Source organism: Melospiza melodia, chromosome 6 (genome assembly GCF_035770615.1).
Source record: "Melospiza melodia melodia isolate bMelMel2 chromosome 6, bMelMel2.pri, whole genome shotgun sequence".
Taxonomy (NCBI): domain Eukaryota; kingdom Metazoa; phylum Chordata; class Aves; order Passeriformes; family Passerellidae; genus Melospiza; species Melospiza melodia.
Window position 1 is genome coordinate 40,961,236 of NC_086199.1, and position 71,668 is coordinate 41,032,903.

Here is a 71,668-nt window from a genome sequence, read left to right on the forward strand (position 1 = left end):
TTTCTCTGGCAAACAAAAATCAGCTGCCCCGCTTCTGGATGGCAGATTGCAGGAGCCACTTTGCACCATCAAACCAGCCCGACTTGGCACTGGTGCCAGCTTGCATCTGGGAACCATGCTGCCTAGCGTGGATTTTCAGGAGCCAGCCGGCCACTCTCAGCCATAGGCCCCCAAACAAAACCCACGGCCCGTTTCCCTGGCAAACAAAATTAAGCTGCCCCGCTTCTGGATGGCAGATTGCAGGACGCACTTGGTAGTATCAAACCAGCCCGACTTGGCACTGGTGCCACCTCTGGTCTGGGAACCATCCTGCGTATTGTGGGTTCAAAGGAGCCAGCCGGCCACTCCCAGCCACAGGCCCCCAAATACAAACAACGGCGCTTTTCCCTGGAAAACAAAACTCGCCTGACAACTTTTTGATGGCAGATTGCAGGAGCCACTTGGTACTATCAAACCAGCCCAACTTGGCACTGGTGCCACCATGGGTCTGGTCACCATCCTGCCTATCGTAGCTTTTCAGGAGCCAGCCGGTCACTCCCAGCCATAGGTCCCCAGTCACAAACCTCGGCCCGTTTCCCTGGCAAACAAAAGTAAGCTGCCCCACTTCTGCATGGCAGATTGCAGGAGCCACTTGGTACTATCAAACCAGCCCAACTTGGCACTGGTGCCACCTCTGGTCTGGGAACCATGCTGCGTAACACAGATTCTAAGGCGCCAGTCGGCCACTCCCAGCCACAAGCCCCCAAACACAAACAACGGCGCTATTCTCTGGCAAACAAAACTCCACTGCCCCTCTTCTGGATGGCAAATTGCAGGACGCACTTGGTACTATAAAAACAGCCCGACTTGGCACTGGTGCCACCTTGGGTCTGGGAACCATCCTGTGTATCGATCTTTTTAATGAGACAGCCGGCCACTCCCAGCCATATGCCCCCAAACACAACCCACGGCCCTTTTCCCTGGCAAACAAAAGTAAGCTGCCCCGCTTCTGGATGGCAGATTGCAGGAGCCACTTTGTACTATCAAACCAGCCCGACTAGGCACTGGTGCCACCTTGGGTCTGGGAACCATCCAGCCTATCGTGGATTTTAAGGAGCCAGCCGGCTACTCCCAGCCACAGGCCCCCAACAAAAACCACGGCCCTTTTTTCTGGCAAACAAAACTTAGCTGCCTCACTTCTGGATGGCAGATTGCAGGAGCCACTTGGTGTAATCAAACCAGCCCGACTTGGCACTGGTGCCACCTTGGGTCTGGGAACCATCCTGCGTATCGTGGATTCTAAGGAGCCAGCCGGCCACTCCCAGCCACAGGTCCCCAAACAAAATCAACGGCGCTGTTCCCTGGAAAACAAAACACGTCTGCCAACATTTTGATGGAGTTTGCAGGAGCCACTTGGTACTATCAAACCAGCCCGACTTGGCACTGGTGCCACCTTGGGTCTGGGAAACATCCTGCGTATCGTGGATTCTAAGGAGCCAGCCGGCCACTCCTAGCCACAGGCCCCCAGACAAAAACCTAGGCCTATTTCTCTGGCAAACAAAAGTAAGCTGCCCCGCTTCTGGATGGCAGATTGCAGGAGACACTTGGGACTATCAAACCAGCCCAACTTGGCACTGGTGCCACCTTGGATCTGGGAACCATGCTGTGTATCGTGGATATTCAGGGGCCACCCGGCCACTCTCAGCCATATGTCCCCAAACAGAAACCTCGGCCCGTTTCTCTGGCAAACAAAACTCAACTGCCCCTCTTCTGGATGGCAAATTGCAGGATGAACTTGATACTAAAACCGCAGGCCGACTTGGTAGTGGTGACACCTTGGGCCTGGGAACCATCATGCGTATCGAGCATTTTAAGGAGCCAGCCGGCCACTCCCAGCAATATGCCCCCAAAAACAATCCACGGAATTTTTCTCTGGCAAACAAAAATCAGCTGCCCCGCTTCTGGATGGCAGATTGCAGGAGCCACTTTGCACCATCAAACCAGCCCGACTTGGCACTGGTGCCACCTTGCATCTGGGAACCATGCTGCCTAGCGTGGATTTTCAGGAGCCAGCCGGCCACTCTCAGCCATAGGCCCCCATACAAAACCCACGGCCCGTATCCCTGGCAAACAAAATTAAGCTGCCCCGCTTCTGGATGGCAGATTGCAGGACGCACTTGGTAGTATCAAACCAGCCCGACTTGGCACTGGTGCCACCTTGGGTCTGGGAACCATGCTGCGTATCATGGATTTTCAGGAGCCAGCCGTCCACTGCCAGCCACAGGCCCCGAAACACAAACAACAGCCTTTTTCTCTGGCAAACAAAATTCAGCTGCCCCGATTCTGGATGGCAGATTGCAGGAACCACTTGGTACTAACAAACCAGCCCGACTTGGCACTGGTGCCACCTTGGGTCTGGGAACCATCCTGCGTATCGTGGATTCTAAGGAGCCAGCTGGCCACTCCCAGCCACAGGCCCCAAAACACACACAACGGTGCTTTTCCCTGGAAAACAAAACTCGCCTGCCAAACATTTGATGGCAGATTGCAGGAGCCACTTGGTACTATCAAACCAGCCCAACTTGGCACTGGTGCCACCATGGGTCTGGTCACCATCCTGCCTATCGTAGCTTTTCAGGTGCCAGCCAGCCACCCCCAGCCAGAGGCCCCTAGACAAATATTTCGGCCCGTTTCCCTGGCAAACAAAAGTAAGCTACCCCGCTTCTGGATGGCAGATTGCAGGAGCCACTTTTCACCATCAAACCAGCCCAACTTGGCACTGGTGCCACCTCTGGTCTGGGAACCATCCTGCGTATCGTGGGTTCTAAGGAGCCAGCTGGCCACTCCCAGCCACAGGCCCCCAAACACAAACAACGGCGCTTTTCCCTGGAAAACAAAACTCGCCTGCCAACTTTTTGATGGCAGATTGCCGGAGCCACTTGGTACTATCAAACCAGCCCAACTTGGCACTGGTGCCACCATGGGTCTGGTCACTATCCTGCCTATCGTAGCTTTTCAGGAGCCAGCCGGTCACTCCCAGCCTTAGGCCCCCAAACACAAACCTCGGCCCGTTTCCCTGGCAAACAAAAGTAAGCTGCCCCGCTTCTGCATGGCAGATTGCAGGAGCTATTTAGTACTATCAAACCAGCCCGACTTGGCACTGGTGACACCTCTGGTCTGGGAACCATCCTGCCTATCGTGGATTTTCAGGGGCCAGCCGGCCACTCTCAGCCATATGCCCCCAAAAACAAACCACGGCCCTTTTCTCTGGCAAACAAAACTCAACTGCCCCTCTTCTGGATGGCAAATTTTAGGACGCACTTTGTACTACGAAAACCGCCCGACGTGGCACTGGTGCCACCTTGTGTCAGGGAACCATCCTGCATATCGAGCTTTTTAAGGAGCCAGCCGGCCACGCCCAGCCATATACCCCCAAAAACAAACCACGGACCATTTCTCATGGAAACAAAAATCCGCTGCCCCGCGTCTGGATGGCAGATTGCAGGAGCCACTTTGCACCATCAAACCAGCCCGACTTGGCACTGGTGCCACCTTGGCTCTGGGAACAATCCTGCATATCGTGGATTCTAAGGAGCCAGCCGAACACTCCCAGCCACAGGCCCCCAAACACAAACAACGGCGCTTTTCCCTGGAAAACAAAACTCGCCTGCCAGCTTTTTGATGGCAGATTGCAGGAGCCACTTGGTACTATCAAATCATCCCAACTTGGCACTGGTGCCACTATGGGTCTGGGAACCATCCTGCCTATTGTAGCATTTCAGGAGCCAGCCGGTCACTCCCAGCCATAGTCCCCCAGACACAAACCTCGGACCGTTTCCCTGGCAAAAAAAATTAAGCTGCCCCGATTCTGGATGGCAGATTGCAGGAGCCACTTGGTAGTGTCAAACCAGCCCGACTTGGCACTGGTGCCACCTTGGGTCTGGGAACCATCCTGCGTATCGTGGATTCTAAGCAGCCAGCCGGCCACTCTGAGCCACAGGCGCCCAAACACAAACAACGGCGCTTTTCCCTGGAAAACAAAACTCGCCTGCCAACATTTTGATGGCAGATTGCAGGAGCCACTTGGTGCTATCAAACCAGCCCAACTTGGCACTGGTGCCACCATGGGTCTGGTCACCATCCTGCCTATCGTAGCTTTTCAGGAGCCAGCCGGTCACTCCCAGCCATAGACCCCCAGACACAAACCTCGGCCCGTTTCCCTGGAAAACAAAAGTAAGCTGCCCCGATTCTGGATGGCAGATTGCAGGAGCCACTTGGTACTATCAAATCAGCCCAACTTGGCACTGGTGCCACCATGGGTCTGGTAAACATCCTGCCTATCGTAGTTTTTCAGGAGCCAGCCGGTCACTCCCTGCCATAGGCCCCCAGACACAAACCTCGGCCCGTTTCCCTGGCAAACAAAAGTAAACTGCCCCGCTTTTGGATGGCAGATTGCAGGATGCATTTGGTACTATCAAACCTGCCCGACTTGGCCCTCGTGCCACCTTGGCTCTGGGAACCATGCTGCGTAACGTAGATTCTACGAGGACAGGCGGCCACTCCCAGCCACAGGCCTCTAAACAAAAACAACGGCGCTTTTCCCTGGAAAACAAAACTCGCCTGCCAAATTTTTAATGGCAGATTGCAGGAGCCACTTGGTACTATCAAACCAGCCCAACTTGGTACTGGTGCCACCATGGGTCTGGTCACCATCCTGCCTATCGTAGCTTTTCAGGAGCCAGCCGGTCACTCCCAGCCATAGGCCCCCAGACAAATATCTCGGCCCGTTTCCCTGGCAAATAAAAGTAAGCTGCCCCGCTTCTGGATGGCAGATTACAGCAGCCACATGGTACTATCAAACCAGGCCAACATGGCACTGGTGCCACCTTGGCTCTGGGAACCATCCTGCCTATCGTGGATTTTCAGGCGCCAGCCGGCCACTCTCAGCCATATGCCCCCAAACACAAACCACGGCCCTTTTCTCTGGTAAACAAAACTCAACTGCCCCTCTTCTGGATGGCAAATTGCAGGACGCACTTGGTACTACGAAAACAGCCCGACTTGGCAGTGATGCCACCTTGGGTCAGGGAACAATCCTGCGTATCGATCTTTTTAAGGAGCCAGCCGGCAACGTCCAGCCATATACCCCCCAAAAAAAACCACGGAACTTTTCTCCAGGAAACAAAAATCCGCTGCCCCGCGTCTGAATGGCAGATTTCAGGAGGTATTTAGTATTATCAAACCAGCCCGACTTGGCACTGGTGCCACCATGAGTCTGGTAACCATCCTGCCTATCGTAGCTTTTCAGTAGCCAGCCGGTCACTCCCAGCCATAGGCCCCCAGACACAAACCTCGGCCCGTTTCCCTGGGAAACAAAAGTAAGCTGACCCGCTTCTGGATGGCAGATTGCAGGAGCCACTTGGTACTATCAAACCAGCCCAACATGGCACTGATGCCACCTTGGCTCTGGGAACCATCCTGCGTATCCTGGGTTCAAAGGAGGCAGCCGGCCACTCCCAGCCACAGGCCTCTAAACAAGAACAACGGCGCTTTTCCCTGGAAAACAAAAGTCGCCTGACAAATTTTTGATGGCAGATTGCAGGAGCCACTTGGTACTATCAAACCAGCCCAACTTGGCACTGGTGCCACCATGGGTCTGGTCACCATCCTGCCTATCGTAGCTTTTCAGGAGCCAGCCGCTCACTCCCAGCCATAGGCCCCCAGACAAATATCTCGGCCCGTTTCCCTGGCAAACAAAAGTAAGCAGCCCCGCTTCTGGATGGCAGATTGCAGGAGCCACATGGTACTATCAAACCAGGCCAACATGGCACTGGTGCCACCTCTGGTCTGGGAACCATCCTGCGTATCGTGGATTCTAAGGAGCCAGCTGGCCACTCCCAGCCACAGGCCCCCAAACACAAACAACGGTGCTTTTCCCTGGAAAACAAAACTCACCTGCCAACTTTTTGATGGCAGATTGCAGGAGCCACTTGGTACTATCAAACCAGCCCAACTTGGCACTGGTGCCACCATGGGTCTGGTCACCATCCTGCCTATCGTAGCTTTTCAGGAGCCAGCCGGTCACTCCCAGCCATAGGCCCCCAGACACAAAGCTCTACCCGTTTCCCTGGCAAACAAAAGTAAGCTACCCCGCTTCTGGATGGCAGATTGCAGGAGTCACTTTGCACCATCAAACCAGCCCGACTTGGCACTGGTGCCACCTCTGGTCTGGGACCCATCCTGCGTATCGTGGATTCTAAGGAGACAGCTGGCCACTCCCAGCCACAGGCCTCCAAACACAAACAACGGCGCTTTTCCCTGGAAAACAAAACTCGCTTGCCAACTTTTTGATGGCAGATTGCAGGAGCCACTTGGTACTATCAAACCACCCCAACTTGGCAACAAGTGGTTCCTGCAATCTGACATCCAGAAGCGGGGCAGCTTACTTTTGTTTGCCAGGGAAATGGACCGTTGTTTGTGTTTGGAGGCGTATGGCTGGGAGTGGCCGACTGGCTCCTTAAAATCCACGATAGGCAGGATGGTTCCCAGACCCAAGGTGGCACCAGTGCCAAGTCGGGCTGGTTTGATAGTACAAAGTGGCTCCTGCAATCTGCCATCCAGAAGCGGGGCAGCTTACTTTTGTTTGCCAGGGAAACGGGCCGGGTTTCTGTCTCGGGGCCTATGGCAGGGAGTGACCGCCTGGCTCCTGAAAAGCTACGATAGGCAGGATGGTGACCAGACCCATGGTGGCACCAGTGCCAAGTTGGGCTGGTTTGATAGTACCAAGTGGCTCCTGCAATCTGCCATCAAAAAGTTGGCAGGCGAGTTTTGTTTTCCAGGGAAAAGCGCCATTGTGTGTGTTTGGGGACCTGTGGTTGGGAGTGCCCGGCTGGCTCCTTAGAAACCACGATACGCAGCATGGTTACCAGACAAGAGGTGCCACCAGTGCCAAGTTGTGCTGGTTTGATACTACCAAGTGGTTCCTGCAATCTGCCATCCAGAAGCGGGGCAGCTTACTTTTGTTTGCCACGGAAACGGGCCGTTGTTTGTGTTTGGGGGCCTGTGGCTGGGAGTGGCCGACTGGCTCCTTAGAATCCACGATACGCAGGATGGGTCCCAGACCAGAGGTGACACCAGTGCCAAGTCGGGCTTGTTTGATAGTACCAAGTGGCTCCTGCAATCTGCCATCCAGAAGCGGGGCAGCTTACTTTTGTTTGCCAGGGAAACGGGCCGAGGTTTGTGACTGGGGACCTATGGCTGGGAGTGACCGGCTGGCTCCTGAAAAGTTACGATAGGCAGGATTGTGACCAGACCCATGGTGGCACCAGTGCCAAGTTGGGCTGGTTTGATAGTACCAAGTGGCTCCTGTAATCTGCCATCAAATAGTTGGTAGGCGAGTTTTGTTTTCCAGGGAAAAGCGCAGATGTTTGTGTTTGGGGGCCTGTGGTAGGGAGTGGCCGGCTGGCTAATTAGAATCCACGATACGCAGGATGGTTCCCAGACCAGAGGTGGCACCAGTGCCAAGACGGGCTAGTTTGATGGTGCAAAGTGGCTCCTGCAATCTGCCATCCAGAAGCGGGGTAGCTTACTTTTGTTTGCCAGGGAAACGGACCGAGCTTTTTGTCTGGGGGCCTATGGCGGGGAGTGACCGGCTGGCTCCTGAAAAGATAAGATAGGCAGGATGGTGACCAGACCCATGGTGGCACCAGTGCCAAGTTGGGCTGATTTGATAAAACCAAGTGGCTCCTGCAATCTGCCATCAAAAAGTTGGCAGGAGAGTTTTGTTTTCCAGGGAAAAGCGCCGTTGTTTGTGTTTGGGGGCCTGTGGCTGGGAGTGGCCGGCTGGCTCCTTAGAATCCACGATACGCAGCATGGTATCCAGACCCAAGGTGGCACCAGTGCCAAGTTTTGCTGGTTTGATAGTACCAAGTGGTTCCTGCAATCTGCCATCCAGAAGCAGGGCAGCTTACTTTTGTTTGCCAGGGAAACGGGCCGTGGTTTTTGTCTGGGGGCCTATGGCTGGGAGTGACCGGCTGGCTCCTGAAAAGCTACGATAGGCAGGATGGTGACCAGACCCATGGTGGCACCAGTCCCAAGTTGGGCTGATTTGATAGTACCAAGTGGCTCCTGCAATCTGCCGTCAAAATTTGGCAGGCGAGTTTTTATTTTCCAGGGAAAAGCGCCGTTGTTTGTGTTTGGGGGCCTGTGGCTGGGAGTGGCCGGCTGGCTGCTTAGAATCCACGATACGCAGGATGGTTCCCAGACCCAAGGTGGCACCAGTGCCAAGTTTTGCTGGTTTGATAGTACCAAGTGGTTCCTGCAATCTGCCATCCAGAAGCAGGGCAGCTTACTTTTGTTTGCCAGGGAAACGGGCCGAGGTTTTTGTCTGGGGGCCTATGGCTGGGAGTGACCGGCTGGCTCCTGAAAAGCTACGATAGGCAGGATGGTGACCAGACCGATGGTGGCACCAGTGCCAAGTCGGGCTGGTTTGATAATACTAAATAGCTCCTGCAATCTGCCATCCAGACGCGGGGCAGCGGATTTTTGCTTGCTGGAGAAAAGTTCCGTGGGTTTTCTTTGGGGGTATATGGCTGGACGTTGCCGGCTGACTCCTTAAAAACATCGATACGCAGGATGGTTCCCTGACCCAAGGTGGCATCACTGCCAAGTCGGGCTGTTTTCGTAGTACCAAGTGGCTCCTGCAATTTGCCATCCAGAAGAGGGGCAGTTGAGTTTTGTTTACCAGAGAAAAGGGCCGTGGTTTGTGTTTTGGGGCATATGGCTGAGAGTGGCCGGCTGGCGCCTGAAAATCCACGATAGGCAGGATGGTTCCCAGAGCCAAGGTGGCACCAGTGCCATGTTGGCCTGGTTTGATAGTACCATGTGGCTCCTGCAATCTGCCATCCAGAAGCGGGGCAGCTTACTTTTGTTTGCCAGGGAAACGGGCCGAGGTATTTGTCTGGGGGCCTATGGCTGGGAGTGACCGCCTGGCTCCTGAAAAGCTACGATAGGCAGGATGGTGACCAGACCCATGGTGGCACCAGTGCCAAGTTGGGCTGGTTTGATAGTACCAAGTGGCTCCTGCAATCTGCCATCAAAAAGTTGGCAGGCGAGTTTTGTTTTCCAGGGTAACGCGCCGTTGTTTTTGTTTAGAGGCCTGTGGCTGGGAGTGTCCGCCTGTCCTCTTAGAATCTACGTTACGCAGCATGGTTCCCAGAGCCAAGGTGGCACCAGTGCCAAGTTGGGCTGGTTTGATAGTAGCAAGTGGTTCCTGCAATCTGCCATCCAGAAGAGGGGCAGCTTACTTTTGTTTGCCAGGGAAACGGGCCGAGGTATTTCTCTGGGGGCCTATGGCAGGGAGTGACCGGCCGGCTCCTGAAAAGCTAAGATAGGCAGGATGTTTACCAGACCCATGATGGCACCAGTGCCAAGTTGGGCTAATTTGATACTACCAAGTGGCTCCTGCAATCTGCCATCCAGAATCGGGGGTGCTTACTTTTGTTTTCCAGGGAAACGGGCCGACGTTTGTGTTTGGGGGTTTATGGCTGGGAGTGACCGGCTGGCTCCTGAAAAGCTACGATAGGCAGGATGGTGACCAGACCCATGGTGGCACCAGTGCCAAGTTGGGCTGGTTTGATAGTACCAAGTGGCTCCTGCAATCTGCCATCAAAATATTGGCAGGCGAGTTTTGTTTTCCAGGGAAAAGCGCCGTTGTTTGTGTTTGGGCGCCTGTGGCACGGAGTGGCCGGGTGGCTGCTTAGAATCCACGATACGCAGGATGGTTCCCAGACCCAAGGTGGCACCAGTGCCAAGTCGGGCTGTTTTGACACTACCAAGTGGCTCCTGCAATCTGCCATCCAGAATCGGGGCAGCTTAATTTTGCTTGCCAGGGAAACGGTCCGAGGTTTGTGATGGGGGCCTATGGCTGGGAGTGACCGGCTGGCTCCTGAAATGGTACAATTGGCAGGATGGTTCCCAGACCCATAGTGGCACCAGTGCCAAGTTGGGATGATTTGATAGTACCAAGTGGCTCCTGCAATCTGCCATCAAAAAGCTGGCAGGCGAGTTTTGTTTTCCAGGGAAAAGCGCCGTTGTTTGTATTTGGGGGCCTGTGGCTGGGAGTGGCCGCCTGGCGCCGTAGAATCTACGTTACGCAGCATGGTTCCCAGACCCAAAGTGGCACCAGTGTCAAGTTGGGCTGGTTTGATAGTACCAAGTGGCTCCTGCAATCTGCCATCCAGAAGCGGGGTAGCTTACTTTTGTTTGCCAGGGAAACGGGCAGAGCTTTCTGTCTGGGGGCCTATGGTTGGGAGTAACCGGCTGGCTCCTGAAAAGCTACGATAGGCAGGATGGTTCCCAGATCCAAGATGGCACCAGTGCCAAGTCGGGGTGGTTTGATGGTGCAACGTGGCTCCTGCAATCTGCCATCATGACGCGGGGCAGCGGATTTTAGTTTCCAAGAGAAATGGTCCGTGGTTTGTTTTTGGGGCTATATGGCTGGGCGTGGCCTGCTGGCTCCTTAAAAAGCTACGATAGGCAGGATGGTTCCCTGACCCAAGGTGGCACCAGTGCCAAGTCGGGCGGTTTTCGTAGTACAAAGTGCGTCCTAAAATTTGCCATCCAGAAGAGGGGCAGTTGAGTTTTGTTTACCAGAGAAAAGGGCCGTGGTTTGTTTTTGGGGGCATATGGCTGATAGTGGCCGTCTGGCGCCTGAAAATCCACGATAGGCAGGATGGTTCCCAGACCAGAGGTGGCACCAGTGCCAAGTCGGGCTGGTTTGATAGTACTAAATAGCACCTGCAATCTGCCATCCAGAAACGGGGCAGCTTACTTTTGTTTGCCAGGGAAACGGGCCGAGGTTTGTGTCTGGGGGCCTATGGCTGAGAGTGACCGCCTGGCTCCTGAAAAGCTACGATAGGCAGGATGGTTACCAGACCCATGGTGGCACCAGTGCCAAGTTGGGCTGGTTTGATAGTACCAAGTGGCTCCTGCAATCTGCCATCAAAAAGTTGTCAGGCGAGTTTTGTTTTCCAGGGAAAAGCGCCGTTGTTTGTGTTTGGGGGACTGTTGGTGGGAGTGGCCGGCTGGCTCCTTAGAACACACGATACGCAGGATGGTTCCCAGACCCAAGGTGGCACCAGTGCCACGTCGGGCTGGTTTGATGGTGAAAAGTGGCTCCTGCAATCTGCCATCCTGAAGCGGGGTAGCTTACTTTTGTGTGCCATTGAAACGGGCCGAGGTTTATGACTGGGGGCCTAGGGCTAGGAGTGACCGGCTGGCTCCTGAAAAGCAACAATAGGCAGGATGGTTCCCAGACCCAAGGTGGCACCAGTGCCAAGTTGGGCTGGTTTGATGGTACCAACTGGCTCCTGCAATCTGCCATCTAAAAGTTGTCAGGCGAGTTTTGTTTTCCAGGGAAAAGCGCCGTTGATTTTGTTTGGAGGCCTGTGGCTGGCAGTGGCTGCCTGTCGTCTTAGAATCCGGGTTACGCAGCATGGTTCCCAGAGCCAAGGTGGCACCAGTGCCAAGTTGGGCTGGTTTGATGGTGCAAAGTGGCTCCTGCAATCTGCCATCCAGAAGTGCGGTAGCTTACTTTTGTGTGCCAGGGAAACAGGCCGAGGTTTGTGTCTGGGGGCCAATGGCTGGGAGTGACCAGCTGGCTCCAGAAAAGCTACGATAGGCAGGATGGTGACCAGACCCATGGTGGCACCAGTGCCAGGTTGGGCTGGTTTCATAGTACCAAGTGGCTCCTGCAATCTGCCATCAAAATGTTGGCAGGCGAGTTTTGTTTTCCAGGGAAAAGCGCCGTTGTGTGTGTTTTGGGGCCTGTGGCTGGGAGTGGCCAGCTGGCTCCTTAGAATCCACGATACGCAGGATGGTTCCCAGACCCAAGGTGGCACCAGTGCCAAGTCGGGCTGGTTTGTTAGTACCAAGTGGTTCCTGCAATCTGCCATCCAGAAGCGGGGCAGCTGAATTTTGTTTGCCAGAGAAAAAGGCTGTTGTTTGTGTTTCGGGGCCTGTGGCTGGCAGTGGACGGCTGGCTCCTGAAAATCCATGATACGCAGCATGGTTCCCAGACCCAAGGTGGCACCAGTGCCAAGTAGGGCTGGTTTCATAGTACCCAGTGTCTCCTGCAATCTGCCATCCAGAAGAGGGGCAGTTGAGTTTTGTTTTCCAGAGAAAAGGGCCGTGGTTTGTGTTTGGGACCTATGGCTGAGAGTGACCGGCTGGCTCCTGAAAAGCTACGATAGGCAGGATGGTGACCAGACCCATGGTGGCACCAGTGCCAAGTCGGGCTGGTTTGATAATACTAAATAGCTCCTGCAATCTGCCATCCAGACGCGGGGCAGCGGATTTTTGCTTGCTGGAGAAAAGTTCCGTGGGTTTTTTTTGGGGGTATATGGCTGGACGTTGCCGGCTGACTCCTTAAAAACATCGATACGCAGGATGGTTCCCTGACCCAAGGTGGCACCAGTGCCAAGTCGGGCGGTATTCGTAGTACAAAGTGCGTCCTAAAATTTGCCATCCAGAAGAGGGGCAGTTGAGTTTTGTTTACCAGAGAAAAGGTCCGTGGTTTGTTTTTGGGGGCATATGGCTGATAGTGGCCGTGTGGCCCCTGAAAATCCACGATAGGCAGGATGGTTCCCAGACCAGAGGTGGCAGCAGTGCCAAGTCGGGCTGGTTTGATAGTACTAAATAGCACCTGCAATCTGCCATGCAGAAGCGGGGCAGCTTACTTTTGTTTGCCAGGGAAACGGGCCGAGGTTTGTGTCTGGGGGCCTATGGCTGGGAGTGACCGCCTGGCTCCTGAAAAGCTACGATAGGCAGGATGGTGACCAGACCCATGGTGGCACCAGTGCCAAGTTGGGCTGGTTTGATAGTACCAAGTGGCTCCTGCAATCTGCCATCAAAAAGTTGGCAGGCCAGTTTTGTTTTCCAGGGAAAAGCGCCGTTGTTTGTGTTTGGGGGACTGTGGGTGGGAGTGGCCGGCTGGCTCCTTAGAACACACGATACGCAGGATGGTTCCCAGACCCAAGGTGGAACCAGTGCCACGTCGGGCTGGTTTGATGGTGAAAAGTGGCTCCTGCAATCTGCCATCCTGAAGCGGGGTAGCTTACATTTGTGTGCCAGGGAAACGGGCCGAGGTTTATGACTGGGGGCCTAGGGCTAGAAGTGACCGGCTGGCTCCTGAAAAGCAACAATAGGCAGGATGGTTCCCAGACCCAAGGTGGCACCAGTGCCAAGTTGGGCTGGTTTGATGGTACCAACTGGCTCCTGCAATCTGCCATCTAAAAGTTGTCAGGCGAGTTTTGTTTTCCAGGGAAAAGCGCCGTTGATTTTGTTTGGAGGCCTGTGGCTGGCAGTGGCTGCCTGTCGTCTTAGAATCCGGGTTACGCAGCATGGTTCCCAGAGCCAAGGTGGCACCAGTGTCAAGTTGGGCTGGTTTGATAGTACCAAGTGGCTCCTGCAATCTGCCATCCAGAAGCGGGGCAGCTTACTTTTGTTTGCCAGGGAAACGGGCCGAGGTATTTGTCTGGGGACCTATGGCTGGGAGTGACCGGCTGGCTCCTGAAAAGCTACGATAGGCAGGATGGTTCCCTGACCCAAGGTGGCACCAGTGCCAAGTCGGGCGGTTTTCGTAGTACAAAGTGCGTCCTAAAATTTGCCATCCAGAAGAGGGGCAGTTGAGTTTTGTTTACCAGAGAAAAGGGCCGTGGTTTGTTTTTGGGGGCATATGGCTGATAGTGGCCGTCTGGCCCCTGAAAATCCACGATAGGCAGGATGGTTCCCAGACCAGAGGTGGCAGCAGTGCCAAGTCGGGCTGGTTTGATAGTACTAAATAGCACCTGCAATCTGCCATGCAGAAGCGGGGCAGCTTACTTTTGTTTGCCAGGGAAACGGGCCGTGGTTTTTGTCTGGGGGCCTATGGCTGGGAGTGACCGGCTGGCTCCTGAAAAGCTACGATAGGCAGGATGGTGACCAGACCCATGGTGGCACCAGTCCCAAGTTGGGCTGATTTGATAGTACCAAGTGGCTCCTGCAATCTGCCGTAAAAATTTGGCAGGCGAGTTTTTATTTTCCAGGGAAAAGCGCCGTTGTTTGTGTTTGGGGGCCTGTGGCTGGGAGTGGCCGGCTGGCTGCTTAGAATCCACGATACGCAGGATGGTTCCCAGACCCAAGGTGGCACCAGTGCCAAGTTTTGCTGGTTTGATAGTACCAAGTGGTTCCTGCAATCTGCCATCCAGAAGCAGGGCAGCTTACTTTTGTTTGCCAGGGAAACGGGCCGAGGTTTTTGTCTGGGGGCCTATGGCTGGGAGTGACCGGCTGGCTCCTGAAAAGCTACGATAGGCAGGATGGTGACCAGACCGATGGTGGCACCAGTGCCAAGTCGGGCTGGTTTGATAATACTAAATAGCTCCTGCAATCTGCCATCCAGACGCGGGGCAGCGGATTTTTGCTTGCTGGAGAAAAGTTCCGTGGGTTTTCTTTGGGGGTATATGGCTGGACGTTGCCGGCTGACTCCTTAAAAACATCGATACGCAGGATGGTTCCCTGACCCAAGGTGGCATCACTGCCAAGTCGGGCTGTTTTCGTAGTACCAAGTGGCTCCTGCAATTTGCCATCCAGAAGAGGGGCAGTTGAGTTTTGTTTACCAGAGAAAAGGGCCGTGGTATGTGTTTTGGGGCATATGGCTGAGAGTGGCCGGCTGGCGCCTGAAAATCCACGATAGGCAGGATGGTTCCCAGAGCCAAGGTGGCACCAGTGCCATGTTGGCCTGGTTTGATAGTACCATGTGGCTCCTGCAATCTGCCATCCAGAAGCGGGGCAGCTTACTTTTGTTTGCCAGGGAAACGGGCCGAGGTATTTGTCTGGGGGCCTATGGCTGGGAGTGACCGGCTGGCTCCTGAAAAGCTACGATAGGCAGGATGGTGACCAGACCCATGGTGGCACCAGTGCCAAGTTGGGCTGGTTTGATAGTACCAAGTGGCTCCTGCAATCTGCCATCAAAAAGTTGGCAGGCGAGTTTTGTTTTCCAGGGTAACGCGCCGTTGTTTTTGTTTAGAGGCCTGTGGCTGGGAGTGTCCGCCTGTCCTCTTAGAATCTACGTTACGCAGCATGGTTCCCAGAGCCAAGGTGGCACCAGTGCCAAGTTGGGCTGGTTTGATAGTAGCAAGTGGTTCCTGCAATCTGCCATCCAGAAGAGGGGCAGCTTACTTTTGTTTGCCAGGGAAACGGGCCGAGGTATTTCTCTGGGGGCCTATGGCAGGGAGTGACCGGCCGGCTCCTGAAAAGCTAAGATAGGCAGGATGTTTACCAGACCCATGATGGCACCAGTGCCAAGTTGGGCTAATTTGATACTACCAAGTGGCTCCTGCAATCTGTCATCCAGAATCGGGGGTGCTTACTTTTGTTTTCCAGGGAAACGGGCCGACGTTTGTGTTTGGGGGTTTATGGCTGGGAGTGACCGGCTGGCTCCTGAAAAGCTACGATAGGCAGGATGGTGACCAGACCCATGGTGGCACCAGTGCCAAGTTGGGCTGGTTTGATAGTACCAAGTGGCTCCTGCAATCTGCCATCAAAATGTTGGCAGGCGAGTTTTGTTTTCCAGGGAAAAGCGCCGTTGTTTGTGTTTGGGCGCCTGTGGCACGGAGTGGCCGGGTGGCTGCTTAGAATCCACGATACGCAGGATGGTTCCCAGACCCAAGGTGGCACCAGTGCCAAGTCGGGCTGTTTTGACACTACCAAGTGGGTCCTGCAATCTGCCATCCAGAATCGGGGGTGCTTACTTTTGTTTGCCAGGGAAACGGGCCGAGGTATTTGTCTGGGGACCTATGGCTGGGAGTGACCGGCTGGCTCCTGAAAAGCTACGATAGGCAGGATGGTTCCCTGACCCAAGGTGGCACCAGTGCCAAGTCGGGCGGTTTTCGTAGTACAAAGTGCGTCCTAAAATTTGCCATCCAGAAGAGGGGCAGTTGAGTTTTGTTTACCAGAGAAAAGGGCCGTGGTTTGTTTTTGGGGGCATATGGCTGATAGTGGCCGTCTGGCCCCTGAAAATCCACGATAGGCAGGATGGTTCCCAGACCAGAGGTGGCACCAGTGCCAAGTCGGGCTGGTTTGATAGTACTAAATAGCACCTGCAATCTGCCATGCAGAAGCGGGGCAGCTTACTTTTGTTTGCCAGGGAAACGGGCCGAGGTTTGTGTCTCAGGGCCTATGGCTGGGATTGACCGCCTGGCTCCTGAAAAACTACGATAGGCATGATGGTGACCAGACCCATGGTGGCACCAGTGCCAAGTTGGGCTGGTTTGATAGTACCAAGTGGCTCCTGCAATCTGCCATCAAAAAGTTGGCAGGCCAGTTTTGTTTTCCAGGGAAAAGCGCCGTTGTTTGTGTTTGGGGGACTGTGGTTGGGAGTGGCCGGCTGGCTCCTTAGAACACACGATACGCAGGATGGTTCCCAGACCCAAGGTGGCACCAGTGCCACGTCGGGCTGGTTTGATAGCACCAAGTGGGTCCTGCAATCTGCCATCCAGAAGCGGGGCAGCTTACTTTTGTTTTCCAGGGAAACGGACCGAGGTTTTTTTCTGGGGGCCTATGGCTGGGAGTGACCGGCTGGCTCCTGAAAAGCTACGATAGGCAGGATGGTGACCAGACCCATGGTGGCACCAGTGCCAAGTTGGGCTGGTTTGATAGTACCAAGTGGCTCCTGCAATCTGCCATCAAAAAGTTGGCAGGCGAGTTTTGTTTTCCAGGGAAAAGCGCCGTTGTGTGTATTTTGGGGCCTGTGGCTGGGAGTGGCCAGCTGGCTCCTTAGAATCCACGATACGCAGGATGGTTCCCAGACCCAAGGTGGCACCAGTGCCAAGTCAGGCTGGTTTGTTAGTACCAAGTGGTTCCTGCAATCTGCCATCCAGAAGCGGGGCAGCTGAATTTTTTTTGCCAGAGAAAAAGGCTGTTGTTTGTGTTTCGGGGCCTGTGGCTGGCAGTGGACGGCTGGCTCCTGAAAATCCATGATACGCAGCATGGTTCCCAGACCCAAGGTGGCACCAGTGCCAAGTAGGGCTAGTTTCATAGTACCCAGTGGCTCCTGCAATCTGCCATCCAGAAGAGGGGCAGTTGAGTTTTGTTTTCCAGAGAAAAGGGCCGTGGTTTGTGTTTGGGGCCTATGGCTGAGAGTGACCGGCTGGCCCCTGAAAATCCACGATAGGAAGGATGGTTCCCAGATCCAAGGTGGCAGCAGTGCCATGTTGTTCTGGTGTGATAGTCCCAAGTGGCTCCTGCAATCTGCCATCCAGAAGTGGGGCAGCTGAATTTTGTTTGCCAGAGAAAAAGGCTGTGGTTTTTGTTTGGGGGCCTATGGCTGGGAGTGGCCGGCTGGCTCCTGAAAATCCATGATACGCAGCATGGTTCCCAGACCCAAGGTGGCACCAGTGCCAAGTGGGGCTGGTTTCACAGTGTCAAGTGCCTCCTGCAATCTCCCATCCAGAAGCGGGGCAGCTGAGTTTTGTTTGCCTGAGAAACGGGCCGTTGTTTTTGATTGGGGTCTGTGGCCGAGAATGTTCAGCTGGCTCCTGACAATCCACAATACGCAGGATGGTTCCCAGACCCAAGGTCGCACCAGTGCCAAGTCTTGCTGGTTTGATAGTACCAAGTGGCTCCTGCAATCTGCCATCCAGAAGCGGTGCAGCTGAGTTTTGTTTGCCAGAGGAAAGGGCCGTGGGTTGTGTTTGGGGGCATATGGCTGGGAGTGGCCGGCTGTCTCATTAAAAAGATCGATACGCAGGATGGTTCCCAGACCCAAGGTGGCACCAGTGCCAAGTCGGGCTGTTTATATAGTACCAAGTGCGTCCTGAAATTTGCCATCCAGAAGAGGGGCAGTGGAGTTTTGTTTGCCAGAGAATAGCGCCGTTGTTTGTGTTTGGGGGCTTGTGGCTGGGAGTGGCCGACTGGCGCCTTAGAATCTGTGTTACGCAGCATGGTTCCCAGACCAGAGGTGGCACCAGTGCCAAGTTGGGCTGGTTTGATAGTACCAAGTGGCTCCTGCAATCTGCCATCCAGAAGCGGGGCAGCTTACTTTTGTTTGCCAGGGAAACGGGCCGAGGTTTGTGTCTGGGGGCCTATGGCTGGGAGTGACCGCCTGGCTCCTGAAAAGCTACGATAGGCAGGATGGTGACCAGACCCATGGTGGCACCAGTGCCAAGTTGGGCTGATTTGATAGTACCAAGTGGCTCCTGCAATCTGCCATGAAAAGTTGGCAGGCGAGTTTTGTTTTCCAGGGAAAAGCGCCGTTGTTTCTGTTTGGGGGCCTGTGGCTGGGAGTGGCCGGCTGGCTCCTTAGAATCCACGATACGCAGGATGGTTCCCAGACCAGAGGTGGCACCAGTGCCAAGTCGGGCTGGTTTGATGGTGAAAAGTGGCTCCTGCAATCTGCCATCCAGAAGCGGGATAACTTACTTTTGTTTGCCAGGGAAACGGGCCGAGGTTTTTGTTTGGGGGCCTATGGCTGGGAGTGACCGGCTGGCTCCTGAAAAGCTACGATAGGCAGGATGGTGACCAGACCCATGGTGGCACCAGTGCCAAGTTGGGCTGGTTTGATAGTACCAAGTGGCTCCTGCAATCTGCCATCAAAATGTTGGCAGGCGAGTTTTGTTTTCCAGGGAAAACTGCCGTTGTTTGTGTTTTTTGGGCCTGTGGCTGGGAGTGGCCGGCTGGCTCCTTAGAATCCACGATACGCAGGATGGTTCCCAGACCAGAGGTCGCACCAGTGCCAAGTCGGGCCAGTTTGATGGTGCAAAGTGGCTCCTGCAATCTGCCATCCAGAAGCGGGGTAGCTTACTTTTGTTTACCAGGGAAACGGGCCGAGTTTTGTGTCTGGGGGCATAGGGCTGCGAGTGACCGGCTGGCTCCTGAAAAGCTACGATAGGCAGGATGGTGACCAGACCCATGGTGGCACCAGTGCCAAGTTGGGCTGGTTTGATAGTACCAAGTGGCTCCTGCAATCTGCCATCAAAAAGTTGGCAGGCGAGTTTTGTTTTCCAGGGAAAAGCGCCATTGTTTGTGTCTGGGGGCCTGTGGCTGGGAGTGGCCGGCTGGCTCCTTACAATGAACGATACGCAGGATGGTTCCCAGACCCAAGGTGGCACCAGTGCCAAGTCGGGCTAGTTTGATGGTGCAAAGTGGCTCCTGCAATCTGCCATCCAGAAGCGGGGTAGCTTACTTTTGTTTGCCAGGGAAACGGGCCGAGGTTTTTCTCTGGGGGCCTATGGCAGGGAGGGACCGGCTGGCTCCTGAAAAGCTACGATAGGCAGGATGGTGACCAGACCCATGGTGGCACCAGTGCCAAGTTGGGCTGATTTGATAGTAGCAAGTGGCTCCTGCAATCTGCCATCAAAATGTTGGCAGGCGAGTTTTGTTTTCCAGGGAAAAGCGCCGTTGTTTGTGTTTGGTGGCCTGTGGCTGGGAGTGACCGGCTGGCTCCTTAGAATCCACGATACGCAGGATGGTTCCCAGACCCAAGGTGGCACCAGTGCCAAGTTGGGCTGGTTTGATAGTACCAAGTGGTTCCTGCAATCTGCCATCCAGAAGCGGGGCAGCTTACTTTTGTTTGCCAGGGAAACGGGCCGAGGTTTTTCTCTGGGGGCCTATGGCTGGGAGTGACCGGCTAGGTCCTGAAAAGCTACGATAGGCAGGATGGTGACCAGATCCATGGTGGCACCAGTGCCAAGTTGGGCTGGTTTGATAGTACCAAGTGGCTCCTGCAATCTGCCATCAAAAAGTTGGCAGGCGAGTTTTGTTTTCCAGGGAAAAGCGCTGTGGTTTGTGTTTGGGGGCCTGTGGCTGGGAGTGGCCGGCTGGCTCCTTAGAATCCACGATACGCAGGATGGTTCCCAGACCAGAGGTGGCACCAGTGCCAAGTCGGGCTGGTTTGATGGTGAAAAGTGGCTCCTGCAATCTGCCATCCAGAAGCGGGATAACTTACTTTTGTTTGCCAGGGAAACGGGCCAAGGGTTTTGTCTGGGGGCCTATGGCTGGGAGTGACCGGCTGGCTCCTGAAAAGCTACGATAGGCAGGATGGTGAGCAGACCCATGGTGGCACCAGTGTCAAGTTGGGCTGGTTTGATAGTACCAAGTGGCTCCTGCAATCTTCCATGATCACGTGGAGAAATACTTTCTGGTTTCAGCCTCATGCTCTTTCTTCTCTCCCTCAACTTCTCTATCACCTCTCATCTGGTTCACATGCGCTGTCTTCAAGGTCCACAGGCTACTTTTCACAGAATCTTCTGGCCTGATGAAGTAAGAATGATGAATAGAACAGAGCTGGGATCTATTTTCCAGTTTGGATAAAATGCATTCTGCACACAAATCCAAGGAGAACGGGCTGCCCCGATGCCCAGAAAATCTTTCACTCCTGCTAGTGTTCTACGTCAACCGCAACTTAGTCTGAAAGAAAAGCTTTTTCTCTGAGAGCATCTGAGAGGTTTGCATGAAGCACTGATATCTGACATATGCAATTTTGAATAGGAGAGGAAAAAGAAAATGGCAAGGAGTTTTTAATTTTAGTGGTTTCAATTTTAATTTCCGTGCACTTTTTCAAAACTTGTCAGCTCAAATGCCCATCAACATCTTTTAGTCATCTGTAAGTCAGTATTCATATAAAATGTGCTTCAAATCCAAAGAATTTCAAATTTGCACTCCAAGCTTCTATGCCTAGATTTATGATTTCCTACACATATTAGATGAAAGGAAGGCCTTTTTTACTGTGGGAGTGCTGGAACACTGGAACAGGTTGCCCAGAGAAGTTGTGGGTGTCCCATCCCTGAAAGTATTCAAGGTCACCTTGGACGGGGCTTGGAGCAGCAACAAAGGAGAAGCTTGATGGTAGAGAAACAAAGTCGGACTATAGAAGAAACTCGGATTGAAGTATAGGATCAAGTTTTCTCTCAGCTCTTGGGGTAAATTCAAAGTTGTACAAAATGACATTTATCTGTGCTATTCACTACTGTAACAGAAAGTTTCATGAAAACTGTACAGAAGATAGTAAATTTTAAAAGAGATAAGAATTACAGCATAAAATCCATGGGATAGGTTACAACATGAGACACTCTCTAAGAGAAAATCTCTTTGTTTCAGCACTTCATCGGGGTAAGATTTCATGAAGTGCCAAAGAAGGCGGCAAAATATCATTCGGGACATTATTTACTGGAATTCAGCCTGGCCATTAGTAGGAACTGCCTTTGAACATATCATGTAGATATACCACACACACTTTCCCTTCACTGAAAAATTACTGTTTACAACAAATAAGCAATTGACGATCAAAATTGATTGAAAGCATCTTAAACATGTCAAGTATTTCATTGTAGATGATCTGTGATCCAAATGCTTCTTCCACCTTCGAGAGGGACAGAAGAATTCTTCCATATCATGATGGTTTAAAATTGTATCAACCAATGTTTTCTGCTGAAAAGATATCATCTATTTTTTTCTATTTTTGGAAGAAAATATTCCTAGACATACAACAGGTGAGAACTAAGTAATTTTAAAGAAACAAATGAAATGAAAATATTCTGTAAATAGAATGAAATGAAAAGCTGTGTTTTAAATAGGAGCTAAATATTAAACAGAATTTTTGTACCAGGCATTTGAATTACTGCACCAGCTCTTTTGCCCATCAAGAGAGGCATTTAGCATTTCAGTCTTTTCCAAGGTGTTCATGATCTGCTATGCTGATCTCTGTGTGTGCCTAGGTGTGTGTGGAGGGGGGGGCATATGAAGGGGAGTGTGTATGTTTGCTTTACAATTGTTGTGGCAGATTCATGCCTCAGCTCCACATTTTGTTTTAAAAAGGTCACACCGAGTGGATATGAAGTTTACTATCAACAAGAGATCGATTCCCAAATCATCCATTTGACTCTCCCTTATAAATCATGTGCTTTGTTGCATATTTTATCAAATATACTTTCAAGCCAGATGGAGGAAGGAGGATGTGGGAATCCCTCCACCATCTTGCAACTTTTATGTAAGTAGGTTTTCAAGAAAATCATCATTTCTCTTTTAAATATGTCTGGAACAGGTATGATGGTAGTGTCAACCTGTTGGAGTTTTTGTTGCTGGAAGAAGTTGTACAAAAGGATTGGTTTTTACATTGACCAGTTACTGAATCAAGCGCAGGAATACATTGGAAATTTAGCTGGGGGTTCCTTTTCCCAGCAGACTACTTCTAGAACGAGCTTGTACACTGAAGCTGACTCTTTTGCTCTCTTTTTGTTTCTTTCCTATTTTCTTGGCTTCTTTGCCACTATCTAGACAATTTTGGAACTTTGTTCCCAACTAAAATGGTTTCAATAGTCTGATTGTGATCATACATTTTTACAAGGAATTTTTAAAATCTTTCCTCGAGTCCAGAAAGTCAAGGACTTAGATCTTTTTCTTCCCTTATCAATATTGCCATGAAATTGATAAATAAAGACCAACTCTTTATTTTTGTTTTTAACCCACGTAGATAATTCCCATCCATTAATCCATTTTGTGGACCAATAGCTGCCATTCTGATGGAAGCTGTCACTTCTTAACAATAGGCATTCTGTGACTATGTTGACTGCACTTTGGGTGAAGATCCTAACTGGTCTTAGATATACATAGGGAGAAATTTGCTCAGCCAGTGTCAGTCTTAAGCATGCGTATCAGAAGATCTTTCTAGAGCTGGGAATTTTCCCATGAAAGGGATTCAGTTAGGGAAGAGACACTTGTGCCAGAGTTTTACATTCTTCTTGAACACTGCTTAAGGAACTTAGATGCCATGTCCATTTGGATCTCTGTCTGCACAGAACTTTGTCATGCCAGCGCTTTGAAATGCATCTTGAAGAGAATTCACTAGCACAGAATGAAAGAGAGTGGAAGGGGTTGGTGGGGCTAACCAGGCCCAACCCCCCTGCCTAAACCAGGATACCTAGAGCCTCTTGCCCAGGATTCTATCTGGGTGTACTTTTAATGTCTTCAAAGATCCAGGCTCCACAATCTTTCTGGGCAGTCTGTGCCGTGGTTCAGTCACCCTGACAGTAAAGAAACATTTACTGATGTTCAAAGGCAATCTCCTGTATTTCAGTGTGTGCCCACTGCCTCTTGTCTTTTCCCTCAGCATCACTGAAAAGACACTGATTCCCTCCCCTTTGCACTATTGCTTCCATATGTATGTGTGATGCCATGTAGAGGTATGTCAAAAACCTCCCTGAAGCCCAGGCAGATAATATTCCCTTCATCTACCAGTCAAGTTGATTCATCAGAGGAGTTTAAAGTGATGTTCAGCATGAAATTCCCCTGAAAAATCATGCTAACTACATTATTTGGTCATCTGTCATGTGCCTGGCAAGGATTTCCAGGAAGAGCTGCTTCATCAACTTCCTGGGGATAAAAAAGAGGCTGGCTGGTTTGTACTATGGCGAGTCCTCTTAATTGCCTTTTTTGAAGATGGGTGTCATTTGCTAACATCCACTCTTTAGCTCCTCTTCTCATCTACACCTCGGCAAAAAGCTTTTCCACTATGTCTGGCTAGGAAAAACTGTGCCAGCACAGAAAACATCTCCCATCGTGTTCTAGAAGTTGCACGGATGTCTGCCAAGTGTTTGGCAGGAAGAAAAGAAAAGTTGTCCAAAACAGCTTCCAATCGAATGTTCCTGTGATTGGAAAAGTCAGGAGAGTGCAAAGGTACTGTTTTCTATCAGTTGGCAAGGTGCGCACACAATCCCAGTGTTGTACAGCTTGTTTCTTCACCTTCCCGAAGCTGCCGCTCTCGCCGGCTGCCGGAGCCCAAGAAGCGGCTTCTTCGCGCAAAGACGATTGTGCCGCTCACAGTGCTCCCCTTAGCGCGGCTTCTGCCGAAAGACGCCCGGCAGCGGCTCTTACCTCCGGAGAGCATCCTACCTTCGTCTTTAGCTCCTCTTCTCATCTACACCTCGGCAAAACGCTTTTCCACTATGTCTGGCTAGGAAAAACTGTGCCAGCACAGAAAACATCTCCCATCGTGTTCTAGAAGTTGCACGGATGTCTGCCAAGTGTTTGGCAGGAAGAAAAGAAAAGTTGTCCAAAACAGCTTCCAATCGAATGTTCCTGTGATTGGAAAAGTCAGGAGAGTGCAAAGGTACTGTTTTCTATCAGTTGGCAAGGTGCGCACACAATCCCAGTGTTGTACAGCTTGCTTCTTCACCTTCCCGAAGCTGCCGCTCTCGCCGGCTGCCGGAGCCCAAGAAGCGGCTTCTTCGCGCAAAGACGATTGTGCCGCTCACAGTGCTCTCCTTAGCGCGGCTTCTGCCGAAAGACGCCCGGCAGCGGCTCTTACCTCCGGAGAGCATCCTACCTTCGTATTTCGCGTCTTATGTAGTCTACACCTCGGCAAAACGCTTTTCCACTATGTCTGGCTAGGAAAAACTGTGCCAGCACAGAAAACATCTCCCATCGTGTTCTAGAAGTTGCACGGATGTCTGCCAAGTGTTTGGCAGGAAGAAAAGAAAAGTTGTCCAAAACAGCTTCCAATCGAATGTTCCTGTGATTGGAAAAGTCAGGAGAGTGCAAAGGTACTGTTTTCTATCAGTTGGCAAGGTGCGCACACAATCCCAGTGTTGTACAGCTTGCTTCTTCACCTTCCCGAAGCTGCCGCTCTCGCCGGCTGCCGGAGCCCAAGAAGCGGCTTCTTCGCGCAAAGACGATTGTGCCGCTCACAGTGCTCTCCTTAGCGCGGCTTCTGCCGAAAGACGCCCGGCAGCGGCTCTTACCTCCGGAGAGCATCCTACCTTCGTCTTTCGCGTCTTTTGTAGTCTACATCTTAGCAAAACGCTTTTCCACTATGTCTGGCTAGGAAAAACTGTGCCAGCACAGAAAACATCTCCCATCGTGTTCTAGAAGTTGCACGGATGTCTGCCAAGTGTTTGGCAGGAAGAAAAGAAAAGTTGTCCAAAACAGCTTCCAATCGAATGTTCCTGTGATTGGAAAAGTCAGGAGAGTGCAAAGGTACTGTTTTCTATCAGTTGGCAAGGTGCGCACACAATCCCAGTGTTGTACAGCTTGTTTCTTCACCTTCCCGAAGCTGCCGCTCTCGCCGGCTGCCGGAGCCCAAGAAGCGGCTTCTTCGCGCAAAGACGATTGTGCCGCTCACAGTGCTCTCCTTAGCGCGGCTTCTGCCGAAAGACGCCCGGCAGCGGCTCTTACCTCCGGAGAGCATCCTACCTTCGTCTTTCGCGTCTTTTGTAGTCTACATCTTAGCAAAACGCTTTTCCACTATGTCTGGCTAGGAAAAACTGTGCCAGCACAGAAAACATCTCCCATCGTGTTCTAGAAGTTGCACGGATGTCTGCCAAGTGTTTGGCAGGAAGAAAAGAAAAGTTGTCCAAAACAGCTTCCAATCGAATGTTCCTGTGATTGGAAAAGTCAGGAGAGTGCAAAGGTACTGTTTTCTATCAGTTGGCAAGGTGCGCACACAATCCCAGTGTTGTACAGCTTGCTTCTTCACCTTCCCGAAGCTGCCGCTCTCGCCGGCTGCCGGAGCCCAAGAAGCGGCTTCTTCGCGCAAAGACGATTGTGCCGCTCACAGTGCTCTCCTTAGCGCGGCTTCTGCCGAAAGACGCCCGGCAGCGGCTCTTACCTCCGGAGAGCATCCTACCTTCGTCTTTCGCGTCTTTTGTAGTCTACATCTTAGCAAAACGCTTTTCCACTATGTCTGGCTAGGAAAAACTGTGCCAGCACAGAAAACATCTCCCATCGTGTTCTAGAAGTTGCACGGATGTCTGCCAAGTGTTTGGCAGGAAGAAAAGAAAAGTTGTCCAAAACAGCTTCCAATCGAATGTTCCTGTGATTGGAAAAGTCAGGAGAGTGCAAAGGTACTGTTTTCTATCAGTTGGCAAGGTGCGCACACAATCCCAGTGTTGTACAGCTTGTTTCTTCACCTTCCCGAAGCTGCCGCTCTCGCCGGCTGCCGGAGCCCAAGAAGCGGCTTCTTCGCGCAAAGACGATTGTGCCGCTCACAGTGCTCCCCTTAGTGCGGCTTCTGCCGAAAGACGCCCGGCAGCGGCTCTTACCTCCTGAGAGTGGCAGCTTCGGGAAGGTGAAGAAGCAAGCTGTACAACACTGGGATTGTGTGCGCACCTTGCCAACTGATAGAAAACAGTACCTTTGCACTCTCCTGACTTTTCCAATCACAGGAACATTCGATTGGAAGCTGTTTTGGACAACTTTTCTTTTCTTCCTCCCAAACACTTGGCAGACATATCTGCAACTTCTAGAAAACGATGGGAGATGTTTTCTGGGCTGGCACGGTTTTTCCTAGCCAGACATAGTGGAAAAGCGTTTTGCTAAGATGTAGACTACATAAGACGCGAAAGACGAAGGTAGGATGCTCTCCGGAGGTAAGAGCCGCTGCCGGGCGTCTTTCGGCAGAAGCCGCGCTAAGGAGAGCACTGTGAGCGGCACAATCGTCTTTGCGCGAAGAAGCCGCTTCTTGGGCTCCGGCAGCCGGCGAGAGCGGCAGCTTCGGGAAGGTGAAGAAGCAAGCTGTACAACACTGGGATTGTGTGCGCACCTTGCCAACTGATAGAAAACAGTACCTTTGCACTCTCCTGACTTTTCCAATCACAGGAACATTCGATTGGAAGCTGTTTTGGACAACTTTTCTTTTCTTCCTGCCAAACACTTGGCAGACATCCGTGCAACTTCTAGAACACGATGGGAGATGTTTTCTGTGCTGGCACAGTTTTTCCTAGCCAGACATAGTGGAAAAGCGTTTTGCTAAGATGTAGACTACAAAAGACGCGAAAGACGAAGGTAGGATGCTCTCCGGAGGTAAGAGCCGCTGCCGGGCGTCTTTCGGCAGAAGCCGCGCTAAGGAGAGCACTGTGAGCGGCACAATCGTCTTTGCGCGAAGAAGCCGCTTCTTGGGCTCCGGCAGCCGGCGAGAGCGGCAGCTTCGGGAAGGTGAAGAAGCAAGCTGTACAACACTGGGATTGTGTGCGCACCTTGCCAACTGATAGAAAACAGTACCTTTGCACTCTCCTGACTTTTCCAATCACAGGAACATTCGATTGGAAGCTGTTTTGGACAACTTTTCTTTTCTTCCTGCCAAACACTTGGCAGACATCCGTGCAACTTCTAGAACACGATGGGAGATGTTTTCTGTGCTGGCACAGTTTTTCCTAGCCAGACATAGTGGAAAAGCGTTTTGCTAAGATGTAGACTACAAAAGACGCGAAAGACGAAGGTAGGATGCTCTCCGGAGGTAAGAGCCGCTGCCGGGCGTCTTTCGGCAGAAGCCGCGCTAAGGAGAGCACTGTGAGCGGCACAATCGTCTTTGCGCGAAGAAGCCGCTTCTTGGGCTCCGGCAGCCGGCGAGAGCGGCAGCTTCGGGAAGGTGAAGAAGCAAGCTGTACAACACTGGGATTGTGTGCGCACCTTGCCAACTGATAGAAAACAGTACCTTTGCACTCTCCTGACTTTTCCAATCACAGGAACATTCGATTGGAAGCTGTTTTGGACAACTTTTCTTTTCTTCCTGCCAAACACTTGGCAGACATCCGTGCAACTTCTAGAACACGATGGGAGATGTTTTCTGTGCTGGCACAGTTTTTCCTAGCCAGACATAGTGGAAAAGCGTTTTGCCGAGGTGTAGATGAGAAGAGGAGCTAAAGACGAAGGTAGGATGCTCTCCGGAGGTAAGAGCCGCTGCCGGGCGTCTTTCGGCAGAAGCCGCGCTAAGGAGAGCCCTGTGAGCGGCACAATCGTCTTTGCGCGAAGAAGCCGCTTCTTGGGCTCCGGCAGCCGGCGAGAGCGGCAGCTTCGGGAAGGTGAAGAAGCAAGCTGTACAACACTGGGATTGTGTGCGCACCTTGCCAACTGATAGAAAACAGTACCTTTGCACTCTCCTGACTTTTCCAATCACAGGAACATTCGATTGGAAGCTGTTTTGGACAACTTTTCTTTTCTTCCTGCCAAACACTTGGCAGACATCCGTGCAACTTCTAGAACACGATGGGAGATGTTTTCTGTGCTGGCACAGTTTTTCCTAGCCAGACATAGTGGAAAAGCTTTTTGCCGAGGTGTAGATGAGAAGAGGAGCTAAAGGGTGGATGTTAGCAAATGACACCCATCTTCAAAAAAGGCAATTAAGAGGACTCGCCATAGTACAAACCAGCCAGCCTCTTTTTTATCCCCAGGAAGTTGATGAAGCAGCTCTTCCTGGAAATCCTTGCCAGGCACATGACAGATGACCAAATAATGTAGTTAGCATGATTTTTCAGGGGAATTTCATGCTGAACATCACTTTAAACTCCTCTGATGAATCAACTTGACTGGTAGATGAAGGGAATATTATCTGCCTGGGCTTCAGGGAGGTTTTTGACATACCTCTACATGGCATCACACATACATATGGAAGCAATAGTGCAAAGGGGAGGGAATCAGTGTCTTTTCAGTGATGCTGAGGGAAAAGACAAGAGGCAGTGGGCACACACTGAAATACAGGAGATTGCCTTTGAACATCAGTAAATGTTTCTTTACTGTCAGGGTGACTGAACCACGGCACAGACTGCCCAGAAAGATTGTGGAGCCTGGATCTTTGAAGACATTAAAAGTACACCCAGATAGAATCCTGGGCAAGAGGCTCTAGGTATCCTGGTTTAGGCAGGGGGGTTGGGCCTGGTTAGCCCCACCAACCCCTTCCACTCTCTTTCATTCTGTGCTAGTGAATTCTCTTCAAGATGCATTTCAAAGCGCTGGCATGACAAAGTTCTGTGCAGACAGAGATCCAAATGGACATGGCATCTAAGTTCCTTAAGCAGTGTTCAAGAAGAATGTAAAACTCTGGCACAAGTGTCTCTTCCCTAACTGAATCCCTTTCATGGGAAAATTCCCAGCTCTAGAAAGATCTTCTGATACGCATGCTTAAGACTGACACTGGCTGAGCAAATTTCTCCCTATGTATATCTAAGACCAGTTAGGATCTTCACCCAAAGTGCAGTCAACATAGTCACAGAATGCCTATTGTTAAGAAGTGACAGCTTCCATCAGAATGGCAGCTATTGGTCCACAAAATGGATTAATGGATGGGAATTATCTACGTGGGTTAAAAACAAAAATAAAGAGTTGGTCTTTATTTATCAATTTCATGGCAATATTGATAAGGGAAGAAAAAGATCTAAGTCCTTGACTTTCTGGACTCGAGGAAAGATTTTAAAAATTCCTTGTAAAAATGTATGATCACAATCAGACTATTGAAACCATTTTAGTTGGGAACAAAGTTCCAAAATTGTCTAGATAGTGGCAAAGAAGCCAAGAAAATAGGAAAGAAACAAAAAGAGAGCAAAAGAGTCAGCTTCAGTGTACAAGCTCGTTCTAGAAGTAGTCTGCTGGGAAAAGGAACCCCCAGCTAAATTTCCAATGTATTCCTGCGCTTGATTCAGTAACTGGTCAATGTAAAAACCAATCCTTTTGTACAACTTCTTCCAGCAACAAAAACTCCAACAGGTTGACACTACCATCATGCCTGTTCCAGACATATTTAAAAGAGAAATGATGATTTTCTTGAAAACCTACTTACATAAAAGTTGCAAGATGGTGGAGGGATTCCCACATCCTCCTTCCTCCATCTGGCTTGAAAGTATATTTGATAAAATATGCAACAAAGCACATGATTTATAAGGGAGAGTCAAATGGATGATTTGGGAATCGATCTCTTGTTGATAGTAAACTTCATATCCACTCGGTGTGACCTTTTTAAAACAAAATGTGGAGCTGAGGCATGAATCTGCCACAACAATTGTAAAGCAAACATACACACTCCCCTTCATATGCCCCCCCCTCCACACACACCTAGGCACACACAGAGATCAGCATAGCAGATCATGAACACCTTGGAAAAGACTGAAATGCTAAATGCCTCTCTTGATGGGCAAAAGAGCTGGTGCAGTAATTCAAATGCCTGGTACAAAAATTCTGTTTAATATTTAGCTCCTATTTAAAACACAGCTTTTCATTTCATTCTATTTACAGAATATTTTCATTTCATTTGTTTCTTTAAAATTACTTAGTTCTCACCTGTTGTATGTCTAGGAATATTTTCTTCCAAAAATAGAAAAAAATAGATGATATCTTTTCAGCAGAAAACATTGGTTGATACAATTTTAAACCATCATGATATGGAAGAATTCTTCTGTCCCTCTCGAAGGTGGAAGAAGCATTTGGATCACAGATCATCTACAATGAAATACTTGACATGTTTAAGATGCTTTCAATCAATTTTGATCGTCAATTGCTTATTTGTTGTAAACAGTAATTTTTCAGTGAAGGGAAAGCGTGTGTGGTATATCTACATGATATGTTCAAAGGCAGTTCCTACTAATGGCCAGGCTGAATTCCAGTAAATAATGTCCCGAATGATATTTTGCCGCCTTCTTTGGCACTTCATGAAATCTTACCCCGATGAAGTGCTGAAACACAGAGATTTTCTCTTAGAGAGTGTCTCATGTTGTAACCTATCCCATGGATTTTATGCTGTAATTCTTATCTCTTTTAAAATTTACTATCTTCTGTACAGTTTTCATGAAACTTTCTGTTACAGTAGTGAATAGCACAGATAAATGTCATTTTGTACAACTTTGAATTTACCCCAAGAGCTGAGAGAAAACTTGATCCTATACTTCAATCCGAGTTTCTTCTATAGTCCAACTTTGTTTCTCTACCATCAAGCTTCTCCTTTGTTGCTGCTCCAAGCCCCGTCCAAGGTGACCTTGAATACTTTCAGGGATGGGACACCCACAACTTCTCTGGGCAACCTGTTCCAGTGTTCCAGCACTCCCACAGTAAAAAAGGCCTTCCTTTCATCTAATATGTGTAGGAAATCATAAATCTAGGCATAGAAGCTTGGAGTGCAAATTTGAAATTCTTTGGATTTGAAGCACATTTTATATGAATACTGACTTACAGATGACTAAAAGATGTTGATGGGCATTTGAGCTGACAAGTTTTGAAAAAGTGCACGGAAATTAAAATTGAAACCACTAAAATTAAAAACTCCTTGCCATTTTCTTTTTCCTCTCCTATTCAAAATTGCATATGTCAGATATCAGTGCTTCATGCAAACCTCTCAGATGCTCTCAGAGAAAAAGCTTTTCTTTCAGACTAAGTTGCGGTTGACGTAGAACACTAGCAGGAGTGAAAGATTTTCTGGGCATTGGGGCAGCACGTTCTCCTTGGATTTGTGTGCAGAATGCATTTTATCCAAACTGGAAAATATATCCCAGCTCTGTTCTATTCATCATTCTTACTTCATCAGGCCAGAAGATTCTGTGAAAAGTAGCCTGTGGACCTTGAAGACAGCGCATGTGAACCAGATGAGAGGTGATAGAGAAGTTGAGGGAGAGAAGAAAGAGCATATGGCTGAAACCAGAAAGTATTTCTCCACGTGATCATGGAAGATTGCAGGAGCCACTTGGTACTATCAAACCAGCCCGACTTGGCACTGGTGCCACTATGGGTCTGGGAGCCATGTTGCATATCGTGCATTTTAAGGAGCCAGCTGGCCACACACAGCCATATGCCCCCAAACACAAACCAAGCCCTTTTCTCTGGCAAACAAAACTCAGCTGCCCTGCTTCTGGATGGCAGATTGCAGGAGCCACTTGGTACTATCAAACCAGCCCAACTTGGCACTGGTGCCACCTTGGCTCTGGGAACCATCCTGCCTATTGTAGCTTTTCAGGAGCCAGCCGGTCACTCCCAGCCATAGGCCCCCAAACACAAACCTCGGCCCGTTTCCCTGGCAAACAAAAGTAAGCTGCCCCGCTTCTGGATGGCAGATTGCAGGAGCTACTTAGTACTATCAAATCAGCCCGACTTGGCACAGGTGCCACCTTGGATCTGGGAACCATCCTGTGTATCGTGGATTTTCAGGGGCCAGCCGGCCACTCTCAGCCATATGCCCCCAAACACAAACCACGGACCTTTTCTCTGGCAAACAAAAATCAGCTGTCCCACTTCTGGATGGCAGATTGCAGGAGCCACTTGGGACTATCACACCAGCACAACATGGCACTGCTGCCACCTTGGATCTGGGAACAATCCTGCGTATCGTACATATTCAGGAACCAGCCGAACACTCCCAGCCACAGGCCCCCAAACACAAACAACGGCCCATTTCCCTGGCAAACAAAACTCAGCTGCCCCGCTTCTGGTGTGGCAGTTTGCAGGAGCCACTTGGGACTATCAAAGCAGCCCGACTTGGTAATGGTACCATCTTGGATCTGGGAACCATCCGGCGTATCGTGGATTTTCAGGGGCCAGCCGGTCATTCCCAGCCATATGCTCCCAAACACAAACCTCGGCCCTTTTCTCTGGCAAACAAAACTCAACTGCCCCTCTTCTGGATGGCAAATTGCAGGACGCACTTGGTACTACAAAAAGAGCCCGACTTGGCAGTGGTGCCACCTTGGCTCTGGGAACCATCCTGCGTATCGAGCATTTTAAGGAGCCAGCCGGCAATTCCCAGCCGTATGCCCCAAAAAGAAACCACGGAACTTTTCTCTGGCAAAAAAAACTCAGCTGTCCCGCTTCTGGATGGCAGATTGCAGGAGTCACTTTGAACCATACAACCAGCCTTACTTGGCACTGGTGCCACCTTGGATCTGGGAACCATCCTGCCTATCGTTGATTTTCAGGGGCCAGCCTACCACTCTCGGCCATAGGACCCCAAATACAAACCACAGCCCTTTTCTCTAGTAAACAAAATTTAGCTGCCCCGCTTCTGGATGGCAAATTGCAGGAGCCACTGGGTACTACAAAAACAGCCCGACTTGGCACTGGTGCCACCTTGCGTCTGGTTACCATGCGGCGTATCGTGCATTTTAAGGAGCCAGGTGGCCACTCCCAGCCATATGCCCCCAAACACAACCCACGGCCCTTTTCTCTGGCAAACAAAACTCAGCTGCCCCGCTTCTGGATGGCAGAGTGCAGGAGACACTTGGTACTATCAAACCAGCCCGACTTGGCACTGGTGCCACCTTTGGTCTGGGAACCATCCTGCGTATTGTGGATTGTCAGGAGACAGCCGACCACTCTCGGCCACAGACCCCAATCAAAAACAAAGGTCCGTTTCCCTGGCAAAAAAAACTCAGCTGCCCCGCTTCTGGATGGGAGATTGCAGGAGGAACTTGACACTGTCAAACGAGCCCCACTTTGTACTGGTGCCACCTTGGGTCTGGGAACCATGCTGCGTATCGTGGATTTTCAGGAGCCAGCCGGCCACTGCCAGCCACAGGCCCCCAAACAAAAACCACAGCCTTTTTCTCTGGCAAACAAAACTCAGCTGCCCCGCTTCTGGATGGCAGATTGCAGGAGCCACTTGGTACTATCAAACCAGCCCAACTTGGCACTGGTGCCACCTTGGGTCTGGGAACCATCCTGCCTATCGTGGATTTTAAGGAGCCAGCCGGTCACTCCCAGCCACAGGCCCCCAACAAAAACCACGGCCCTTTTTTCTCGCAAACAAAACTTAGCTGCCTCACTTATGGATGGCAGATTGCAGGAGTCACTTGGTGTAATCAAACCAGCCCGACTTGGCACTGGTGCCACCTTGGGTCTGGGAACCATCCTGCGTATCGTGGATTCTAAGGAGCCAGCCGGCCACTCCCAGCCACAGGCCCCCAAACAAAATCAACGGCGCTTTTCCCTGGAAAACAAAACACGCCTGCCAACTTTTTGATGGAGTTTGCAGGAGCCACTTGGTACTATCAAACCAGCCCAACTTGGCACTGGTGCCACCATGGGTCTGGTAAACATCCTGCGTATCGTGGATTCTTAGGAGCCAGCCGGCCACTCCTAGCCACAGGCCCCCAAACAAAAACCTAGGCCTATTTCTCTGGCAAACAAAAGTAAGCTGCCCCGCTTCTGGATGGCAGATTGCAGGAGACACTTGGGACTATCAAACCAGCCCAACTTGGCACTGGTGCCACCTTGGATCTGGGAACCATGCTGTGTATCGTGGATTTTCAGGGGCCAGCCGGCCACTCTCAGCCATATGCCCCCAAACAGAAACCTCGGCCCGTTTCTCTGGCAAACAAAACTCAACTGCCCCTCTTCTGGATGGCAAATTGCAAGATGAACTTGATACTAAAACCGCAGGCCGACTTGGTAGTGGTGACACCTTGGGCCTGGGAACCATCATGCGTATCGAGCATTTTAAGGAGCCAGCCGGCCACTCCCAGCAATATGCCCCCAAAAACAATCCACGGAATTTTTCTCTGGCAAACAAAAATCAGCTGCCCCGCTTCTGGATGGCAGATTGCAGGAGCCACTTTGACCCATCAAACCAGCCCGACTTGGCACTGGTGCCACCTTGCATCCTGGAACCATGCTGCCTAGCGTGGATTTTCAGGGGCCAGCAGGCCACTCTCAGCTATATGCCCCCAAACAAAACCCACGGCCCGTTTCCCTGGCAAACAAAAGTAAGCTGCCCCGCTTCTGGATGGCAGATTGCAGGAACCACTTGGTAGTATCAAACCAGCCCGACTTGGCACTGGTGCCACCTTGGGTCTGGGAACCATCCTGCGTATCGTGGATTCTAAGGAGCCAGCCGGCCACTCCCAGCCACAGGCCCCCAAATACAAACAACGGCGCTTTTCCCTGGAAAACAAAACTCGCCTGCCAACTTTTTGATGGCAGATTGCAGGAGCAACTTGGTACTATCAAACCAGCCCAACTTGGCACTGGTGCCACCATGGGTCTGGTAACCATCCTGCCTATTGTAGCTTTCCAGGAGCCAGCCGGTCACTCCCAGCCATAGGCCCCCAGTCACAAACCTCGGCCCGTTTCCCTGGCAAACAAAAGTAAGCTGCCCCGCTTCTGGATGGCAGATTGCAGGAGCCACTTGGTACTATCAAACCAGCCCGACTTGGCACTGGTGCCACCTTGGGTCTGGGAACCATGCTGCGTATCGCAGATTCTAAGGCGCCAGTCGGCCACTCCCAGCCACAAGACCCCAAACACAAACAACGGCGCTTTTCTCTGGCAAACAAAACTCAACTGCCCCTCTTCTGGATGGCAAATTGCAGGACGCACTTGGTACTATCAAACCAGCACGACTTGGCACTGGTGCCACCTTGGGTCTGGGAACCATCCTGCGTATTGTGGATTGTCAGGAGCCAGCTGGACACTCTCGGCCACAGACCCCAATCAAAAACAACGGCCCGTTTCACAGGCAAACAAAACTCAGCTGCCCCGCTTCTGGATGGGAGATTGCAGGAGGCACTTGACACTGTGAAACCAGCCCCACTTGGCACTGGTGCCACCTTGGGTCTGGGAACCATGCTGCGTATCATGGATTTTCAGGAGCCAGCCGGCCACTCCCAGCCATAGGCCCCCAAACAAAAACCACAGCCTTTTTCTCTGGCAAACAAAATTCAGCTGCCCCGCTTCTGGATGGCAGATTGCAGGAGCCACTTGGGACTATCACACCAGCACAACATGGCACTGGTGCCACCTTGGATCTGGGAATCATCCTTCCTATCGTGGATTTTCAGGGGCCGGCCGGTCACTCTCAGCCATAGGCCCCAAACACAAACCACGGCCCTTTTCTCTGGAAAACAAAACTCAACTGCCCCTCTTCTGGATGGCAGATTGCAGGAGCCACTGGGTACTATGAAACCAGCCCTACTTGGCACTGGTGCCACCTTGGGTCTGGGAACCATCCTGCCTATCGTAGCTTTTCAGGAGCCAGCCGTCCACTGCCAGCCACAGGCCCCGAAACACAAACAACAGCCTTTTTCTCTGGCAAACAAAATTCAGCTGCCCCGCTTCTGGATGGCAGATTGCAGGAACCACTTGGTACTAACAAACCAGCCCGACTTGGCACTGGTGCCACCTTGGGTCTGGGAACCATCCTGCGTATCGTGGATTCTAAGGAGCCAGCTGGCCACTCCCAGCCACAGGCCCCAAAACACACACAACGGCGCTTTTCCCTGGAAAACAAAACTCGCCTGCCAACTTTTTGATGGCAGATTGCAGGAGCCACTTGGTACTATCAAACCAGCCCAACTTGGCACTGGTGCCACCATGGGTCTGGTCACCATCCTGCCTATCGTAGCTTTTCAGGAGCCAGCTGGTCACTCCCTGCCATAGGCCCCGAGACACAAAGCTCGGCCCGTTTCCCTGGCAAACAAAAGTAAGCTGCCCCGCTTCTGGATGGCAGATTGCAGGAGCCACTTGGTGCTATCAAACCAGCCCGACTTGGCACTGGTACCACCTTGGGTCTGGGAACCATCCTGCCTATCGTGGATTTTAAGGAGCCAGCCGACTGCTCCCAGCCACAGGCCCCCAACAAAAACCACGGCCCTTTTTTCTGGCAAACAAAACTTAGCTGCCTCACTTATGGATGGCAGATTGCAGGAGCCACTTGGTGTAATCAAACCAGCCCGACTTGGCACTGGTGTCACCTTGGGTCTGGGAACCATCCTGCGTATCGTGGATTCTAAGGAGCCAGCCGGCCACTCCCAGCCACAGGCCCCCAAACAAAATCAACGGCGCTGTTCCCTGGAAAACAAAACACGCCTGCCAACTTTTTGATGGAGTTTGCAGGAGCCACTTGGTACTATCAAACCAGCCCAACTTGGCACTGGTGCCACCATGGGTCTGGTAAACATCCTGCGTATCGTGGATTCTTAGGAGCCAGCAGGCCACTCCTAGCCACAGGCCCCCAAACAAAAACCTAGGCCTATTTCTCTGGCAAACAAAAGTAAGCTGCCCCGCTTCTGGATGGCAGATTGCAGGAGACACTTGGGACTATCAAACCAGCCCAACTTGGCACTGGTGCCACCTTGGATCTGGGAACCATGTTGTGTATCGTGGATTTTCAGGGGCCAGCCGGCCACTCTCAGCCATATGTCCCCAAACAGAAACCTCGGCCCGTTTCTCTGGCAAACAAAACTCAACTGCCCCTCTTCTGGATGGCAAATTGCAGGATGAACTTGATACTAAAACCGCAGGCCGACTTGGTAGTGGTGACACCTTGGGCCTGGGAACCATCATGCGTATCGAGCATTTTAAGGAGCCAGCCGGCCACTCCCAGCAATATGCCCCCAAAAACAATCCACGGAATTTTTCTCTGGCAAACAAAAATCAGCTGCCCCGCTTCTGGATGGCAGATTGCAGGAGCCACTTTGCACCATCAAACCAGCCCGACTTGGCACTGGTGCCACCTTGCATCTGGGAACCATGCTGCCTAGCGTGGATTTTCAGGGGCCAGCGGGCCACTCTCAGCTATATGCCCCCAAACAAAACCCACGGCCCGTTTCCCTGGCAAACAAAAGTAAGCTGCCCTGCTTCTGGATGGCAGATTGCAGGAACCACTTGGTAGTATCAAACCAGCCCGACTTGGCACTGGTGCCACCTTGGGTCTGGGAACCATCCTGCGTATCGTGGATTCTAAGGAGCCAGCCGGCCACTCCCAGCCACAGGCCCCCAAACACAAACAACGGCGCTTTTCCCTGGAAAACAAAACTCGCCTGCCAACTTTTTGATGGCAGATTGCAGGAGCAACTTGGTACTATCAAACCAGCCCAACTTGGCACTGGTGCCACCATGGGTCTGGTCACCATCCTGCCTATTGTAGCTTTCCAGGAGCCAGCCGGTCACTCCCAGCCATAGGCCCCCAAACACAAACCTCGGCCCGTTTCCCTGGCAAACAAAAGTAAGCTGCCCCGCTTCTGGATGGCAGATTGCAGGAGCCACTTGGTACTATCAAACCAGCCCAACTTGGAACTGGTGCCACCTTGGGTCTGGGAACCATCCTGCATATTGTGGATTGTCAGGAGCCAGCTGAACATTCTCGGCCACAGACCCCAATCAAAAACAACGGCCCGTTTCACAGGCAAACAAAACTCAGCTGCCCCGCTTCTGGATGGGAGATTGCAGGAGGCACTTGACACTGTGAAACCAGCCCCACTTGGCACTGGTGCCACCTTGGGTCTGGGAACCATGCTGCGTATCATGGATTTTCAGGAGCCAGCCGGCCACTCCCAGCCATAGGCCCCCAAACAAAAACCACAGCCTTTTTCTCTGGCAAACAAAATTCAGCTGCCCCGCTTCTGGATGGCAGATTGCAGGAGCCACTTGGGACTATCACACCAGCACAACATGGCACTGGTGCCACCTTGGATCTGGGAATCATCCTTCCTATCGTGGATTTTCAGGGGCCGGCCGGTCACTCTCAGCCATAGGCCCCAAACACAAACCACGGCCCTTTTCTCTGGAAAACAAAACTCAACTGCCCCTCTTCTGGATGGCAGATTGCAGGAGCCACTGGGTACTATGAAACCAGCCCTACTTGGCACTGGTGCCACCTTGGGTCTGGGAACCATCCTGCCTATCGTAGCTTTTCAGGAGCCAGCCGTCCACTGCCAGCCACAGGCCCCGAAACACAAACAACAGCCTTTTTCTCTGGCAAACAAAATTCAGCTGCCCCGCTTCTGGATGGCAGATTGCAGGAACCACTTGGTACTAACAAACCAGCCCGACTTGGCACTGGTGCCACCTTGGGTCTGGGAACCATCCTGCGTATCGTGGATTCTAAGGAGCCAGCTGGCCACTCCCAGCCACAGGCCCCAAAACACACACAACGGCGCTTTTCCCTGGAAAACAAAACTCGCCTGCCAACTTTTTGATGGCAGATTGCAGGAGCCACTTGGTACTATCAAACCAGCCCAACTTGGCACTGGTGCCACCATGGGTCTGGTCACCATCCTGCCTATCGTAGCTTTTCAGGAGCCAGCTGGTCACTCCCTGCCATAGGCCCCGAGACACAAAGCTCGGCCCGTTTCCCTGGCAAACAAAAGTAAGCTGCCCCGCTTCTGGATGGCAGATTGCAGGAGCCACTTGGTGCTATCAAACCAGCCCGACTTGGCACTGGTACCACCTTGGGTCTGGGAACCATCCTGCCTATCGTGGATTTTAAGGAGCCAGCCGACTGCTCCCAGCCACAGGCCCCCAACAAAAACCACGGCCCTTTTTTCTGGCAAACAAAACTTAGCTGCCTCACTTATGGATGGCAGATTGCAGGAGCCACTTGGTGTAATCAAACCAGCCCGACTTGGCACTGGTGTCACCTTGGGTCTGGGAACCATCCTGCGTATCGTGGATTCTAAGGAGCCAGCCGGCCACTCCCAGCCACAGGCCCCCAAACAAAATCAACGGCGCTGTTCCCTGGAAAACAAAACACGCCTGCCAACTTTTTGATGGAGTTTGCAGGAGCCACTTGGTACTATCAAACCAGCCCAACTTGGCACTGGTGCCACCATGGGTCTGGTAAACATCCTGCGTATCGTGGATTCTTAGGAGCCAGCAGGCCACTCCTAGCCACAGGCCCCCAAACAAAAACCTAGGCCTATTTCTCTGGCAAACAAAAGTAAGCTGCCCCGCTTCTGGATGGCAGATTGCAGGAGACACTTGGGACTATCAAACCAGCCCAACTTGGCACTGGTGCCACCTTGGATCTGGGAACCATGTTGTGTATCGTGGATTTTCAGGGGCCAGCCGGCCACTCTCAGCCATATGTCCCCAAACAGAAACCTCGGCCCGTTTCTCTGGCAAACAAAACTCAACTGCCCCTCTTCTGGATGGCAAATTGCAGGATGAACTTGATACTAAAACCGCAGGCCGACTTGGTAGTGGTGACACCTTGGGCCTGGGAACCATCATGCGTATCGAGCATTTTAAGGAGCCAGCCGGCCACTCCCAGCAATATGCCCCCAAAAACAATCCACGGAATTTTTCTCTGGCAAACAAAAATCAGCTGCCCCGCTTCTGGATGGCAGATTGCAGGAGCCACTTTGCACCATCAAACCAGCCCGACTTGGCACTGGTGCCACCTTGCATCTGGGAACCATGCTGCCTAGCGTGGATTTTCAGGGGCCAGCGGGCCACTCTCAGCTATATGCCCCCAAACAAAACCCACGGCCCGTTTCCCTGGCAAACAAAAGTAAGCTGCCCTGCTTCTGGATGGCAGATTGCAGGAACCACTTGGTAGTATCAAACCAGCCCGACTTGGCACTGGTGCCACCTTGGGTCTGGGAACCATCCTGCGTATCGTGGATTCTAAGGAGCCAGCCGGCCACTCCCAGCCACAGGCCCCCAAACACAAACAACGGCGCTTTTCCCTGGAAAACAAAACTCGCCTGCCAACTTTTTGATGGCAGATTGCAGGAGCAACTTGGTACTATCAAACCAGCCCAACTTGGCACTGGTGCCACCATGGGTCTGGTCACCATCCTGCCTATTGTAGCTTTCCAGGAGCCAGCCGGTCACTCCCAGCCATAGGCCCCCAAACACAAACCTCGGCCCGTTTCCCTGGCAAACAAAAGTAAGCTGCCCCGCTTCTGGATGGCAGATTGCAGGAGCCACTTGGTACTATCAAACCAGCCCAACTTGGAACTGGTGCCACCTTGGGTCTGGGAACCATCCTGCATATTGTGGATTGTCAGGAGCCAGCTGAACATTCTCGGCCACAGACCCCAATCAAAAACAACGGCCCGTTTCACAGGCAAACAAAACTCAGCTGCCCCGCTTCTGGATGGGAGATTGCAGGAGGCACTTGACACTGTGAAACCAGCCCCACTTGGCACTGGTGCCACCTTGGGTCTGGGAACCATGCTGCGTATCATGGATTTTCAGGAGCCAGCCGGCCACTCCCAGCCATAGGCCCCCAAACAAAAACCACAGCCTTTTTCTCTGGCAAACAAAATTCAGCTGCCCCACTTCTGGATGGCAGATTGCAGGAGCCACTTGGGACTATCACACCAGCACAACATGGCACTGGTGCCACCTTGGATATGGGAACCATCCTTCCTATCGTGGATTTTCAGGGGCCAGCCGGTCACTCTCAGCCATAGGCCCCAAACACAAACCACGGCCCTTTTCTCTGGAAAACAAAACTCAACTGCCCCTCTTCTGGATGGCAGATTGCAGGAGCCACTGGGTACTATGAAACTAGTCCTACTTGGCACTGGTGCCACCTTGGGTCTGGGAACCATGCTGCGTATCATGGATTTTCAGGAGCCAGCCGTCCACTGCCAGCCACAGGCCCCGAAACACAAACAACAGCCTTTTTCTCTGGCAAAAAAAATTCAGCTGCCCCGCTTCTGGATGGCAGATTGCAGGAACCACTTGGTACTAACAAACCAGCCCGACTTGGCACTGGTGCCACCTTGGGTCTGGGAACCATGCTGCGTATCGTGGATTCTAAGGAGCCAGCTGGCCACTCCCAGCCACAGGCCCCAAAATACACACAACGGCGCTTTTCCCTGGAAAACAAAACTCGCCTGCCAACTTTTTGATGGCAGATTGCAGGAGCCACTTGGTACTATCAAACCAGCCCAACTTGGCACTGGTGCCACCATGGGTCTGGTCACCATCCTGCCTATCGTAGCTTTTCAGGAGCCAGCCGGTCACTCCCAGCCATAGGCCCCCAGAAAAAAACCTCGGTCCGTTTCCCTGGAAAACAAAAGTAAGCTGCCCCGCTTCTGGATGGCAGATTGCAGGAGCCACTTGGTGCTATCAAACCAGCCCGACTTGGCACTGGTGCCACCTTGGGTCTGGGAACCATCCTGCGTATCCTGTGTTCTAAGGAGCCAGCCGGCCACTCCCAGCCACAGTCCCCCAACAAAAACCACGGCCCTTTTTTCTGGCAAACAAAACTTAGCTGCCTCACTTATGGATGGCAGATTGCAGGAGCCACTTGGTGTAATCAAACCAGCCCGACTTGGCACTGGTGTCACCTTGGGTCTGGGAACCATCCTGCGTATCGTGGATTCTAAGGAGCCAGCCGGCCACTCCCAGCCACAGGCCCCCAAACAAAATCAACGGCGCTGTTCCCTGGAAAACAAAACACGCCTGCCAACTTTTTGATGGAGTTTGCAGGAGCCACTTGGTACTATCAAACCAGCCCAACTTGGCACTGGTGCCACCATGGGTCTCGTAAACATCCTGCGTATCGTGGATTCTTAGGAGCCAGCAGGCCACTCCTAGCCACAGGCCCCCAAACAAAACCTAGGCCCGTTTCTCTGGCAAACAAAACTCAACTGCCCCTCTTCTGGATGGCAAATTGCAGGGTGAACTTGATACTAAAACCGCAGGCCGACTTGGTAGTGGTGACACCTTGGGCCTGGGAACCATCATGCGTATCGAGCATTTTAAGGAGCCAGCCGGCCACTCCCAGCAATATGCCCCCAAAAACAATCCACGGAATTTTTCTCTGGCAAACAAAAATCAGCTGCCCCGCTTCTGGATGGCAGATTGCAGGAGCCACTTTGCACCATCAAACCAGCCCGACTTGGCACTGGTGCCACCTTGCATCTGGGAACCATGCTGCCTAGCGTGGATTTTCAGGGGCCAGCGGGCCACTCTCAGCTATATGCCCCCAAACAAAACCCACGGCCCGTTTCCCTGGCAAACAAAAGTAAGCTGCCCTGCTTCTGGATGGCAGATTGCAGGAACCACTTGGTAGTATCAAACCAGCCCGACTTGGCACTGGTGCCACCTTGGGTCTGGGAACCATCCTGCGTATCGTGGATTCTAAGGAGCCAGCCGGCCACTCCCAGCCACAGGCCCCCAAACACAAACAACGGCGCTTTTCCCTGGAAAACAAAACTCGCCTGCCAACTTTTTGATGGCAGATTGCAGGAGCAACTTGGTACTATCAAACCAGCCCAACTTGGCACTGGTGCCACCATGGGTCTGGTCACCATCCTGCCTATTGTAGCTTTCCAGGAGCCAGCCGGTCACTCCCAGCCATAGGCCCCCAAACACAAACCTCGGCCCGTTTCCCTGGCAAACAAAAGTAAGCTGCCCCGCTTCTGGATGGCAGATTGCAGGAGCCACTTGGTACAATCAAACCAGCCCAACTTGGAACTGGTGCCACCTTGGGTCTGGGAACCATGCTGCGTATCGCAGATTCTAAGGCGCCAGTCGGCCACTCCCAGCCACAAGCCCCCAAACACAAACAACGGCGCTTTTCTCTGGCAAACAAAACTCAACTGCCCCTCTTCTGGATGGCAAATTGCAGGACGCACTTGGTACTATAAAAACAGCCCGACTTGGCACTGGTGCCACCTTGGGTCTGGGAACCATCCTGCGTATCGATCTTTTTAATGAGACAGCCGGCCACTCCCAGCCATATGCCCCCAAACACAACCCACGGCCCTTTCCTCTGGCAAACAAAACTCAGCTGCACCGCTTCTGGATGGCAGATTGCAGGAGCCACTTGGTACTATCAAACCAGCAAGACTTGGCACTGGTGCCACCTTGGGTCTGGGAACCATCCTGCATATTGTGGATTGTCAGGAGCCAGCTGAACATTCTCGGCCACAGACCCCAATCAAAAACAACGGCCCGTTTCACAGGCAAACAAAACTCAGCTGCCCCGCTTCTGGATGGGAGATTGCAGGAGGCACTTGACACTGTGAAACCAGCCCCACTTGGCACTGGTGCCACCTTGGGTCTGGGAACCATGCTGCGTATCATGGATTTTCAGGAGCCAGCCGGCCACTCCCAGCCATAGGCCCCCAAACAAAAACCACAGCCTTTTTCTCTGGCAAACAAAATTCAGCTGCCCCACTTCTGGATGGCAGATTGCAGGAGCCACTTGGGACTATCACACCAGCACAACATGGCACTGCTGCCACCTTGGATCTGGGAACCATCCTTCCTATCGTGGATTTTCAGGGGCCAGCCGGTCACTCTCAGCCATAGGCCCCAAACACAAACCACGGCCCTTTTCTCTGGAAAACAAAACTCAACTGCCCCTCTTCTGGATGGCAGATTGCAGGAGCCAGTGGGTACTATGAAACTAGTCCTACTTGGCACTGGTGCCACCTTGGGTCTGGGAACCATGCTGCGTATCATGGATTTTCAGGAGCCAGCCGTCCACTGCCAGCCACAGGCCCCGAAACACAAACAACAGCCTTTTTCTCTGGCAAACAAAATTCAGCTGCCCCGCTTCTGGATGGCAGATTGCAGGAACCACTTGGTACTAACAAACCAGCCCGACTTGGCACTGGTGCCACCTTGGGTCTGGGAACCATGCTGCGTATCGTGGATTCTAAGGAGCCAGCTGGCCACTCCCAGCCACAGGCCCCAAAATACACACAACGGCGCTTTTCCCTGGAAAACAAAACTCGCCTGCCAACTTTTTGATGGCAGATTGCAGGAGCCACTTGGTACTATCAAACCAGCCCAACTTGGCACTGGTGCCACCATGGGTCTGGTCACCATCCTGCCTATCGTAGCTTTTCAGGAGCCAGCCGGTCACTCCCAGCCATAGGCCCCCAGAAAAAAACCTCGGTCCGTTTCCCTGGCAAACAAAAGTAAGCTGCCCCGCTTCTGGATGGCAGATTGCAGGAGCCACTTGGTGCTATCAAACCAGCCCGACTTGGCACTGGTGCCACCTTGGGTCTGGGAACCATCCTGCGTATCCTGTGTTCTAAGGAGCCAGCCGGCCACTCCCAGCCACAGGCCACCAAACACAAACAACGGCGCTTTTCCCTGGAAAACAAAACTGACCTGCCAACTTTTTGATGGCAGATTGCAGGAGCAACTTGGTACTATCAAACCAGCCCAACTTGGCACTGGTGCCACTATGGGTCTGGTCACCATCCTGCCTATCGTAGCTTTTCAGGAGCCAGCCGGTCACTCCCAGCCATAGGTCCCCAGACAAATACCTCGGCCCGTTTCCCTGGCAAACAAAAGTAAGCTGCCCCGCTTCTGGATGGCAGATTGCAGGAGCCACTTGGTACAATCATACCAGCCCAACTTGACACTGGTGCCACCTTGGCTCTGGGAACCATGCTGCGTAACCCGGATTCTAAGACGACAGGCAGCCACTGCCAGCCACAGGCCTCCAAACAAAATCAACGGCGCTTTTCCCTGGAAAACAAAACTCGCCTGACAACTTTTAGATGGCAGATTGCAGGAGCCAGTTGGTACCATCAAACCAGCCCAACTTGGCACTGGTGCCACCTTGGGTCTGGGAACCATCCTGCCTATTGTTGCTTTTCAGGAGCCAGCCGGTCACTTCTAGCCATAGGTCCCCAGTCACAAACCGCGGCCCGTTTCCCTGGCACACAAATGTAAGCTACCCCGCTTCAGGATGGCAGATTGCAGGAGCCACTTTTCACCATCAAACCAGCCCGACGTGGCACTGGTGCCACCTTGGGTCTGGGAACCATCCTGCGTATCGTGTGTTCTAAGGAGCCAGCCGGCCACTCCCAGCCACAGTCCCCCAAACACAAACAACGGCGCTTTTCCCTGGAAAACAAAACTGGCCTGCCAACTTTTTGATGGCAGATTGCAGGAGCCACTTGGTACTATCAAACCAGCCCAACTTGGCACTGGTGCCACCATGGGTCTGGTCACCATCCTGCCTATCGTAGCTTTTCAGGAGCCAGGCGGTCACTCCCAGCCATAGGCCCCCAGACACAAACCTCGGCCCGTTTCCCTGGCAAACAAAAGTAAGCTGCCCCGCTTCTGCATGGCAGATTGCAGGTGCTATTTAGTACTATCAAACCAGCCCGACTTGGCACTGGTGCCACCTCTGGTCTGGGAACCATCCTGCCTATCGTGGATTTTCAGGCGCCAGACGGCCACTATCAGCCATATGCCCCCAAAAACAAACCACGGCCCTTTTCTCTGGTAAACAAAACTCACCTGCCCCTCTTCTGGATGGCAAATTTTAGGACGCACTTTGTACTACGAAAACCGCCCGACTTGGCACTGGTGCCACCTTGGGTCAGGGAACCATCCTGCCTATCGTAGCTTTTCAGGAGCCAGCCGGTCACTCCCAGCCATAGGTCCCCAGACAAATACCTCGGCCCGTTTCCCTGGCAAACAAAAGTAAGCTGCCCCGCTTCTGGATGGCAGATTGCAGGAGCTATTTAGTACTATCAAACCAGCCCAACTTGACACTGGTGCCACCTTGGGTCTGGGAACCATGCTGCGTAACCCGGATTCTAAGACGACAGGCAGCCACTGCCAGCCACAGGCCTCCAAACAAAATCAACGGCGCTTTTCCCTGGAAAACAAAACTCGCCTGACAACTTTTAGATGGCAGATTGCAGGAGCCAGTTGGTACCATCAAACCAGCCCAACTTGGCACTGGTGCCACCTTGGGTCTGGGAATCATCCTGCCTATTGTTGCTTTTCAGGAGCCAGCCGGTCACTTCTAGCCCTAGGCCCCCAGTCATAAACCTCGGCCCGTTTCCCTGGCACACAAATGTAAGCTACCCCGCTTCAGGATGGCAGATTGCAGGAGCCACTTTTCACCATCAAACCAGCCCGACGTGGCACTGGTGCCACCTTGGGTCTGGGAACCATCCTGCGTATCGTGTGTTCTAAGGAGCCAGCCGGCCACTCCCACCCACAGTCCCCCAAACACAAACAACGGCGCTTTTCCCTGGAAAACAAAACTGGCCTGCCAACTTTTTGATGGCAGATTGCAGGAGCCACTTGGTACTATCAAACCAGCCCAACTTGGCACTGGTGCCACCATGGGTCTGGTCACCATCCTGCCTATCGTAGCTTTTCAGGAGCCAGGCGGTCACTCCCAGCCATAGGCCCCCAGACACAAACCTCGGCCCGTTTCCCTGGCAAACAAAAGTAAGCTGCCCCGCTTCTGCATGGCAGATTGCAGGTGCTATTTAGTACTATCAAACCAGCCCGACTTGGCACTGGTGCCACCTCTGGTCTGGGAACCATCCTGCCTATCGTGGATTTTCAGGGGCCAGACGGCCACTATCAGCCATATGCCCCCAAAAACAAACCACGGCCCTTTTCTCTGGCAAAGAAAACTCAACTGCCCCTCTTCTGGATGGCAAATTTTAGGACGCACTTTGTACTACGAAAACCGCCCGACTTGGCACTGGTGCCACCTTGGGTCAGGGAACCATCCTGCCTATCGTAGCTTTTCAGGAGCCAGCCGGTCACTCCCAGCCATAGGTCCCCAGACAAATACCTCGGCCCGTTTCCCTGGCAAACAAAAGTAAGCTGCCCCGCTTCTGGATGGCAGATTGCAGGAGCCACTTGGTACTATCAAACCAGCCCAACTTGACACTGGTGCCACCTTGGCTCTGGGAACCATGCTGCGTAACCCGGATTCTAAGACGACAGGCAGCCACTGCCAGCCACAGGCCTCCAAACAAAATCAACGGCGCTTTTCCCTGGAAAACAAAACTCGCCTGACAACTTTTAGATGGCAGATTGCAGGAGCCAGTTGGTACCATCAAACCAGCCCAACTTGGCACTGGTGCCACCTTGGGTCTGGGAACCATCCTGCCTATTGTTGCTATTCAGGAGCCAGCCGGTAACTTCTAGCCCTAGGCCCCCAGTCATAAACCTCGGCCCGTTTCCCTGGCACACAAATGTAAGCTACCCCGCTTCAGGATGGCAGATTGCAGGAGCCACTTTTCACCATCAAACCAGCCCGACGTGGCACTGGTGCCACCTTGGGTCTGGGAACCATCCTGCGTATCGTGTGTTCTAAGGAGCCAGCCGGCCACTCCCACCCACAGTCCCCCAAACACAAACAACGGCGCTTTTCCCTGGAAAACAAAACTCGCCTGCCAACTTTTTGATGGCAGATTGCCGGAGCCACTTGGTACTATCAAACCAGCCCAACTTGGCACTGGTGCCACCATGGGTCTGGTAACCATCCTGCCTATCGTAGCTTTTTAAGGAGCCAGCAGGCCACGCCCAGCCATATAGCCCCAAAAACAAACCACGGACCATTTCTCTTGGAAACAAAAATCCGCTGCCCCGCATCAGGATGGCAGATTGCAGGAGCCACTTTGCACCATCAAACCACCCCGACTTGGCACTGGTGCCATCTTGGATCTGGGAACCATCCTGCCTATCGTAGCTTTTCAGGAGCCAGCCGGTTACTCCCAACCATAGGCCCCCAGACAGAAATCTCTGCCCGTTTCCCTGGCAAACAAAAGTAAGCTACCCCGCTTCTGGATGGCAGATTGCAGGAGCCACTTGGTACTATCAAACCAGCCCAACTTGGCACTGGTGCCACCATGGGTCTGGTCACCATCCTGCCTATCGTAGCTTTTCAGGAGCCAGGCGGTCACTCCCAGCCATAGGCCCCCAGACAAATACCTCGGCCCGTTTCCCTGGCAAACAAATGTAAGCTGCCCCGCTTCTGGATGGCAGATTGCAGGAGCCACATGGTACTATCAAACCAGGCCAACATGGCACTGGTGCCACCTTGGCTCTGGGAACCATCCTGCCTATCGTGGATTTTCAGGCGCCAGCCGGCCACTCTCAGCCATATGCCCCCAAACACAAACCACGGCCCTTTTCTCTGGTAAACAAAACTCAACTGCCCCTCTTCTGGATGGCAAATTGCAGGACGCACTTGGTACTACGAAAACAGCCCGACTTGGCAGTGATGCCACCTTGGGTCAGGGAACCATCCTGCGTATCGATGTTTTTAAGGAGTCAGCCGGCAACGTCCAGCAATATACCCCCAAAAAAAACCCACGGAACTTTTCTCCAGCAAGCAAAAATCCGCTGCCCCGCGTCTGGATGGCAGATTGCAGGAGCTATTTAGTATTATCAAACCAGCCCGACTTGGCACTGGTGCCGCCATGGGTCTGGTCACCATCCTGCCTATCGTAGCTTTTCAGGAGCCAGCCGGTCACTCTCAGCCATAGGCCCCAAACACAAACCACGGCCCTTTTCTCTGGAAAACAAAACTCAACTGCCCCTCTTCTGGATGGCAGATTGCAGGAGCCACTGGGTACTATGAAACCAGCCCTACTTGGCACTGGTGCCACCTTGGGTCTGGGAACCATGCTGCGTATCATGGATTTTCAGGAGCCAGCCGTCCACTGCCAGCCACAGGCCCCGAAACACAAACAACAGCCTTTTTCTCTGGCAAACAAAATTCAGCTGCCCCGCTTCTGGATGGCAGATTGCAGGAACCACTTGGTACTAACAAACCAGCCCGACTTGGCACTGGTGCCACCTTGGGTCTGGGAACCATCCTGCGTATCGTGGATTCTAAGGAGCCAGCTGGCCACTCCCAGCCACAGGCCCCAAAACACACACAACGGCGCTTTTCCCTGGAAAACAAAACTCGCCTGCCAACTTTTTGATGGCAGATTGCAGGAGCCACTTGGTACTATCAAACCAGCCCAACTTGGCACTGGTGCCACCATGGGTCTGGTCACCATCCTGCCTATCGTAGCTTTTCAGGAGCCAGGCGGTCACTCCCAGCCATAGGCCCCCAGACACAAACCTCGGCCTGTTTCCCTGGCACACAAAAGTAAGCTACCGCACTTCTGGATGGCAGATTGCAGGAGCCACTTTGCACCATCAAACCAGCCCGACTTGGCACTGGTGCCACCTTGGCTCTGGGAACCATGCTGTGTAACCCGGATTCTAAGAAGACAGGCAGCCACTGCCAGCCACAGGCCTCCAAACAAAATCAACGGCGCTTTTCCCTGGAAAACAAAACTCGCCTGACAACTTTTAGATGGCAGATTGCAGGAGCCAGTTGGTACCATCAAACCAGCCCAACTTGGCACTGGTGCCGCCATGGGTCTGGTCACCATCCTGCCTATCGTAGCTTTTCAGGAGCCAGCCGGTCACTCTCAGCCATAGGCCCCAAACACAAACCACGGCCCTTTTCTCTGGAAAACAAAACTCAACTGCCCCTCTTCTGGATGGCAGATTGCAGGAGCCACTGGGTACTATGAAACCAGCCCTACTTGGCACTGGTGCCACCTTGGGTCTGGGAACCATGCTGCGTATCATGGATTTTCAGGAGCCAGCCGTCCACTGCCAGCCACAGGCCCCGAAACACAAACAACAGCCTTTTTCTCTGGCAAACAAAATTCAGCTGCCCCGCTTCTGGATGGCAGATTGCAGGAACCACTTGGTACTAACAAACCAGCCCGACTTGGCACTGGTGCCACCTTGGGTCTGGGAACCATCCTGCGTATCGTGGATTCTAAGGAGCCAGCTGGCCACTCCCAGCCACAGGCCCCAAAACACACACAACGGCGCTTTTCCCTGGAAAACAAAACTCGCCTGCCAACTTTTTGATGGCAGATTGCAGGAGCCACTTGGTACTATCAAACCAGCCCAACTTGGCACTGGTGCCACCATGGGTCTGGTCACCATCCTGCCTATCGTAGCTTTTCAGGAGCCAGGCGGTCACTCCCAGCCATAGGCCCCCAGACACAAACCTCGGCCTGTTTCCCTGGCACACAAAAGTAAGCTACCGCACTTCTGGATGGCAGATTGCAGGAGCCACTTTGCACCATCAAACCAGCCCGACTTGGCACTGGTGCCACCTTGGCTCTGGGAACCATGCTGTGTAACCCGGATTCTAAGAAGACAGGCAGCCACTGCCAGCCACAGGCCTCCAAACAAAATCAACGGCGCTTTTCCCTGGAAAACAAAACTCGCCTGACAACTTTTAGATGGCAGATTGCAGGAGCCAGTTGGTACCATCAAACCAGCCCAACTTGGCACTGGTGCCACCTTGGGTCTGGGAACCATCCTGCCTATTGTTGCTTTTCAGGAGCCAGCCGGTCACTCCTAGCCCTAGGCCCCCAGTCATAAACCTCGGCCCGTTTCCCTGGCACACAAAAGTAAGCTACCCCGCTTCAGGATGGCAGATTGCAGGAGCCACTTTTCACCATCAAACCAGCCCGACGTGGCACTGGTGCCACCTTGGGTCTGGGAACCATCCTGCGTATCGTGTGTTCTAAGGAGCCAGCCGGCCACTCCCACCAACAGTCCCCCAAACACAAACAACGGCGCTTTTCCCTGGAAAACAAAACTCGCCTGACAACTTTTTGATGGCAGATTGCAGGAGCCACTTGGTACTATCAAACCAGCCCAACTTGGCACTGGTGCCACCATGGGTCTGGTAACCATCCTGCCTATCGTAGCTTTTCAGGAGCCAGCCGGTCACTCCCAGCCATAGGCCCCCAGACACAAACCTCGGCCCGTTTCCCTGGCAAACAAAAGTAAGCTGCCCCGCTTCTGCATGGCAGATTGCAGGTGCTATTTAGTACTATCAAACCAGCCCGACTTGGCACTGGTGCCACCTCTGGTCTGGGAACCATCCTGCCTATCGTGGATTTTCAGGCGCCAGACGGCCACTATCAGCCATATGCCCCCAAAAACAAACCACGGCCCTTTTCTCTGGTAAACAAAACTCAACTGCCCCTCTTCTGGATGGCAAATTTTAGGACGCACTTTGTACTACGAAAACCGCCCGACTTGGCACTGGTGCCACCTTGGGTCAGGGAACCATCCTGCCTATTGTAGCTTTTTAAGGAGCCAGCAGGCCACGCCCAGCCATATAGCCCCAAAAAAAACCACGGACCATTTCTCTTGGAAACAAAAATCCGCTGCCCCGCGTCAGGATGGCAGATTGCAGGAGCCACGTTGCACCATCAAACCACCCCGACTTGGCACTGGTGCCATCTTGGATCTGGGAACCATCCTGCCTATCGTAGCTTTTCAGGAGCCAGCCGGTTACTCCCAACCATAGGCCCCCAGACAGAAAGCTCTGCCCGTTTCCCTGGCAAACAAAAGTAAGCTACCCCGCTTCTGGATGGCAGATTGCAGGAGCCACTTGGTACTATCAAACCAGCCCAACTTGACACTGGTGCCACTTTGGGTCTGGGAACCATGCTGCGTAACGTAGATTCTAAGGCGCCAGGCGGCCACTCCCAGCCACAGGCCCCCAAATACAAACAACGGCGCTTTTCCCTGGAAAACAAAACTCGCCTGCCAGCTTTTTGATGGCAGATTGCAGGAGCCACTTGGTACTATCAAATCATCCCAACTTGGCACTGGTGCCACTATGGGTCTGGGAACCATCCTGCCAATTGTACCATTTCAGGAGCCAGCCGGTCACTCCCAGCCATAGGCCCCCATCACAAACCTCGGACCGTTTCCCTGGCAAACAAAATTAAGCTGCCCCGATTCTGGATGGCAGATTGCAGGAGCCACTCGGTAGTGTCAAAACAGCCCGACTTGGCACTGGTGCCACCTTGGGTCTGGGAACCATCCTGCGTATCGTGGATTCTAAGCAGCCACCCGGCCACTCCGTGCCACAGGCGCCCAAACACAAACAACGGCGCTTTTCCCTGGAAAACAAAACTCGCCTGCCAACATTTTGATGGCAGATTGCAGGAGCCACTTGGTACTATCAAACCAGCCCAACTTGGCACTGGTGCCACCATGGGTCTGGTCACCATCCTGCCTATCGTAGCTTTTCAGGAGCCAGCCGGTCACTCCCAGCCATAAACCCCCAGACACAAACGTCGGCCCGTTTCCCTGGAAAACAAAAGTAAGCACCCCCGATTCTGGATGGCAGATTGCAGGAGCCACTTGGTAGTACCAAATTAGCCCAACTTGGCACTGGTGCCATCATGGGTCTGGTAAACATCCTGCCTATCTTAGCTTTTCAGGAGCCGGCCGGTCACTCCCTGCCATAGGCCCCCAGAGAAATACCTCGGCCCGTTTCCCTGGCAAACAAAAGTAAGCTGCCCCTCTTCTGGATGGCAGATTGCAGGAACCACTTGCTACTATCAAACCAGCCCAACTTGGCACTGGTGCCACCTTGGCTCTGGGAACCATGCTGCGTAACGTAGATTCTAAGAGGACAGGCGGACATTCCCAGCCACAGGCCTCTAAACAAAAACAACGGCGCGTTACCCTGGAAAACAAAACTCGCCTGCCAACTTTTTGATGGCAGATTGCAGGAGCCACTTGGTACTATCAAACCAGCCCAACTTGGCACTGGTGCCACCATGGGTCTGGTCACCATCCTGCCTATAGTAGCTTTTCAGGAGCCAGCCGGTCACTCCCAGCCATAGGCCCCCAGACAAATACCTCGGCCCGTTTCCCTGGCAAACAAAAGTAAGCTGCCCCGCTTCTGGATGGCAGATTGCAGGAGCCACATGGTACTATCAAACCAGGCCAACATGGCACTGGTGCCACCTTGGCTCTGGGAACCATCCTGCCTATCGTGGATTTTCAGGCGCCAGCCGGCCACTCTCAGCCATATGCCCCAAAACACAAACCACGGCCCTTTTCTCTGGTAAACAAAACTCAACTGCCCCTCTTCTGGATGGCAAATTGCAGGACGCACTTGGTACTACGAAAACAGCCCGACTTGGCAGTGATGCCACCTTGGGTCAGGGAACCATCCTGCGTATCGATGTTTTTAAGGAGTCAGCCGGCAACGTCCAGCCATATACCCCCAAAAAAAACCCACGGAACTTTTCTCCAGCAAGCAAAAATCCGCTGCCCCGCGTCTGGATGGCAGATTGCAGGAGCCACTTGGTACTATGAAATCAGCCGAACATGTCACTGGTGCCACCATGGGTCTGGTCACCATCCTGCCTATCGTAGCTTTTCAGGAGCCAGCCGGTCACTCCCAGCCATAGGCCCCCAGACACAAACCTCGGCCCGTTTCCCTGGCAAACAAAAGTAAGCTGCCCCGCTTCTGCATGGTAGATTGCAGGAACCATTTGCTACAATCAAACCAGCCCAACTAGGCACTGGTGCCACCTCAGGTCTGGGAACCATCCTGCGTATTTTGGATTCTAAGGAGCCAGCCGGCCACTCCCAGCCACAGGCCCCCAAACACAAATAACGGCACTTTTCCCTGGAAAACAAAACTTGCCTGCCAACATTTTGATGGCAGATTGCAGGAGCCACTTGGTACTATCAAACCAGCCCAACTTGCCACTGGTGCCACCATGGGTCTGGTCACCATCCTGCCTATCGTAGTTTTTCAGGAGCCAGCCGGTCACTCCCTGCCATAGGCCCCCAGACAAAACCTCGGCGCTTTTCCCTGGCAAACAAAAGTAAGCTGCCCCGCTTCTGGATGGCAGATTGCAGGACGCACTTGGTAGTATCAAACCAGCCCAACTTGGCACTGGTGCCACCTCAGGTCTGGGAACCATGCTGCGTATCGTGGATTCTAATTAGCCATCCGGCCACTCCCAGCCACAGGCCCCCAAACTAAAACAACGGCGCTTTTCCCTGGATAACAAATTCGCCTGCCAACTTTTTGATGGCAGATTGCAGGAGCCACTTGGTACTATCAAACCAGCCCAACTTGGCACTGGTGCCACCATGGGTCTGGTCACCATCCTGCCTATCGTAGCTTTTCAGGAGACAGCCGGTCACTCCCAGCCATAGGCCCCCAGACAAAAACCTCGGCCCTTTTCCCTGGCAAACAAAAGTAAGTTAACCCGCTTCTGGATGGCAGATTGCAGGAGCCGCTTTTCACCATCAAACTAGCCCGACTTGGCACTGGTGTCACCTCTGGTCTGGGAACCATCCTGCCTGTCGTGGATTCTAATTAGCCAGCCGGCCACTCCCAGCCACAGGCCCCCAAACACAAACAACGGCGCTTTTCCCTGGGAAACAAAACTCGCCTGCCAAGTTTTTGATGGCAGATTGCAGGAGCCACTTGGTACTATCAAACCAGCCCAACTTGGCACTGGTGCCACCATGGGTCTGGTCACCATCCTGCCTATCGTAGCCTTTCAGGAGCCAGCCGGTCACTCCCAGCCATAGGCCCCCAGACACAAACCTCGGCCCGTTTCCCTGGCAAACAAAAGTAAGCTGCCCCGCTTCTGGATGGCAGATTGCAGGAACCACTTGGTACTATCAAACCAGCCCAACTTGGCACTGGTGCCACCTTGGGTCTGGGAACCATGCTGTGTATCGTGGATTCTAAGGAGCCAGGCGGCCACTCCCAGCCACAGGCCCCCAAACACAAACAACGACGCTTTTCCCTGGAAAAGAAAACTCGCCTGCCATCTTTTTGATGGCAGATTGCAGGAACCACTTGGTACTATCAAACCAGCCCAACTTGGCACTGGTGCCACCTTGGGTCTGGGAACCATGCTGCGTATCGTGGATTCTAAGGAGCCAGCCGGCCACTCCAGCCACAGGCCCGCAGACACAAACAACGGCGCTTTTCCCTGGAAAACAAAACTCGCCTGCCGACTTTTTGATGGCAGATTGCAGGAGCCACTTGGTACTATGAAATCAGCCGAACATGGCACTGGTGCCACCATGGGTCTGGTCACCATCCTGCCTATCGTAGCTTTTCAGTAGCCAGCCGGTCACTCCCAGCCATAGGCCCCCTGACACAATGCTCGGCCCGTTTCCCTGGCAAACAAAAGTAAGCTGCCCCGCTTCTGGATGGCAGATTGCAGGACGCACTTGGTACTATAAAACCAGCCCGACTTGGCACTGGTGCCACCTCAGGTCTGGGAACCATCCTGCGTATCGTGTATTCTAAGGAGCCAGCCGGCCACTCCCAGCCACAGGCCCCCAAACACAAACAACGGCGCTTTTCCCTGGAAAACAAAACTCGCCTGCCGACATTTTGATGGCAGATTGCAGGAGCCACTTGGTACTATCAAACCAGCCCAACTTGGCACTGGTGCCACCATGGGTCTGGTCACCATCCTGCCTATCGTAGCTTTTCAGGAGCCAGCCGGTCACACCCAGCCATAGGCCCCCAGACAAATACCTCGGCCCGTTTCCCTGGCAAACAAAAGTAAGCTGCCCCGCTTCTGGATGGCAGATTGCAGGAGCCACTTTGCACCATCTTACTAGCCCGACTTGGCACTGGTGCCACCTTGGGTCTGGGAACCATCCTGCGTATCGTGGATTCTAAGCAGCCAGCCGGCCACTCTCAGCCACAGGCCCCCAAACACAAACAACGGCGCTTTTCCCTGGATAATAAAAACTCGCCTGCCAAATTTTGACGGCAGATTGCAGGAGCCACTTGGTACTATCAAATCAGCCCAACTTGGGACTGGTGCCACCATGGGTCTGGTCACCATCCTGCCTATCGTAGCTTTTCAGGAGCCAGCCGGTCACTCTCAGCCATAGGCTCCCAGACAAAAACCACGGCCCGTTTCCCTGGCAAACAAAAGTAAGCTGCCCTGCTTCTGGATGGCAGATTGCAGGAACCACTTGGTACTATCAAACCAGCAAAACTTGGCACTGGTGCCACCTTGGGTCTGGATACCATGCTGCGTATCGTGGATTCTAAGGAGCCAGCCGGCCACTCCCAGCCACAGGCCCCCAAACACAAACAACGGCGCTTTTCCCTGGAAAACAAAACTCTCCTGCCAACTTTTTGATGGCAGATTGCAGGAGCCACTTGGTTTTATCAAATCAGCCCAACTTGGCACTGGTGCCACCATGGGTCTGGTCACCATCCTGCCTATCTTAGCTTTTCAGGAGCCAGCCGGTCACTCCCCGCCATAGGCCCCCAGACAAAAAGCTCGGCCCGTTTCCCTGGCAAACAAAAGTAAGCTACCCCGCTTCTGGATGGCAGATTGCAGGAGCCACTTTGCACCATCAAACTAGCCCATCTTGGCACTGGTGCCACCTCTGGTCTGGGAACCATCCTGCGTATCGTGGATTCTAATTAGCCAGCCGGCCACTCCCTACCACAGGCCCCCAAACAAAAACAACGGCGCTTTTCCCTGGAAAACCAAACTCGCCTACCAACTATTTGATGGCAGATTACAGGAGCCACTTGGTACTATCAAACCAGCCCAACTTGGCACTGGTGCCACCATGGGTCTGGTCACAATCCTGCCTATCGTAACTTTTCAGGAGCCAGCCGGTCACTCCCAGCCATAGGTCCCCAGTCACAAACCTCGGCCCGTTTCCCTGGCAAACAAAAGTAAGCTGCCCCGCTTCTGGATGGCAGATTGCAGGAGCCACTTGGTACTATCAAACCAGTCCGACTTGGCACTGGTGCCACCTCTGGTCTGGGACCCATCCTGCGTATCGTGGATTCTAAGGAGCCAGTCGGCCACTCCCAGCCACAGGCCCCCAAACACAAACAACGGCCCGTTTCCGTGGCAAACAAAAGTAAGCTGCCCCGCTTCTGGATGGCAGATTGCAGGAACCACTTGGTAGTATCCAACCAGCACAACTTGGCACTGGTGGCACCTCTTGTCTGGTAACCATGCTGCGTATCGTGGTTTCTAAGGAGCCAGCCGGGCACTCCCAACCACAGGTCCCCAAACACAAACAATGGCGCTTTTCCCTGGAAAACAAAACTCGCCTGCCAACTTTTTGATGGCAGATTGCAGGAGCCACTTGGTACTATCAAACCAGCCCAACTTGGCACTGGTGCCACCATGGGTCTGGTCACCATCCTGCCTATCGTAGCTTTTCAGGAGCCAGCCGGTCACACCCTGCCATAGGCCCCGAGACAGAAAGCCCGGCCCGTTTCCCTGGCAAACAAAAGTAAGCTGCCCCGCTTCTGGATGGCAGATTGCAGGAGCCACTTTGTACTATCAAACCAGCCCGACTTGGCACTGGTGCCACCTCTGGTCTGGGAACCATGCTGCGTATCGTGGATTTTAAGGAGCCAGTCGGCCACTCCCAGCCATATGCCTCCAAACACAAACAACGGTCCATTTCCCTGGCAAACAAAAGTAAGCTGCCCCGCTTCTGGATGTCAGATTGCAGGAACCACTTGTTGCCAAGTTGGGGTGGTTTGATAGTACCAAGTGGCTCCTGCAATCTGCCATCAAAAAGTTGGCAAGCGAGTTTTGTTTTCCAGGGAAAAGCGCCGTTGTTTTTGTTTGGGGGCCTGTGGCTGGGAGTGGCCAGCTGTCTCCTTAGAATCCACGATACGCAGGATGGGTCCCAGACCAGAGGTGGCACCAGTGCCAAGTCGGGCTGGTTTGATGGTGCAAAGTGACTCCTGCAATCTGCCATCCAGAAGCGGGGTAGCTTACTTTTGTTTGCCAGGGAAACGGGTAGAGCTTTGTGTCTGGGGGCCTATGGCTGGGAGTGACCGGCTGGCTCCTGAAAAGCTACGATAGGCAGGATGGTGACCAGACCCATGGTGGCACCAGTGCCAAGTTGGGCTGGTTTGATAGTACCAAGTGGCTCCTGCAATCTGCCATCAAAAAGTTGGCAGGTGAGTTTTGTTTTCCAGGGAAAAGCACCGTTGTTTGTGTTTGGGGGCCTGTGGCTGGGAGTGGCCAGCTGGCTCCTTAGAATCCACGATACGCAGGATGGTTCCCAGACCAGAGGTGGCACCAGTGCCATGTTGGCCTGGTTTGATAGTACCATGTGGCTCCTGCAATCTGCCATCCAGAAGCGGGGCTGCTTACTTTTGTTTGCCAGGGAAACGGGCCGAGATATTTGTCTGGGGGCCTATGGCTGGGAGTGAGCGGCTGGCTCCTGAAAAGCTACGATAGGCAGGATGGTGACCAGACCCATGGTGGCACCAGTGCCAAGTTGAGCTGGTTTGATAGTACCAAGTGGCTCCTGCAATCTGCCATTAAAAAGTTGTCAGGCGACTTTTGTTTTCCAGGGAAAAGCGCCGTTGTTCTTGTTTAGAGGCCTGTGGCTGGGAGTGGCCGGCTGCCTCCTTTGAACCCAGGATACGCAGGATGGTTCCCAGAGCCATGGTGGCACCAGTGCCAAGTAGGGCTGGTTTGATAGTACCAAGTGGCTCCTGCAATCTGCCATCCAAAAGCGGGGCAGTTTACTTTTGTTTGCCAGGGAAACGGGCCGAGGTTTGTGTCTGGGGGCCTATGGCAGGGAGTGACCGGCTGGCTCCTGAAAAGCTATGATAGGCAGGATGTTTACCAGACCCATGGTGGCACCAGTGCCAAGTTGGGCTGATTTGATAGTACCAAGTGGCTCCTGCAATCTGCCATCCAGAATCGGGGCAGCTTAATTTTGTTTGCCAGGGAAACGGTCCGAGGTTTGTGTCTGGGGGCCTATGGCTGGGAGTGACCGGCTGGCTCCTGAAAAGCTACAATAGGCAGGATGGTTCCCAGACCCATAGTGGCACCAGTGCCAAGTTGGGATGATTTGATAGTACCAAGTGGCTCCTGCAATCTGCCATCAAAAAGCTGGCAGGCGAGTTTTGTTTTCCAGGGAAAAGCGCCGTTGTTTGTGTTTGGGGGCCTGTGGGTGGGAGTGGCCGGCTGGCTCCTTAGAATCCACGATATGCAGGATTGTTCCCAGACCCAAGGTGGCACCAGTGCCAAGTCGGGCTGGTTTGATGGTGCAAAGTGGCTCCTGCAATCTGCCATCCAGACGCGGGGCAGCGGATTTTTGTTTCCATGAGAAATGGTCCGTGGTTTGTTTTTGGGGGTATATGGCTGGGCGTGGCCGGCTGGCTCCTTAAAAAGCTCGATATGCAGGATGGTTCCCTGACACAAGGTGGCACCAGTGCCACGTCGGGCGGTTTTCGTAGTACAAAGTGCGTCCTAAAATTTGCCATCCAGAAGAGGGGCAGTTTTGTTTTGTTTGCCAGAGAAAAGGGCCGTGGTTTGTTTTTGGGGGCATATGGCTGAGAGTGGCCGGCTGGCCCCTGAAAATCCACGATAGGCAGGATGGTTCCCAGACCAGAGGTGTCACCAGTGCCAAGTCGGGCTGGATTGATAGTACTAAATAGCTCCTGCAATCTGCCATCCAGAAGCGGGGCAGCTTACTTTTGTTTGCCAGGGAAACGGGCCGAGGTTTGTGTCTCAGGGCCTATGGCTGGGAGTGACCGGCTGGCTCCTGAAAAGCTACGATAGGCAGGATGGTGACCAGACCCATGGTGGCACCAGTGCCAAGTTGGGCTGGTTTGATAGTACCAAGTGGCTCCGGCAATCTGCCATCAAAAAGTTGGCAGGCGAGTTTTGTTTTCCAGGGAAAAGCGCCGTTGTTTGTGTTTGGGGGCCTGTGGCTGGGAGTGGCCAGCTGGCTCCTTAGAACCCACGATACGCAGGATGGTTCCCAGACCAGAGGTGGCACCAGTGCCAAGTTTGGCTGGTTTGATGGTGCAAAGTGGCTCCTGCAATCTGCCATCCAGAAGCGGGGTAGCTTACTTTTGTTTGCCAGGGAAACGGGCCGAAATATTTGTCTAGGGGCCTCTGGCTGGGGGTGGCTGGCTGGCACCTGAAAAGCTACGATAGGCAGGATGGTGACCAGACCCATGGTGGCACCAGTGCCAAGTTGGGCTGGTTTGATAGTACCAAGTGGCTCCTGCAATCTGCCATCAAATGTTTGGCAGGCGAGTTTTGTTTTCCAGGGAAAAGCACCGTTGTGTGTGTTTTGGGCGCCTGTGGCTGGGAGTGGCCAGCTGGCTCCTTAGAATCCACGATACGCAGGATGGTTCCCAGACCCAAGGTGGCACCAGTGCCAAGTCGGGCTGGTTTGTTAGTACCAAGTGGTTCCTGCAATCTGCCATCCAGAAGCGGGGCAGCTGAATTTTGTTTGCCAGAGAAAAAGGCTGTTGTTTGTGTTTCGGGGCCTGTGGCTGGCAGTGGACGGCTGGCTCCTGAAAATCCATGATACGCAGGATGGTTCCCAGACCCAAGGTGGCACCAGTGCCAAGTCGGGCTGGTTTGATACTACCAAGTGCGTCCTGCAATCTGCCATCCAGAAGCGGGGCAGCTTAATTTTGTTTGCCAGGGAAACGGGCCGTGAGTTTTGTATGGGGGCCTATGGCTGAGAGTGGCCGGCTGGCTCCTGAAAATCCACGCTAGGCAGCATGTTTCCCAGATGCAAGGTGGCACCAGTGCCAAGTCGGGCTGGTTTGATGGTGCAAAGTGGCTCCTGCAATCTGCCATCCAGAAGCGGGGCAGCTGATTTTTGTTTGCCAGAGAAAAATTCCGTGGATTGTTTTTGGGGGCATATTGCTGGGAGTGGCCGGCTGGCTCCTTAAAATGCTCGATACGCATGATGGTTCCCAGGCCCAAGGTGTCACCACTACCAAGTCGGCCTGCGGTTTTAGTATCAAGTTCATCCTGCAATTTGCCATCCAGAAGAGGGGCAGTTGAGTTTTGTTTGCCAGAGAAACGGGCCGAGGTTTCTGTTTGGGGACATATGGCTGAGAGTGGCCGGGTGGCCCCTGAATATCCACGATACACAGCATGGTTCCCAGATCCAAGGTGGCACCAGTGCCAAGTTGGGCTGGTTTGATAGTCCCAAGTGTCTCCTGCAATCTGCCATCCAGAAGCGGGGCAGCTTACTTTTTTTTGCCAGAGAAATAGGCCTAGGTTTTTGTCTGGGGGCCTGTGGCTAGGAGTGGCCGGCTGGCTCCTTAGAATCCACGATACGCAGGATGTTTCCCAGACCCAAGGTGGCACCAGTGCCAAGTCGGGCTGGTTTGATAGTACCAAGTGGCTCCTGCAAACTCCATCAAAATGTTGGCAGACGTGTTTTGTTTTCCAGGGAACAGCGCCGTTGATTATGTTTGGGGACTTGTGGCTGGGAGTGGCCGGCTGGCTCCTTAGAATCCACGATACGCAGGATGGTTCCCAGACCCAAGGTGGCACCAGTGCCAAGTCGGGCTGGTTTGATTACACCAAGTGGCTCCTGCAATCTGCCATCCAGAAGTGAGGCAGCTAAGTTTTGTTTGCCAGAAAAAAGGGCCGTGGTTTTTGTTGGGGGCCTGTGGCTGGGAGTAGCCGGCTGGCTCCTTAAAATCCACGATAGGCTGGATGGTTCCCAGACCCAAGGTGGCACCAGTGCCAAGTAGGGCTGGTTTCATAGTACCAAGTGGCTCCTGCAATCTGCCATCCAGAAGCGGTGCAGTTGAGTTTTGTTTGCCAGAGAAAAGGGCCGTGGGTTGTGTTTGGGGGCATATGGCTGGGAGTGGCCGGCTGTCTCATTAAAAAGATCGATACGCAGGATGGTTCCCAGACCCAAGGTGGCACCAGTGCCAAGTCGGGCTGTTTTTATAGTACCAAGTGCGTCCTGCAATTTGCCATCCAGAAGAGGGGCAGTGGAGTTTTGTTTGCCAGAGAATAGCGCCGTTGTTTGTGTTTGGGGGCTTGTGGCTGGGAGTGGCCGACTGGCGCCTTAGAATCTGTGTTACGCAGCATGGTTCCCAGACCAGAGGTGGCACCAGTGCCAAGTTGGGCTGGTTTGATAGTACTAAGTGGCTCCTGCAATCTGCCATCCAGAAGTGGGGCAGCTTACTTTTGTTTGCCAGGGAAACGGGCCGAGGTTTGTGACTGGGGACCTATGGCTGGGAGTGACTGGCTATCTCCTGAAAAGCTACGATAGGCAGGATGGTGACCAGACCCATGGTGGCACCAGTGCCAAGTTGGGCTGGTTTGATAGTACCAAGTGGCTCCTGCAATCTGCCATCAAAAAGTTGTCAGGCGAGTTTTGTTTTCCAGGGAAAAGCGCCGTTGTTTGTATTTGGGGGCCTGTGGCTGGGAGTGGCCGGCTGGCTCCTTTGAACCCACAATACGCAGGATGGTTCCCAGACCCAAGGTGGCACCAGTGCCAAGTCGGGCTGGTTTGATACTACCAAGTGCGTCCTGCAATCTGCCATCCAGAAGCGGGGCAGCTTAATTTTGTTTGCCAGGGAAACGGGCCGTGGGTTTTGTTTGGGGGCCTATGGCTGAGAGTGGCCGGCTGGCTCCTGAAAATCCACGCTAGGCAGCATGGTTCCCAGATGCAAGGTGGCACCAGTGCCAAGTCGGGCTGGTTTGATGGTGCAAAGTGGCTCCTGCAATCTGCCATCCAGAAGCGGGGCAGCTGATTTTTGTTTGCCATAGAAAAATTCCGTGGATTGTTTTTGGGGGCATATTGCTGGGAGTGGCCGGCTGGCTCCTTAAAATGCTCGATACGCATGATGGTTCCCAGGTCCAAGGTGTCACCACTACCAAGTCGGCCTGCGGTTTTAGTATCAAGTTCATCCTGCAATTTGCCATCCAGAAGAGGGGCAGTTGAGTTTTGTTTGCCAGAGAAACGGGCCGAGGTTTCTGTTTGGGGACATATGGCTGAGAGTGGCCGGCTGGCCCCTGAATATCCACGATACACAGCATGGTTCCCAGATCCAAGGTGGCACCAGTGCCAAGTTGGGCTGGTTTGATAGTACCAAGTGTCTCCTGCAATCTGCCATCCAGAAGCGGGGCAGCTTACTTTTGTTTGCCAGAGAAATAGGCCTAGGTTTTTGTCTGGGGGCCTGTGGCTAGGAGTGGCCGGCTGGCTCCTAAGAATCCACGATACGCAGGATGTTTCCCAGACCCAAGGTGGCACCAGTGCCAAGTCGGGCTGGTTTGATAGTACCAAGTGGCTCCTGCAAACTCCATCAAAAAGTTGGCAGGCGTGTTTTGTTTTCCAGGGAACAGCGCCGTTGATTTTGTTTGGGGGCCTGTGGCTGGGAGTGGCCGGCTGGCTCCTTAGAATCCACGATACGCAGGATGGTTCCCAGACCCAAGGTGGCACCAGTGCCAAGTCGGGCTGGTTTGATTACACCAAGTGGCTCCTGCAATCTGCCATCCAGAAGTGAGGCAGCTAAGTTTTGTTTGCCAGAAAAAAGGGCCGTGGTTTTTGTTGGGGGCCTGTGGCTGGGAGTGGCCGGCTGGCTCCTTAGAATCCACCATACGCAGGATGGTTCCCAGACCCAAGGTGGCACCAGTGCCAAGTCGGGCTGGTTTGATAGTACCAAGTGGCTCCTGCAATCTGCCATCCAGAAGCGGTGCAGTTGAGTTTTGTTTGCCAGAGAAAAGGGCCGTGGGTTGTGTTTGGGGGCATATGGCTGGGAGTGGCCGGCTGTCTCATTAAAAAGATCGATACGCAGGATGGTTCCCAGACCCAAGGTGGCACCAGTGCCAAGTCGGGCTGTTTTTATAGTACCAAGTGCGTCCTGCAATTTGCCATCCAGAAGAGGGGCAGTGGAGTTTTGTTTGCCAGAGAATAGCGCCGTTGTTTGTGTTTGGGAGCTTGTGGCTGGGAGTGGCCGACTGGCGCCGTAGAATCTGTGTTACGCAGCATGGTTCCCAGACCAGAGGTGGCACCAGTGCCAAGTTGGGCTGGTTTGATAGTACCAAGTGGCTCCTGCAATCTGCCATCCAGAAGCGGGGCAGCTTACTTTTGTTTGCCAGGGAAACGGGCCGAGGTTTGTGACTGGGGACCTATGGCTGGGAGTGACCGGCTGGCTCCTGAAAAGCTACGATAGGCAGGATGGTGACCAGACCCATGGTGGCACCAGTGCCAAGTTGGGCTGGTTTGATAGTACCAAGTGGCTCCTGCAATCTGCCATCAAAATTTGTCAGGCGAGTTTTGTTTTCCAGGGAAAAGCGCCGTTGTTTGTATTTGGGGGCCTGTGGCTGGGAGTGGCCGGCTGGCTCCTTAGAATCCACCATACGCAGGATGGTTCCCAGACCCAAGGTGGCACCAGTGCCAAGTCGGGCTGGTTTGATACTACCAAGTGCGTCCTGCAATCTGCCATCCAGAAGCGGGGCAGCTTAATTTTGTTTGCCAGGGAAACGGGCCGTGGGTTTTGTTTGGGTGCCTATGGCTGAGAGTGGCCGGCTGGCTCCTGAAAATCCACGCTAGGCAGCATGGTTCCCAGATGCAAGGTGGCACCAGTGCCAAGTCGGGCTGGTTTGATGGTGCAAAGTGGCTCCTGCAATCTGCCATCCAGAAGCGGGGCAGCTGATTTTTGTTTGCCAGAGAAAAATTCCGTGGATTGTTTTTGGGGGCATATTGCTGGGAGTGGCCGGCTGGCTCCTTAAAATGCTCGATACGCATGATGGTTCCCAGGTCCAAGGTGTCACCACTACCAAGTCGGCCTGCGGTTTTAGTATCAAGTTCATCCTGCAATTTGCCATCCAGAAGAGGGGCAGTTGAGTTTTGTTTGCCAGAGAAACGGGCCGAGGTTTCTGTTTGGGGACATATGGCTGAGAGTGGCCGGCTGGCCCCTGAATATCCACGATACACAGCATGGTTCCCAGATCCAAGGTGGCACCAGTGCCAAGTTGGGCTGGTTTGATAGTACCAAGTGTCTCCTGCAATCTGCCATCCAGAAGCGGGGCAGCTTACTTTTGTTTGCCAGAGAAATAGGCCTAGGTTTTTGTCTGGGGGCCTGTGGCTAGGAGTGGCCGGCTGGCTCCTAAGAATCCACGATACGCAGGATGTTTCCCAGACCCAAGGTGGCACCAGTGCCAAGTCGGGCTGGTTTGATAGTACCAAGTGGCTCCTGCAAACTCCATCAAAAAGTTGGCAGGCGTGTTTTGTTTTCCAGGGAACAGCGCCGTTGATTTTGTTTGGGGGCCTGTGGCTGGGAGTGGCCGGCTGGCTCCTTAGAATCCACGATACGCAGGATGGTTCCCAGACCCAAGGTGGCACCAGTGCCAAGTCGGGCTGGTTTGATTACACCAAGTGGCTCCTGCAATCTGCCATCCAGAAGTGAGGCAGCTAAGTTTTGTTTGCCAGAAAAAAGGGCCGTGGTTTTTGTTGGGGGCCTGTGGCTGGGAGTGGCCGGCTGGCTCCTTAGAATCCACCATACGCAGGATGGTTCCCAGACCCAAGGTGGCACCAGTGCCAAGTCGGGCTGGTTTGATAGTCCCAAGTGGCTCCTGCAAACTGCCATCCAGAAGCGGGGCAGCTGAGTTTTGTTTGCCAGGGAAATGGGCCGTTGTTTGTGTTTGGGGGCCTGTGGCTGGGAGTGTTCGGCTGGTTCCTGAATATGTACGATACGCAGGATGGTTCCCAGACCCAAGGTGGCACCAGTGCCAAGTCGGGCTGGTTTGATGGTGCAAAGTGGCTCCTGCAATCTGCCATCCAGACGCGGGGCAGCGGATTTTTGTTTCCATGAGAAATGGTCCGTGGTTTGTTTTTGGGGGTATATGGCTGGGCCTGGCCGGCTGGCTCCTTAAAAAGCTCGATATGCAGGATGGTTCCCTGACACAAGGTGGCACCAGTGCCACGTCGGGCGGTTTTCGTAGTACAAAGTGCGTCCTAAAATTTGCCATCCAGAAGAGGGGCAGTTGAGTTTTGTTTGCCAGAGAAAAGGTCCGTGGTTTGTTTTTGGGGGCATATGGCTGAGAGTGGCTGGCTGGCCCCTGAAAATCCACGATACACAGGATGGTTCCCAGATCCAAGGTGGCACCTGTGCCAAGTCGGGCTGATTTGATAGTACTAAGTAGCTCCTGCAATCTGCCATCCAGAAGCGGGGCAGCTTACTTTTGTTTGCCAGGGAAACGGGCCGAGGTTTGTGTTTGGGGGCCTATGGCTGAGAGTGACCGGCTGGCTCCTGAAAAGCTACAATAGGCAGGATGGTGACCAGACCCATGGTGGCACCAGTGCCAAGTTGGGCTGGTTTGATAGTACCAAGTGGTTCCTGCAATCTGCCATCCAGAAGCAGGGCAGCTGAGTTTTGTTTGCCAGAGAAAAGGGCCTTGGTTTGTGTTTGGGGGCATATGGCTGGGTGTGGCCAGCTGGCTCCTTAAAATGCACGATATGCAACATGGCTCCCAGACCCAAGGTGGCACCAGTGCCAAGTTGGGCTGGTTTGATAGTACCAAGTGGCTCCTGCAATCTTCCATGATCACGTGGAGAAATACTTTCTGGTTTCAGCCTCATGCTCTTTCTTCTCTCCCTCAACTTCTCTATCACCTCTCATCTGGTTCACATGCGCTGTCTTCAAGGTCCACAGGCTACTTTTCACAGAATCTTCTGGCCTGATGAAGTAAGAATGATGAATAGAACAGAGCTGGGATCTATTTTCCAGTTTGGATAAAATGCATTCTGCACACAAATCCAAGGAGAACGGGCTGCCCCGATGCCCAGAAAATCTTTCACTCCTGCTAGTGTTCTACGTCAACCGCAACTTAGTCTGAAAGAAAAGCTTTTTCTCTGAGAGCATCTGAGAGGTTTGCATGAAGCACTGATATCTGACATATGCAATTTTGAATAGGAGAGGAAAAAGAAAATGGCAAGGAGTTTTTAATTTTAGTGGTTTCAATTTTAATTTCCGTGCACTTTTTCAAAACTTGTCAGCTCAAATGCCCATCAACATCTTTTAGTCATCTGTAAGTCAGTATTCATATAAAATGTGCTTCAAATCCAAAGAATTTCAAATTTGCACTCCAAGCTTCTATGCCTAGATTTATGATTTCCTACACATATTAGATGAAAGGAAGGCCTTTTTTACTGTGGGAGTGCTGGAACACTGGAACAGGTTGCCCAGAGAAGTTGTGGGTGTCCCATCCCTGAAAGTATTCAAGGTCACCTTGGACGGGGCTTGGAGCAGCAACAAAGGAGAAGCTTGATGGTAGAGAAACAAAGTTGGACTATAGAAGAAACTTGGATTGAAGTATAGGATCAAGTTTTCTCTCAGCTCTTGGGGTAAATTCAAAGTTGTACAAAATGACATTTATCTGTGCTATTCACTACTGTAACAGAAAGTTTCATGAAAACTGTACAGAAGATAGTAAATTTTAAAAGAGATAAGAATTACAGCATAAAATCCATGGGATAGGTTACAACATGAGACACTCTCTAAGAGAAAATCTCTGTGTTTCAGCACTTCATCGGGGTAAGATTTCATGAAGTGCCAAAGAAGGCGGCAAAATATCATTCGGGACATTATTTACTGGAATTCAGCCTGGCCATTAGTAGGAACTGCCTTTGAACATATCATGTAGATATACCACACACGCTTTCCCTTCACTGAAAAATTACTGTTTACAACAAATAAGCAATTGACGATCAAAATTGATTGAAAGCATCTTAAACATGTCAAGTATTTCATTGTAGATGATCTGTGATCCAAATGCTTCTTCCACCTTCGAGAGGGACAGAAGAATTCTTCCATATCATGATGGTTTAAAATTGTATCAACCAATGTTTTCTGCTGAAAAGATATCATCTATTTTTTTCTATTTTTGGAAGAAAATATTCCTAGACATACAACAGGTGAGAACTAAGTAATTTTAAAGAAACAAATGAAATGAAAATATTCTGTAAATAGAATGAAATGAAAAGCTGTGTTTTAAATAGGAGCTAAATATTAAACAGAATTTTTGTACCAGGCATTTGAATTACTGCACCAGCTCTTTTGCCCATCAAGAGAGGCATTTAGCATTTCAGTCTTTTCCAAGGTGTTCATGATCTGCTATGCTGATCTCTGTGTGTGCCTAGGTGTGTGTGGAGGGGGGGGCATATGAAGGGGAGTGTGTATGTTTGCTTTACAATTGTTGTGGCAGATTCATGCCTCAGCTCCACATTTTGTTTTAAAAAGGTCACACCGAGTGGATATGAAGTTTACTATCAACAAGAGATCGATTCCCAAATCATCCATTTGACTCTCCCTTATAAATCATGTGCTTTGTTGCATATTTTATCAAATATACTTTCAAGCCAGATGGAGGAAGGAGGATGTGGGAATCCCTCCACCATCTTGCAACTTTTATGTAAGTAGGTTTTCAAGAAAATCATCATTTCTCTTTTAAATATGTCTGGAACAGGCATGATGGTAGTGTCAACCTGTTGGAGTTTTTGTTGCTGGAAGAAGTTGTACAAAAGGATTGGTTTTTACATTGACCAGTTACTGAATCAAGCGCAGGAATACATTGGAAATTTAGCTGGGGGTTCCTTTTCCAGCAGACTACTTCTAGAACGAGCTTGTACACTGAAGCTGACTCTTTTGCTCTCTTTTTGTTTCTTTCCTATTTTCTTGGCTTCTTTGCCACTATCTAGACAATTTTGGAACTTTGTTCCCAACTAAAATGGTTTCAATAGTCTGATTGTGATCATACATTTTTACAAGGAATTTTTAAAATCTTTCCTCGAGTCCAGAAAGTCAAGGACTTAGATCTTTTTCTTCCCTTATCAATATTGCCATGAAATTGATAAATAAAGACCAACTCTTTATTTTTGTTTTTAACCCACGTAGATAATTCCCATCCATTAATCCATTTTGTGGACCAATAGCTGCCATTCTGATGGAAGCTGTCACTTCTTAACAATAGGCATTCTGTGACTATGTTGACTGCACTTTGGGTGAAGATCCTAACTGGTCTTAGATATACATAGGGAGAAATTTGCTCAGCCAGTGTCAGTCTTAAGCATGCGTATCAGAAGATCTTTCTAGAGCTGGGAATTTTCCCATGAAAGGGATTCAGTTAGGGAAGAGACACTTGTGCCAGAGTTTTACATTCTTCTTGAACACTGCTTAAGGAACTTAGATGCCATGTCCATTTGGATCTCTGTCTGCACAGAACTTTGTCATGCCAGCGCTTTGAAATGCATCTTGAAGAGAATTCACTAGCACAGAATGAAAGAGAGTGGAAGGGGTTGGTGGGGCTAACCAGGCCCAACCCCCCTGCCTAAACCAGGATACCTAGAGCCTCTTGCCCAGGATTCTATCTGGGTGTACTTTTAATGTCTTCAAAGATCCAGGCTCCACAATCTTTCTGGGCAGTCTGTGCCGTGGTTCAGTCACCCTGACAGTAAAGAAACATTTACTGATGTTCAAAGGCAATCTCCTGTATTTCAGTGTGTGCCCACTGCCTCTTGTCTTTTCCCTCAGCATCACTGAAAAGACACTGATTCCCTCCCCTTTGCACTATTGCTTCCATATGTATGTGTGATGCCATGTAGAGGTATGTCAAAAACCTCCCTGAAGCCCAGGCAGATAATATTCCCTTCATCTACCAGTCAAGTTGATTCATCAGAGGAGTTTAAAGTGATGTTCAGCATGAAATTCCCCTGAAAAATCATGCTAACTACATTATTTGGTCATCTGTCATGTGCCTGGCAAGGATTTCCAGGAAGAGCTGCTTCATCAACTTCCTGGGGATAAAAAAGAGGCTGGCTGGTTTGTACTATGGCGAGTCCTCTTAATTGCCTTTTTTGAAGATGGGTGTCATTTGCTAACATCCACTCTTTAGCTCCTCTTCTCATCTACACCTCGGCAAAAAGCTTTTCCACTATGTCTGGCTAGGAAAAACTGTGCCAGCACAGAAAACATCTCCCATCGTGTTCTAGAAGTTGCACGGATGTCTGCCAAGTGTTTGGCAGGAAGAAAAGAAAAGTTGTCCAAAACAGCTTCCAATCGAATGTTCCTGTGATTGGAAAAGTCAGGAGAGTGCAAAGGTACTGTTTTCTATCAGTTGGCAAGGTGCGCACACAATCCCAGTGTTGTACAGCTTGCTTCTTCACCTTCCCGAAGCTGCCGCTCTCGCCGGCTGCCGGAGCCCAAGAAGCGGCTTCTTCGCGCAAAGACGATTGTGCCGCTCACAGTGCTCTCCTTAGCGCGGCTTCTGCCGAAAGACGCCCGGCAGCGGCTCTTACCTCCGGAGAGCATCCTACCTTCGTCTTTAGCTCCTCTTCTCATCTACACCTCGGCAAAAAGCTTTTCCACTATGTCTGGCTAGGAAAAACTGTGCCAGCACAGAAAACATCTCCCATCGTGTTCTAGAAGTTGCACGGATGTCTGCCAAGTGTTTGGCAGGAAGAAAAGAAAAGTTGTCCAAAACAGCTTCCAATCGAATGTTCCTGTGATTGGAAAAGTCAGGAGAGTGCAAAGGTACTGTTTTCTATCAGTTGGCAAGGTGCGCACACAATCCCAGTGTTGTACAGCTTGCTTCTTCACCTTCCCGAAGCTGCCGCTCTCGCCGGCTGCCGGAGCCCAAGAAGCGGCTTCTTCGCGCAAAGACGATTGTGCCGCTCACAGTGCTCTCCTTAGCGCGGCTTCTGCCGAAAGACGCCCGGCAGCGGCTCTTACCTCCGGAGAGCATCCTACCTTCGTCTTTCGCGTCTTTTGTAGTCTACATCTTAGCAAAACGCTTCTCCACTATGTCTGGCTAGGAAAAACTGTGCCAGCACAGAAAACATCTCCCATCGTGTTCTAGAAGTTGCACGGATGTCTGCCAAGTGTTTGGCAGGAAGAAAAGAAAAGTTGTCCAAAACAGCTTCCAATCGAATGTTCCTGTGATTGGAAAAGTCAGGAGAGTGCAAAGGTACTGTTTTCTATCAGTTGGCAAGGTGCGCACACAATCCCAGTGTTGTACAGCTTGCTTCTTCACCTTCCCGAAGCTGCCGCTCTCGCCGGCTGCCGGAGCCCAAGAAGCGGCTTCTTCGCGCAAAGACGATTGTGCCGCTCACAGTGCTCTCCTTAGCGCGGCTTCTGCCGAAAGACGCCCGGCAGCGGCTCTTACCTCCGGAGAGCATCCTACCTTCGTCTTTCGCGTCTTTTGTAGTCTACACCTCGGCAAAACGCTTTTCCACTATGTCTGGCTAGGAAAATCTGTGCCAGCACAGAAAACATCTCCCATCGTGTTCTAGAAGTTGCACGGATGTCTGCCAAGTGTTTGGCAGGAAGAAAAGAAAAGTTGTCCAAAACAGCTTCCAATCGAATGTTCCTGTGATTGGAAAAGTCAGGAGAGTGCAAAGGTACTGTTTTCTATCAGTTGGCAAGGTGCGCACACAATCCCAGTGTTGTACAGCTTGCTTCTTCACCTTCCCGAAGCTGCCGCTCTCGCCGGCTCCCGGAGCCCAAGAAGCGGCTTCTTCGCGCAAAGACGATTGTGCCGCTCACAGTGCTCTCCTTAGCGCGGCTTCTGCCGAAAGACGCCCGGCAGCGGCTCTTACCTCCGGAGAGCATCCTACCTTCGTCTTTCGCGTCTTATGTAGTCTACACCTCGGCAAAAAGCTTTTCCACTATGTCTGGCTAGGAAAAACTGTGCCAGCACAGAAAACATCTCCCATCGTGTTCTAGAAGTTGCACGGATGTCTGCCAAGTGTTTGGCAGGAAGAAAAGAAAAGTTGTCCAAAACAGCTTCCAATCGAATGTTCCTGTGATTGGAAAAGTCAGGAGAGTGCAAAGGTACTG